This window comes from Benincasa hispida, chromosome 5, assembly GCF_027475165.1.
Source record: "Benincasa hispida cultivar pf3 chromosome 5, pf3_genome.v1.1, whole genome shotgun sequence".
In the NCBI taxonomy this organism is placed as follows: domain Eukaryota; kingdom Viridiplantae; phylum Streptophyta; class Magnoliopsida; order Cucurbitales; family Cucurbitaceae; genus Benincasa; species Benincasa hispida.
This window is the reverse complement of record NC_143482.1, coordinates 28,063,741-28,125,305: the sequence shown is the minus strand read 5'-3', so window position 1 is coordinate 28,125,305 and position 61,565 is coordinate 28,063,741. Positions and strand designations below refer to the sequence as shown.

General features: G+C 32.3%; 1 protein-coding gene, 2 long non-coding RNA genes and 1 other non-coding gene across 5 annotated transcripts; 2 read left to right on the top strand and 2 right to left on the bottom strand.

The window, feature by feature from the left end:
• Positions 1-24,175: 24,175 nt before the first annotated feature.
• LOC150036014 (uncharacterized) lies at positions 24,176-25,896 on the bottom strand. The gene is made up of 3 exons (XR_016529467.1): positions 25,443-25,896; positions 25,163-25,362; positions 24,176-24,390 (listed from the first exon to the last, which is right to left on the bottom strand). It is a non-coding gene; the product is annotated as an uncharacterized LOC150036014 (long non-coding RNA).
• Positions 25,897-35,046: 9,150 nt separating this feature from the next.
• On the bottom strand, positions 35,047-37,978 carry LOC120078754 (uncharacterized). Its single transcript, XR_005482086.2, has 6 exons — positions 37,489-37,978; positions 37,253-37,395; positions 36,361-37,131; positions 36,215-36,273; positions 36,059-36,128; positions 35,047-35,867 (listed from the first exon to the last, which is right to left on the bottom strand). It is a non-coding gene; the product is annotated as an uncharacterized LOC120078754 (long non-coding RNA).
• A 6,008-nt stretch (positions 37,979-43,986) lies between these two features.
• Positions 43,987-58,191, top strand: LOC120078171 (UDP-glycosyltransferase 74E2-like). 2 transcript variants are annotated; one of them, XM_039032398.2, is made up of 3 exons: positions 43,987-44,051; positions 45,365-46,079; positions 57,147-58,191. In XM_039032398.2, the coding sequence occupies exons 2-3, from the start codon at positions 45,411-45,413 to the stop codon at positions 57,876-57,878; spliced, it is 1,401 nt and encodes a 466-aa protein (XP_038888326.2). In that variant the 5' UTR covers positions 43,987-44,051; positions 45,365-45,410; the 3' UTR covers positions 57,879-58,191. The 2 variants fall into 2 exon arrangements, with proteins under 2 accessions (XP_038888326.2, XP_038888325.2); XM_039032397.2 differs by lacking the exon at positions 43,987-44,051 and having other exon boundaries at positions 45,194-46,079.
• LOC150036013 (small nucleolar RNA SNORD36) lies at positions 47,679-47,755 on the top strand. The gene has a single exon (XR_016529904.1). It is a non-coding gene; the product is annotated as a small nucleolar RNA SNORD36 (small nucleolar RNA).
• Positions 58,192-61,565: the final 3,374 nt, after the last annotated feature.

The window sequence follows — 61,565 nt, the reverse complement described above, 5'->3', positions numbered from 1 at the left end:
TCACTACCCTACGTGAGAACTACTTACTAGGTATATTATGTACTCATCCTATATTTTTACAAACTTTGTAGGTAAGAACACAGCGTAGAGGGCAGAGTTGGACGTCGTTCAAATGGCCAACCATCAAACTCACTATTATAGGCACATGCATTTTGTACCACCACGCTAATGTTTTATGGATCCTGGTGTTTTAATAAATAATTTTCTATATAGTTTTTCTATCTAATTAATAAAATTTAGATATGTTCTTTGAAATTTCAACCAAAACTCATCTCATGATAGAAAAGTCTAAGAATGCATGTCGTAGCAGTCGGATCATAAGGTTTAAGGATCCGGACGTTACAGTTGGTTAATTGGAATTTGTTATAAATAATAGCTAGATCATTTATGTCTTAATAATTTAATTGAAGTGTAATAAAACTATATATTAAAGTATAAAAAAGTAGGAAAATTTTCATAAATAGAAAAAATATCAAACTACTTAAAGAAATAAAAAAAAATAAAAAAATAAAAAAACTAATAGACACTACTATCAACGTCTATCAGTGATAGACTTGTATCAATTTCTATCACTCTAGTATCAATGATAGACTTCTATTAGTTTATAGTACTAATAAATACTGATAGACTTCTATCAGCCTCTGTCAATTTGTATCACTGATAAACACTGATAGACTTCTATCAGTGTCTATCAATGATAGACTTATATCAATTTCTATCACTATAGTATCAATGATAGACTTTTATCAGTTTTTAATATTGATAGATACTGATATACTTCTATCATCCTCGATCAATTATAGACTTCTATAAATTTCTATCACTAATAGACTTCTATCAGCATTCATCAGTGATAGACTTGTATCAATTTGTATCATTATAGTATCAATGATAGACTTCTATCAGTTTTTAATATTGATAGACACTGATATACTTCTATGATCATCGGTCAATGATGCATTTCTATCAATTTCTATCACTAATAGACACTAATAGACTTTTATCAGCGTTCATCAGTGATAGACTTGTATTTTTTTTCTATCATTATAGTATCAATGATAGACTTCTATCAAATTCTATCATTGTTAGACTTCTATCAGCCTTTGTCAATGATAAACTTCGAGCAATTTCTATCACTGATAGACACTACTAGACTGCTATCAGTGTTTATCAGTGATAGACTTGTAACAACTTCTATCACTATAATATCAATGATAGACTTCTATAAATTTTTATCACTGATAGACACTAATAGACTTCTATCAGCCTCTATGACTGATAGACTTCTATCGATTTTTATCGCTGATAGACACTGATAAAATTCTATCAACGTCTACCAGTATCTTTCAATGATAGACTTGTATCAGTTTCTATCACTAATAGTATTAATGATAGACTTCTATCAGTTTCTATCACTGATATGACACTGATAGATTTCTATTAGCCTCTATCAAAGAAGATTAAATTTTGTTATTTTATGTAAATAATTTTCCTTATTTCTCTATCTTTTGAAAATCCCTTTTTAACTTATATAAAAGTTATGTTTTTTTATTATTAAATTGTTAGGTACAACTGTTTTTAAGAATAAATAAAATATTTCAAATATATTTACCAATCTAATTTTATTCCAATAATTATTTCATAGAATAAGTATTTGATTGTTCATGAAAATCTTTTTAGACTGTTTATCAAAGCTGTGTGAACAAATATAGAGATGACTTTATACAAATATATTCAAAATGAAATTAATTATAAAAAGAAATATTATCAAATGTTTATTTAATTATTTCCTACTTACTATTGAAATTATGAAGCTATGGCGCTCTTTAACGGTTTGGGACGAAATTGATTTTCAAACTTTCGGTCAAGGTTATGCACGAAAAATAGTAGAGTAACAAACAATGGGCCTATCATAAATATCACAAAAATAGATGTCTAATTCTTAGTGTCCTAAAAGTCACATTTCACTTTTCATATTGTCCATGTGCTTTGTAATAATTCATATTTGGTGTCCATGTAAGTTCAAATTCGTCTTGCCACTTTGTCTATAAATAATGGCATTTGATGGATCTCAAAAGAATGTACATTGGCGAGAAATCCACTTCAAGATTCCATTAATTTTCATATTTTCCAATTTTATAATTTTAGGTATTTTATGATTTTGGTTATTTTATTTTATATTATATTATATTATATTTATTATTATTATTATATTATATTTTCTCCATATCCATGTTCCTGTCGTGCTCCACATATTCACAACACGTTATCAGCACGAGCTCCTGTTGCTTCCATTGCTAAAGGTGGGTTGGGTTTTTCTTCTTCTTTATTATAATTAATAAATTAAATGTTATTTTGCATATTTAGTACATATTAAATTTCTAATATAAACGTAATATTTTGTGATGGTGTTGGCATAACAATCCTTACGAAATTAGAATTCACAATCCTTAATATTAATGAAAATTATTTTTTGTCATAGATGGTCGAAGTCGAAATTCATATGGATGCTATGAACTTGGAAGAAACAATTAAAGAAGGAAATACGACATCCAGTTAGGACAAAGCAAAAGCTATAATTTTCCTTCATCATCATCTCTATGAGTGATTAAAAATGAAATATCTTACAATAAAAGATCCTTGTACCTTGTAAAAAAATTTGAAAGAAAGGTATGATCATCAAAAGACAGTTATTCTTTCTAAATCTCATTATGAGTAGATACATTTGAGGCTATAAGATTTTAAATTAGTAAGTGATAACAATTCCACATTATTTAAAATCAGTTCTAAATTGTTGTTATGCGGAGGAAAAATTACTGATGTTGATATGTTAGAGAAGACATTTTCTACATTTCATGTCCCAAATATGCTCCTACAGCAGCGATATCGAGAGAAATGTTTTAAACAATATTATGAAGTAACTTCATGTCTTCTCGTGGCCGAATAAAATAACGAGTTATTGATGAAGAATCACGAATCTCGACCAATGGAACAATACCCATTCCCTGAAGTGAATGTTGTGAATGTTAATAATCGTGGTCGAGGTTGTGGTCGTGGTAGAGGAAGAAATAATTATTATTTTCATGGTCATTCTAATCATTTAAATTTCAAAAAAACCACACAAAATGGGGATCACAAAGGAAAAGCTCCACAATATAAGAGTTCAAAAAGTGTTGAAAATAAATGTTTTCGATATGGAGTGACTGGCCATTGGTCACAATAATGATGTGTATCGAGATGGTGGTGTATGCGTTGTACATGCAAGTTTTCTTCCCAAAATCCAAGTATAAATCCTACTAGGTTGCCTGGTAAGCCCATGGTCGAACACAGGGACTATGGAGACAGTATGCGACGGTGATTTCTGATTTCTTTGCGGTGACAAATAAAACAATGAGTTGGTTGGTATGTTTGTTTAAGGTATATATTCTATGCGGCGAAATTGGAAAAGAGTTCATAACAACGAAAGTTACAATGAGTATGCGGGGAACGGGTTGAGAAGGGATTTAGCTAACACTTCCCAAGATTGCGTTCAAGTTATGTGATCATGCTATACACATACAACAACAAGTCATCTCTCAATGCAAATGCTATAGCTCCTAGTTTTAGGACACATGCGATGTATACGATGATGTCTATAGGACTTACGTCTAACCCTCTATTCTTGCCTATGCGATGATGAATGACACAAACATACACAAGGCGACCGCATACTACCATAACCTATTTCTAGGGTGCATGCGATGCATGTTAGCAAACAGAACTTATCTCTAAGTTTCTATCTCTTGCTTATGCGGTTCTAATCTAACTTTCTCAAACCTAGATTCTAACCTAGCTCTCTCAAGTCTAGGTTCTTTCTTTAGACTCTCTCTCGAGTAACTCTAAAGGGGTGATGGACGCATACATAAGACAAGATGATCGCATAAAATGAAGATCTTAAGTCATGCTAGCTAAGTGCTTCTCAACCCATTCGGAAGTTTAGTTACTCACGCGTAAAGTAAAAAGAGTGAACAGATGTAGAGATGCAAGTTCTATTTTATAAATGAAATCAGAATACAGAATGACAATGGGAAGTAAGGATAGGGAGTCTCGTAGCAATGTCTTGCTTCCCAAGGCTTTTACACTGTGTTTTTCTCTACTTTGCCCAAAAGAATATTCTTTCTTTCGTAAGAGTCGGCCCTCTCTCCGTTCTCAATGCTTCTCGACACTCTCTCGAGCTGACCAGGAACTATCTTCCAGCGTCTTTTCTCTTCACTCGCCTCCGCCTCTAAGTATATAAAATTACAGACTACGACTATCTATGTATATAGCGGAAACAAACTCCAAAATTCTAACTGTTCAACTCAAACTCCTTTAACGAAGATGGCCTTCGGTATTTATAGAGCTTCAAGGTGAAGAGTTTTTCTCTCAAATGATTGCACTGATGGGATGTCATTAAATCTCTGTCTGATGCGCCGATTAATTATCACCGAAAAGTTGAGTGTACTTGCTACAGTGCATCGTTAATGACTTGTCAACTAAATTCGGATTCGACCGTCATCAACTTTCTATCCCATCGTTATTCATTAAGATTTCACCTTGATGCGTCGTCTTTATGCGGCCACCTTCTTGAGCAGATTTTTGTGAATGCATACGATCGCATAGCTTTGCGGTCGCAATCTTTTAATGCATTCGGATGCTGAATTCCTTGGATCGCAATTTTGTCTTGCACCAACGCATTTTCCTGCACAAAATATGTAAATTAGCTGCTTTAGTGCGATAGACGCATGCGATCACAATGTTCTCAACTTAATGCTTTTGGACACGATTTTACATATTTTTACCGTTGCAATCCTACATTGTTTTATATCTTTGCGTTGTAATAACGTGCATTTCTGCCCATTATCAGTCACGTACCTATTGTACGTCAAAATACTTAGTTGACCTCTATCAAGCCTCCTTGAAAAAAAAACGAAAAATGTGGAAGTAAATTTTACATACAAGGATAATAACATATTTGACTCATCCCACATGACGAATTTGGATGTGACAGACTTCTTTGAATCTCCTGAGGAGATGATTGACACAGTTGGTAGAACATCAAGTATTTCTTTTAACTTTAAGAATATCTAGACTTAATGTTGTTGTTTTCTTGTATTTATCTTCATGTTTTTTTTAAGTAGTTTTTGTAAATTTTAAATGTTGTTTTTCTTATTGTAATTATTTTCTTTTAATGAAGAAACATGGATCATTTTCGTATGTTGGGTGTTTAAAAAATGAGCAAATAATATATATGTCTAGCAGATAGTGAAACTACACACACAATACTTACAAATAAAAGATATTTTTCCAAATTGACAATGTTGAAAGAAAAAGTAAATACAATATCAAGTTGTGCAAACTTGATCGAAAGTTTTGGAAAATAAAATATTATTTTGCCCAAATGAACAAAATTTACAATTGACAATGCATTGTTCTCTAGCCAATCAAAGAGAAATCTTCTAGGTTTTAAAGATATCCGTTGCAATGGTTATCATATTGAGACTGATTAAGAATATTGTGGAATATCTATATATTATCTCTACTGTCTAAAATGAAAAACGTATATTGGAAAAATTGTCTATTTTATCTTATGGATTGTATTATACATATATACGAGTAATTGAAACATATGCAATAATGAACCTGAAGTTCATAAATCCAGACATATTTACAATTTGGCATGACCGATTGGGTCATCCAAGATCTATAAGGATGAAGAGAATTTTTTAGAATTCAAATGGACATCCATTGAAGAATCAGAAGATTCGTCAATCTAATGAATTATCATGTGATGCTTGCTCTCAAGGCAAATTAATGATTAGACCATCACTAGCTAAAGTAGGAAATGAATCACTTGTATTTTTAGAACGAATTCGTGGTGATATATGTGAACCTATTAACCCACCAAGTGGATCATTTAAAAAAATTATGTTATTAATAAATGCATCTAGTAGATGGTCACACATGTGTTTATTATCAAATCGAAATCTTTCATTTGCAAGATTACTTGTTCAAATAATTATGTTAATAGCACAATTTTCTGATTAAACAATTAAAATCATTCGTCTTGATAATGCTAGTGAATTTACATCCTAAGCTTTTGATAATTAATATATGACAATCGAGATAAGTTTTGAACATCCTGTAGCTCATGTTCATACACAAAATGGTTTAGCAAAATCATTCACAAAACGTTTGCAATTAATTGCAAGAACATTACTTATGAGAGCTAATCTTCCTTTATCTGTATGAGGACATGCTATTTTGCTTGCAGTGTCACTTGCATGCATTAGGCCAGTAGCTTATTGTAAGTACTCGCCATTACAATTAGCTTATTGTCATGAGCCAAATATTTCCCATGTGAGAATTTTTGGGTGTGTAGTATATGTTCCAATTGCTCCACCACAACACACTAAAATGGGTCCTCAAAGGAGGTTAGAAATATATGTTGGATATGATTCCCTATCAATTATTAAATATCTTAAACCCCTGATGGGTGATGTATTTATTGTACGATTTGTTGATTGTCATTTTAATGAGATAAATTTTTCCAACATTAGGGTGAAGAATTAAGAAATTGGAAAAAGAAATTATCTGGAATGCATCGTTATTGTCTCATTTAGATCCCTGTACAGATCAATGTGAACATGAAGTTTAGAAAATAATTCATTTGCAACATATAGCAAATCAATTACCAGATGCATTTATAAATGCAAAGAAAGTAACTAAGTCATATATATCAGCTACAAATGTTCCATAAAAAATTGATATCCTAACACAAAAAGTTGTCGTTAATGAGTCTGAAATACGCCAGAAGATGGTAGACCAGTGGATTCCAATGATGAAAATCTCAAAAACGAAAAATAATTAATAGTAAAAAAGACTTGGTTGTGGATGTAAATACCCATGAAGAAATCCTCGACATGACTAGTGAGGAAAGTGAAATACCTAAAGATAATAATGAGAATTCTATGAACTATGTCATGACAGGAAAAATATGGAATCAAACTAATGTAGTTATTGACAACATTTTTGCATATAATATTGCTCTTGATATTATATCTGAAAATGAGGATGCTGATTCAAAATCTGTTGAAGAATGTCGACATAGAAAAGATCGGGACACGTATACAACTAACGGTTGTGCAAAATTGACTGTCTGATTGCATAACAGAAGGAATAATATCCCTCCATCTTTGGAATTACTATAACCATAAGTGGGGACCACAAGACCGGAGTCAAAGATCTGCACCTATAAATACCCCATTGATTTCAGAGAAAAGATATGCTACTTGATACGAGGCTAAGTGCTACTAGATTGTAGAGAAAAGGCTGAGTTGAATGCTTAAGAGAAGAAATGCAAGAAGAATACGAGATAAGGCCGAGAGGTGAATCTCAGATCCAACCTACCAAACTCCCGATCGGAAGCTCTGTGCAAAGATCCCTGCTACCGGTAGAGCAAGCCTGAGAGGGAAGCTCTTCCTACCATCAAATCCATCCTATCCGGCAAGCAGATCTTCATTAAATCTATGCCAATACATTGGCACTTTTTTGTATCTGTTCTATCTCTCTTTCATTGTATATTTCATGTTTTCTTTATCTCTTCATTCACACACCATGTATCAAACACTTAGTAGAAATATTAAATGTTTCGATAAATTTCATTTACCATTCTCTGTCTATTTTCATTCACCCACCAATCACTTTCTCCATAATGTCTCTTAAACCCCTGATGAGCAATATGAATCACTAAGAACTTAATCTGTATTAAAGATATAAAATATGTTTAGCTAAAGCATGCTAGACGACATCTTCACCTGTGAGAGCAGAAGTGAAGGTGTCATTCTAATCTATCGAGAGAAGGTCAAGAGAATGCGTTAACTAAAGCGAGTAGTACTTCCAGACATGGAAGCAACCTTGCATTCATTACGTTAGTCTCTGTTTCACCACAGACATGTGGGAGCGCGGCCGATCACTGAGAGGTGTACGCCAAGAGAAGAGCGGAACAGTATTTATACCTTCGATCCAATTAAGAACTTGCGTTGTTTGTATTTTTTGTCTTTCTCTTTCTATTCTGTTCATAAGACTTGTCACCGCATCCCAAGTCTTTGCATAACTTTTACAGCCAGCCTTAATCCAAGCATCTTGTACATGAAGTCTGTATCTTGTATCATCTAGCTTAGGTTTACTGTATTTTTATGTTTTTATCGCATCTTTACTACTTTCCTTTATTTTATTGCAATTTATATACTTATACAAACTCATTTTTAAAGATTGAAAACTTGGTCACATATATCATGAATGTACCACCATAACCTAAACCAGTCCCCGTGTTCGACTTCAGATCACACCGAGAAACTTGTGGTGAAATTACACTTGGTTCCATCATAAGAAAACTTGTGACAACGCATGGCATACTACATGAACATCCATAATTAACGCATAACTAGAAGTAGTATCGCATCATTGTGAGCAATTTATATCATCAATTCAAACCCATTACAATGACCTAGTTAACTTGACCTTAATCCTGAGCTGACTATGAACTTCTATTTGTTCGGGTATCCTTTGATCTGCAAATGGTGAGAATAGTTCAACAGCACTACTCAATAAGCCTCTCATTTTGGAGATAAGACTGGATAAATAGCTAGGAACATAGGGTGCAAGAAGGAATTCACTCCTACCCGATTAGGGTTAGCAGAGAGATTGTTCCCTTAAGTGTTGATTCTGGGTCTTGAACAAGGGGCCCCACCCTCTCATTGGCCTGAGAGGGACTCGATTTGTTGATTGGATCACAAATCAATTGTTCATTAAAGGATTAGTGGGACTTAAGGAACAAGAGGTAGTTTCGGAGGTAAAACAGAGATTTGACTCAGCCGTTATTACGAACAACCTATGAAGGATTAACTTACTAATCATGGTTATATCGAGTGGACATAATATATTTACAGTGAAGGGAGTTCAACTATGGGCTTTAGTGGAGCGACCCATTAATTAATGAATGGGGGTTAATTCGGTCTAATGAGTTTAGCCAATTAATCTTGGATCGTTGGAGTCCATGATCTGTAGGTCTGCGAGGTCCCCCTACTAGCTCATTAATGGATTAGCTTTAGTGTAGTGTGATAAGTTAATTTGAAACGTTCAAATTAAAATTAAATGGGATTGGAGAATTAATATTTAAATATATGAAGGTGAAATTGTGTAAAATTAATTTAATATTTGATATTAAATTAATTAGAATTATTTCAATTGTTTAAATAATTATTTATTAATTTTATTAAGAAAATTAATTTATGAAATTAATTTTGTAAAATTAATAATATTTTCAATTTTATAAAACACATTGATTTTTGAAATCCATTAGTTGAAAAAGAAGAAAAACACATAAATGGATTAGTTGGTTTTTCATTCATCTTCTAATTGCTCACCCATAACCCGCCATCTTAAGGCTTCAATTACTCCAAACATGAGCTGCATCTCATGCAGCCATCTTCATTGCATGATAGTCTGCAATATATTGAGAAGATTGGAGTGAATTTGAGGCATGCAATCAGTAAAATTTTTGTTGAAAAATTCATGTGAATAAGGTGTTCTTCTATTAGGTTGTTGTTGTGAGCTTTTTTCCAAATTTCCTTAATTCAAGCTTATTTTGAGTCCCACAACTAAATCTAAAGCTCTAAAAGGATAGTAGGGAAGATCTTGAGGTGGTCTACAACGAGATTTTGGGAGATTTGCAGCTGGATATCAAGTTTTGAAGAAGTTCTACAAAGGTATGACTTGAAACTCATTTATTATTACATAAGCATGTTTTAGTTTCTGCCAATATTAATGAATTAGAATGCTTATTAATCCTTATCGCTTCCATTGCGTGATGATACAATCCCACAGTTTATATCTTTCTCAATATTTGTAAAGAGACTTTCCTACAACTTGTTTAATCCCATATATTTCTTTTCTAATATTGTGTTCTTTGGATGTGGGGAAAATTTTTTCTAAGAAATTCTTTTTCAAACAACTCCAAGTAGTAATGGATCCCACCGACAGGTAATATCACCAATCTTTGGGCACATCCTTCAAGGAGAAAGGAAAGGCTTTAAGACTGAGTTGCTCTTGTGTTACCCCGTGTGGGTGCATTCCATCACATACTAGATAGAACTCCTTCATGTGTTTATCCGGTTCTTTGCCAGTTTTCCCTTTGAATGTGGGTAGGAGATGTACAAGCCCCAGCTTGAGTTCAAATGGGATGGTCATCATCAGATATATGACGCATAATGGTTGTTGATTATAGTCCGGCTCTGCTAGTTCTCGCAAGGTTTGTTCCCTTGCTTCTCTCATGTTGTTTGGTTGAGTTGGTTCCTCTTCTTGTTGCCTTAACTCTTCAACTTCTTGTTCCCCTCTTGTTTTTTTCCTTCGTAGTCTCCTCTACTCAAGATCAATGTCTACAATCAAATCACAAAGTGGACTTCGAGAGGAATGGGTCATGCGCAAAAGTAAATTTTAATCAAACTAACTATTTTTGGAGTTTATTATTTCTCTTTTTTTTCTTTTTTAAAGGAATTCAAAATTCTAATAAGCCAACTACATGGCTCTCCGGCAACGGCGCCAATTTTTTCGAGATAAAATCGATGTCATTAATTCAATTTCACCCGAGACAAATGAAATTTATAATGCTCAAGCAACAACAAAAACTAATACGTAATTATAACGAAAGCAAGAGGTCGATCCATAAGAAACCTCTATTGATTGGCAAGAATTGACTTTTGAATGCAAATTGTGGGAGGTTTTGTTGATTTTAAAGAAACTAAGTAAAAGTAAAATAAGAATTGAAATGAATTTTTGGTAATGAAAGTAATGAGAGAGATTATTAAAGAAAATTCAATGGAAAAAGAATCTTGGGATTTTATGTAGATTAAGCTAATTCTGTCATAGACTTAATAAAATTTATGGAATTAAATTGTTCCATAGTTCATTAAAGCTAAGCCCTATTGCCCTAATTAGCCAATTAACCAATTAGCCCTAATTTAGTTCATAATTGCTTCCTAAAGATATTCCACAATTAATCTCTTAATTGCATTAATTTCTTGGGTTTTCTTAACTATAACATTCTTGAAATTCAAAAGACTAGAAAATTAAGCATGATTATATGAATGTTCTAAACAAGTGGATTCTCTCAACAAAATAGGAAAAGAATTTCAAACCTTCAATCAAAATCACTAGTTCTTGCAATCTAATTACAATTTTGCTATAGAGCCATGTAATTTTGCATATAAAAATAAATTAAATTTGAGTCGTCAATTCATTTTTAACTGATTTTATTAACATACAAAAAAAATTCAAGAACAACAAATTACAAGAAGAAATTTAAGGAAAAGCCTCAAGAACTAGCTACTCTAACATAATCCCCCAGAAAGAAACTTACCTTCTCATGGAGAAGAAAAATCTTCAAGAAATCCATTGAGTCTTGCATTAAAATGTACAAAGACTGAACAAAATTAACAGAATCTCTCAAAAAATTACAAAGAAAAGCTCTCAAGTCTCGTAAAATGGTGTCTCTCTCTCCCTGAAAATCTGGAGTATTGAAGCATTTATCTGATGAAGGTCGTAGCGTCGCGACCATAGGCTGACACTGACTCCGACGCTCGATTACGCTAAGGCGTGCGCGCTTTTTATTTTTTCGTCAATGTCCAAAGCGTTGCAACGCTGGGTATAGCATTGTGATGTTGCCCTATTTGTGCAGCTACTATCTTCCAGCGTTGAGGAAAGCGTTGGACTTGAGAGCATTGTGACGCTCCAAATGTTGTATGAGACATGCTGATTTGGATCATTTAAGGGGTAGAATGGTAATTTTTCATTGCCTTTTCTTCTTAGTTAATTCTTTTGCCTAATTCGACTCTAAATTTCTCATAATGACTCCAAAAGTGTCGGATTGGATTTTGTTGGAGTTTATTCCCTAAATCTCATAGGGTCCTATAGTTTGTAAACATTGTTGAGCAAACTCTTTATGTATTAAATAAAATATTTGATATTTTATTCATTGTCTAATAAAATATATGATATTTTAGTTGCATTTGAAGAATCTCTTAACGAAGAGTTCCATGAGCGCGTTCGGATCACTCCAATTTCACAGTGACCGAAATACATCAAATATGTTCAAACGCACAGTTATGCAAACAAACAGTCAATTAAAGGCATGCTTTGAACAAGAAATTACAAGGGAGAGAGTTGCCATACCAGTTGAAGACGGTCTTCAAATTTCGAAACTCAACGCAGCGAAAACCGCTACCTGATCTACCAATGCCCAGCAGAAGCGTCGACTACAGCAGCACGAACAACCGCACAAACACGAACGCTGAAGGGACGGCACCACAAGAAAAGAGCCCTAGGTATTCTCGGCGTGAGAACCCAAAACATAGTCTTTGGTGAATTTGGTAGAGGAAAGAGGAAGAACAAATCGTGTAGGCAATAAGCAAGTAGGAGGAAAAAAGATGCTATTGTATAGCAAGATGCTTATCGTTTAGGAGAAATTACACGATCGTGTAGATTTTACTAAACGATCGTTTAGGAAAAAGTATACGATCGTTTAAAAACTCGGCACACTATATGATCATTTAGGAAAGCTATCCGATCGTGTAGGAACTAGCGTGCAATCATTTAGGCGCAAGGTGGCGATCGTTTAGGCGCAGAGCGACTATCGTATAGGCTCTCGAGATTAAGCGATCGATCACGATTTCACCAACATGCTCTCTCAATTTCTTTTCGGACGAACGATTCAAAATGAAAGACAATTTCACTTTAATTCATCGGTTACAATAACCGATGCATTCCTACCAACGCACGTCCGAACGTGATTTTGGCTTAATCATCATATAATTAACCAATTAATTAATAATAAATATAATCATATTATATTTTTACCCTATAGTTTGATATCACATATCTATTATAGTATTTTCTCCTCTACTTGATATAAATCATATTTATATCTAATTTCCTCCAAAATAATGTATCTCATACATTTAGCCAATTATATCATAAATAATTAACCAGTCTAATTATATCATATACAATCGAACTTCCTCTTGTCAATTTGAACATTTCAAATTAACCCAAACACTGATTCTCGACATTATCCGAGCTACCCAGAGGACCTAGTGGACCTATGGCTCGAAGCTCTAGCGGTCCGTGAATAGCTGACTAAACTCTTTAGCCACGAGATCCACCATCCGTTAACTGTCAGGCATTCCACTAAAGACCAACAGCTGAACTCTTCTTACCACAGATATATTTTTGTGTCCATCGGATATAACCAATCATGAGTATGATGACCCTTCACAAATGCTCATAAGTACAACTAGGCCAAATTACCGTTTTTCCCATGTAGTTACATCTCACTTCTTAAGTACCACTAATTCTCTAATGAACAATACAACATAGTTCAACTATGTGTGAACATTTCTCGGGCCAAGAGAAAGTGTGTGGCGCCACATTGTTCAAGCCCTGGAATCAGCCCTTAAGGGAGCTATCTATCTACTTACCCCTGCTTCGAGGAAGGAGTGAATTCCATCTTGTATAGCTGAGTTCCCAGCTCGCAAATCAGACGAATCCCCAAAATGGTAGATTTGAATCGGCGACCTGGCCACTCGGACCCATACAAATCAAAGGACCGCCCTCAATGGCAGGAGTTCCCAACTCACTCAGAATTAAGGTCATGTTACCTATGGTCATCCTAGTGACGTGAAGTCTCTGTCATGAATGGTGTTATATAACGAGACGTTAACACTTCGTGGTCAGGTCTTATACAAACTCTTTGTATAGGATGCCCCTGCTCGCATGTCCCTAACACGAATGATCAAGATCAGACCATCTGTGACAAGTCACAACATTTGTAACCATTCCACAAAGCGGACCGCATCCATAGTGTTACCATGATAAGGTTTCCCTTCTATATCCATATACTACAGACCATTTTGGTTATCACTCAAGACATGATCCACTTGTATGTCACCACATACATGAGTCACATACAGATAACCAAATATTTTATGTTTATTGGTTTGTGGTAAAGCAAATAAAACAAGCAACTGAGCAAAATACAAGATGTGAAGTAAATATCATATATTATACAACACAAGCGTTCGTACAAACTGTTTACAAACTACAGGACACGAGACTTTAAGGCATCAACCCCAACAGCATTAACCACAAACTAATACACTAACATCCAAGGTTATCTTTGTAACTTAAACATGTATGTGGATACATACGGGTGGATCATGTTTAAGTGATAACCTAAAAGGTCTGTAGTAGATGGATAAGGCTGGGTACTTTATCCTGGTGACACTATGAGTATGGCCCACTTTACAGGTGTTACAGTTATTGTAAAGTGCTATAAATGATCTGATCCTAATCATTCATGTATTAGACATGCGAATGGGGATATTCTATACAAAGGATTTTGTATAAGATCGGACCACGAAATGTTTAGTCTCATTATATAACACCGTTCATAATAGAGACTTACATTTCACCAAGATGTCCATAGGTAACATGACCTGAATCCTGAGTGAGTTGTGAACGTCTGCCTATGAGGGCGGTTCTTTGATTTGTGTGGATGAAAGTGGCGAGATCGCCAACTCAACAAGCCTACCATTGTGGGAAGGCTTACTCGAGGTCTTGAACAATGTGGCGCCACACCCTCTCTTGGCCCGAGAGGAGTTTAGTCATAGTTGGACTATGATTTATTACTTATTAGAGGGATCAGTGGTATTTAAAGAGTTAGATGTAACTATAGGGGCAAAATGGTAATTTGGCCCAATTGTACTTACGAGCAATTTGTAAAGGGTCATCGTGCTGTTGATTGGTTATATCCAATGAACACAGAAATATATTTGTTGTGCGAAGAGTACAGTTGTCGGTCTTTAGTGAGATGTCCAACAGTTAATGGATGGTAAATAATATAATTAAAGAGTATAATTAATTATTCATGTACCGTTGGAGCTTCAAGCTACAGATCCATGAGGTCCCCTTGATAGCTCAATAGGATTTAGTTAAGAATCAGCTTTTAGATTAATTTGAATTGTTTAAATTAATAGAAGGATTTAATTATATATGATATAATTAAGTTGTTTCAATTATATATGATATAATTGTCATAATGTATTTGACACATTATAGCTTAATGGGAGGAAATAATTATTTGAATGAGATTCAAATATGTTTTCTATGAATTAGATTCATAGTTGTTAAATTTAATATAAATATGATTTATATTAAATGTCATATAATAGATCAAAGAAACTATATTTTATATTAGATGTGATACAATATTAAAACTATGAGTTATATGTTATATATATATATGATAAGTTAGTTATCATATTTATATTTATATTATTATTATTATTTTGATAATAAGGAAGGGAGTTACAACTCCTTTCCTCATCTTTTATCTCCAACCATATTAGTGTGGTTGGTGGTTATTTTGGCTAGAAGAATAAAAGAAAATTTGTTTTTCTTCTTCTTCTTCCAAGTTGGTTAGACGATTGAGAAAGTTTTTTACAGAAGTGTCTGTGTATTAGTGTTTTTAAGAGAGCTCTCAATCTTCTTCCTCTACACATTAAGCGTTTTCCCTATTAACCAAAATAGTCATAGCCCACCACTCCTAGATTCTCACCCTAAGAATACCAAGGTAACATTGCGGTAGTGTCCAGTTTTGGTTCAAGGTTTATTTTGAATAATGTCTTTAAGAAGTTCGTGATCCGTTCAAGGGAAAAACACGAAGAAAGGTCTTCAAAGGTGAGGTTTCTTGAAACTCTTTCTACTAAAGCATGCTATAATTTAATTGTAAATGCATATCTTATTGTTTATTTACTATAAAACTTTGTATTCAATAAATTATGGAATTTGGTCAATCCGCTTCCGCTCAAGGTTCTCCTCGTTAGAGTTCCTTCAGATTTTACCTACAAAATGGACGTTTTAAGCAAACAATTAATATAAAATTGAGGGATTTAACACTACGGACATAGCTCTTTTCAAGACTGATCAAAATACCCAAAATTTAGCTCTTGGTCATCCCGAGCAAGCTAAAAACTAGAAATATGCATTTAGTCAAGCAAAATATGAATTTGTTTATTATTTATTCAAACTTTCATTCACTCATTCAAATTGTTTATACGCTCAATTGTCTTATACAAAGATTTGATTATCATCTCTTTTCTCAACAATCAAGGAAGTAACGATACAAGTATGTATTTAGAAATTTAAAACTTTGCTACCAAAAAGTTGAAACTTATTTTTGAAGAGAAAAGATTTTTTTCTAGTAAAGTCACAAAAGAAAAGAATACAAAGTTTTAGTTTATTTAAATGCCAAAACTAGTGGAAATGTGACATCTAACTCTTGATTCCTCTTCTACCACAAAATCTATGTCTGCATTGGAGTTCATACCGAGAATTGAGACATTTTACTAGTTGTGTGAAGTTAATATATATTTTACTTGTTTCAGTGAAATGGTTTAATGCAGTTAACTTAGCTATGTGTGGTTGAAAAATTTGGTGATGTAGTTGTTGATTTGCAAATGCATTAATTTTATATGAGTGATTTCAAACATTTGTTAAAAGTTATGGAAACTACAAGTTGGGAACTATTTGTTATATCCCATTGTGATAATGCAAATTTCAGGTTTTAATTAAGCTTTTCTAGTTGGGATAAATTACAGGTTTCATAAGAGAAATCTCAATAACCTGATTTTTTTTTTTTTCCAAATATGCATATTTGACGGCTGAAACATCAATAAAAACATATAATGACGGGTAGTGCATGTGAACAAAATGTTAATTTGTTGGCTGACAAAACAATGTCTAAAGAAAATTTATAGTTGACGGCCTTCAGAAATAGTCGAGGGCCAGAAGAAAAATCAATAATTTCCTTCATCAACAAAAGAGTGTCGACAAAAAGAGTAAAGTTGACCGCAAAAAAAATGCCAATATTTCTTTACATTGACATTCTAAAGATATCAACAAATAGGCTATAGTTGACGATATTTACATAATTTATGACCGAAAAAGGTCAACATATACTACAAAAATTTTGGACTTTAACGTCGGTTGGAAAAAGTGAAAGCGGATGTATAATGTCGGTTTTGTTTTTTAAAAAAAAAACATATCTTTAATGTCAGTTTTAAACCGACATTGTAGGGGTACCTTTAATGTCGGTTTTAAACAGACATTAAAGACCTGCTTAATTTATTTCACTTTCTATTTTCCCCCCATTTTTTTCATTTTCCTCTTCACTCTCCCCCTATTTTCTTTTTCCTCTCATTCTCACACTTCCCTCTTCAGACCTTCTTCTTTCTCACTTCTCTCTTCCAAACTCTTGCCATTCATCCGTCGATCATGGGTGAAGAGCCTATCGTGGTGCAGATCTGGCCTCCGTGCAGGTCTGTTCGTCATGCAACCCGTGCCGCCGCACCCAGCCGCCTGGATCTACTGCTCATTCCGCCAAGATTTTGAAGAAATATGAGATTTTTGCTGCTCGTTCGGATCTGGTGATATTTCTTGTCGAGCAGCGGGTTTCTTATGGATCCGGCTCGAATCAAAATGCTCAGAGGCCACAACGTATTTCTTGAATGTGTCGTTCTTGGCCTGGATCTGCTGCTCGTTCCATCGTGCAACCCGTTGCTTGTTTCGTTTTGATATTTCTTGTTGTGCTACCATCGTTTGTGGGTGGATCTCGTCTGTTGCATAAAAAAGAAAAGAAAAGAAAAGAAAAATGGTAGCAGTGGAGAAGAAAAAGGAAAGAAAAAGAAAAGAAGATGGATGAAAGATGAAATACCATCCCGGTTACTTTGGTAAAGTTGGCTTAGGTTATTGGGTAACTTTTAATTTATGATTTTGTTTCCAAATTAGTTTTGATATTTCTTGTGGCATTATTCGAAGTATTAGATTAATGTTATCAAACTTTGTGTTTCTGTTTTCTTCACTTTGAACTCAGTCAAGATTTTGAATGTGTTTTTTGAATTATCGTTTTTCTTGAATGTTATACATTGTTAATCTCGCTAGTTTCGTGGGCTTTCTATATTATTATTAAAGTTGTTGAATGTCTAAAATGCTACTTGGTTGTCTCCATGTAAATGTAGAATATAGTAAATCAAATCATTGTCGGTATTTTTATATAGGATATCAGTTTTTACTCGACATGCTGGCTTTTGGCCATTTTTCTACATGGTCTCTATTCCCAATCTTTTGATATGAACAATCCAACTAGATTAGTAATGTTGTATCTATTAATTTTTTGATAGATAGTTGTAGAAAAATGGTCTAGTTTGAAGGCTTTTTTCCATAAGTTATTCCAAACACAATATTTCACTTGGGAGCAACTTTCAGAACCTAAAATTGAAATGTTGTATGATTTAAGATTGTACTTATAGTTTTGCTATTGTGTTGTTGTTTCCAGGTTGTTTCTATAGTAGACACTTTGAACAAGTGGAAGAAGAAAGAGGCAAAATGGGTATTTGGGTTTGTTTACTTCAAGATTTTTGTTCTAGTTTAGTACTTCAAAACTTTCCTTGTAGGTTTCTTCAGACATTCTTCACATAGGGTAGTATAGGGATTTGTAGAGTCATTTCGTAATTTTTGAGAAATAGAAGTGTTATGCAATTGTTTCTATTATTGTTTCAGAACAATTTATGAACTTGAAGAAGCAACAAAATTTAATTTCGTTTTAGAGAAAATCTCTCTTTCCACATATATAGGTCTTGAAGAACATTTCTCGGAGAAGAGCAAATGTCAAGAACATCATTTTGATGTTTATGAGAAATGCAAGAAGGGAGAGGTATTTTCTTAACTTAGTTATGTGTAAATCCTGGTCTATTGATTGATTGTTGGATGTTTAGATTTTGTTATTGCTCTATAGAACTACGTGTTAGATTTGTGATATGTTTCCATCTATTAAGTATTTTATTCATTGTTAGCTTTTCTTGAAGTATTTATAGAAAGAGTCTAACTCTAAGGACACAAGTCTCGAAATATACCTCAAAATTAATCTTTAGAGTTCTCGTTTCTTATTTGATAGATGGTTGTTAAGAGTTCTCCTTTCTTATGCTAACTACTAGTGTTTGTTGACTTTTGAAATCACTTCTTTCTGTAGATTTTGTGGTTTATTGTGATATTTGTTTGGATTGATGGAATTTTGAACTTTGCTGAGTTTTTGTTTTTTGGCTTTTCGTTTCATTGATAGGAACTAAGTCCATGAATCTGGAGGTATGAGATCGAATGCCCATGTGACAACTTTTGAGATTTGAAGTCAAGTGAGTAATCAGATCGGAGTTTTTGTAAATCGTTGTTGTTTATGTTTGAATGTCTGAAGAAACCTACAAGGAGATTTTTTGTAAATCATTATTGTTTTTGTGACAACTTTGAGATTTGAAGTACATTGTGAGCTAAATTTGTTTATTGATATATGTGTTATTGAATATTCATTTTTTGGGAATTCTGATAGTTTTGTTAAGAACAAATGGTTGTGGAATATTATTGGGAGTGTGTTTCTTTGAACAGGTTCAAGGTTAATTTTTGGTTTTGTTGTGGTAACATCATTATGTTGTCGAAAATTTTCCATCGTCTTCGTAGCTCATATCTAGGTAACCAAGCTTCTCTTCTTCAATATCTTGAAAAAGAAGATTCTCTCATTTATTCAACTATTGAGTTTTCTTGTTTTTGCAAGTGCAACAAATGAGTAAAGATTTGGTATTGCAACCTCTTTATGCTTTTTCTGGGGGAACTCTAGATCCAACACATTCACTACAAGAACTTTTCTTTGAATGTACCATTTATGCACATTCTCAATAAACACGGTTAGTTGAATATGAATTCTGATCACATTTTCACTTTCAATCCTTTGTCTTAAACCTTTTTTGTTTGTGATCCTTTGAACAACAGTGGTCAGACAAAGATGCCTATAACCAGACACTGTTGAAGTTGGGGGGGTCTGTTCAAGAAGAATTATGAAGGGATCCATACTTACCAAGTAGAGAGGAACAATAAACTGGCTAAGGAAATTTTTGCAGCTGGTCCAATTTTGTAATAAAATGGTAAATGAAGCTCTTTAAGAATTTGGATGATATCATGAAATGACTGGCGTTGAGTGGATTTTACAAATGTAAGTGTGAAAGTTTCAAAGTTGAGAGTTTTTGTTCATAAACAGGATATCAATCTTTCTTCCATGTGTAAAGGTTTTTTTTTCCCATTAGGCATCGATTCTTGTTGCTCGCAAGTACTACTCGACCTATGATGGTTAGTGTTTGGAATGGGAGTTTTACCCTACAACCCAGATGTTAAGGTGTCACGTAGACACTTGGATATATGGTTTGTCGGTGTAACAAGTTTATAGTTTTATGGTTGTGATTATGAAAGTTTGTTTTTTTTTTTATCAACAACTTAAGAATTAAACATGACATGTTTTAGCCTCGGTCACTTTGGTAATGTAAACAAGTTAAAGAGCATTATTTAATTTGAAAGGTTGGAAAAAATGCTAGGGTATGAGCTTCTATCCCATGTTTATACAATGTAACATTTATAGTTGTGCTACTTTCAATGATGAGGTAGTTAAGATAAATATGATATGTTACTTATTTGTAAGTTTTAAGGCTATATTATTTGTTTTGACTTCTTTCTTAGACACTTGGATGTATAGTTTGTGGGCGTGACATGTTTATAGTTTCGTGGTGACTTTGTGATTCTGAAAGCTTGTTTGCTTGTTTGATCCATTGGTCAATATTATTTAATTATGATATAAACTATGGAATTCTTTTTTGTTATTCATTGGATTTTGACCATTATGACTTTGTACTGATCATGTGTGTATTTTTTATATTAAGTTGCAAAGATTTTGCACATTGCTAGGCGTTTGAAAAGCGAAGGGCATTACTTCATTGCTTCTGGCTGGAAGAAGAATGAACACATGACAAAGGATATGTTCTGCCATGAATTCCATCTTGTTGATCTCAGAGTTATGGATAATTGCATGAAAGTGACTGAGAAAGTTGACCATGTTTCAATCTGGCTGCTGATATGGGTGGTATGGGCTTCATCCAGTCCAATCACTCTGTTATTATGTATAATAACACCATGATCAGCTTCAATATGCTTGAAGCTGCAAGAATCAATGGAGTTAAAGAGGTTGGTTTTCAAGGAAAACTTTCTCAATTCATGGTATTTAGGCAGCTTTGAATCTTTAATGGTACAAGGTTGGTTTGTCAATGTTTTTATGCTTTAGAGTTATGACTTGTTGATAGGGGGTGGGGTCAGGATGAGCTAGAAATTTGTTCTTTCTTGGGTTTGGTATAATCTTAAGCACCTTAAGAGTGTTCAAAGGTGGAAAGAGTTTGAGACATTTGGAGATACCTTTCAAGGACTTTGGGATTAGTTTGGGTGGGCTATGAACATAATGCAAAGGGAAAATAACCTTAGTTTAAGTAGTTTTTGGTTTATTGGTTTCAGCTCAACCCTAGCTAAGGGAAAATAATTAGTGTATATTTTGTGTTATGAGCAACTTCTGTTATATAAACTTTGAAAGGTTGGAATTGTATATTAAGTTTGTGAAGAGGTGCAACATTGAAGAACAGATGACATATTTTCCTGATGTGCAACATTCTTTAATATGTTTTTATAAGCTCTTAATATATGTTGTTTACCCATTTTTCTCTACTTGCAAGAAGTCATGCTTTCGATTTGGATCAAATCTGTGATGGATGGTAGAGAGAACATAACGAAGGAGCAATTGAAAAGCTATTTGGAAAACACTATATAATGACAACAAGTGTGAGTGCACTTTCGGTGTTTTTTTTTTTTTTTTTTTTTTTTTTTTGGGGGGGGGGGGGGGGGGGGGGGGGGGGGGTATTTACAAGTTTTAGTTTGTATTTTATAGTTTAAAAGTAAGTTTTCACTCTTGTTTGGATCAATTTTAATTTTGCTATGTAACGCTTATGAGTTTTGGTGATTTGTTGATTACCTTGGTTTTAGAATTTTTAATTTTATGACCGACATTAAAAATAGATTGGACAATAATTATATCGAATACACAGACAATAATTGAAAAAACGGACATGGTATTTACAAAAAAATGCACAATAATTGAAAAAATGGACAATAATTCTGAGCTAAACCGACATTAAAGGGTTTTAATGTCGGTTGTCAATCGACATTAAAGCCCAGAATTCTTGTAGTGGTATCTTTGGTTGACGGCCAAAAAGTAAGGATATGCGAGTACCAATTGCAGAAAAGATCACGTCCTAAATTTAATTTTACATAATACGCAAAGATATATGTGACGAAAACAGAATACACACGGTCAATTAAGCATACATATATATAGATAGAGAAATTAAGAAGAAGAAAAGATTCGGAAAACATACCCTTGAAGATATCTTCTTCACGATTTCCTCTCCAAAAACTTCGAACACGAACAATAAAAAACACAACAATAAGTATTCAAAACCTACAGATACCACCACGTGGAGACCTTGGTGTTCTCAAGGTAAACAACCGTAGAGAGTTTGTGGGCTTCTTTGAATAATTTGGAGAGAGAATAATTTTGTTTTGAGAGAAAAATAAATAAAATACATCTTTATTTTATTAGATAAATAAATCGTTGGTACAATACAAATACAACTATAAGACCTACGAGATTTAGGACATCAACCCCAACACAAAAGACATCAACAAAGACATTTAATTGGCCTTTTTTGGGTCGTCAAAAAAGGCTATGTTGACAATTTTTAGATAGTTGACACTAGTTTTATTGATATTTCTTATCGTTAACTATAGTATTGATTGAATTTTTTTTATCATCAGCAAAGGCCAAAATTGTAATAGTAAAAATAATGGAGAAATTGTGACTAGGGTGCCTTCAATAGTGCACTACTTTGAAATTTGTGATCTCCGACCTTGTTAAACTTGTTATTAGCATTTTGCCTTTCCAAAGAGGATATTTAAGACACTTTAGAGCAAATCTCATCATTAGTTTTGAATTTTTTATTCTCTCGATTAATGTTGAATGAAATTTCAATCTTCTAGTCTTATTTTTCTCCAATTTTCATTTATTTGCTTTTGATTGGCTTTTTTGAGTTCTTAGACATTTGAATTTACATTATTTGACTTTTAAAATTGCTTGTAATTTTTTTAAAACTAAATATTATCTATAAACTGTGATTCTTCAATCTCTTGGAGTGGTCTTTTTCAAATATTTATTTAGGTTTGAGGATTAAACCAATCCATTACATTAGTTTTGATCAAGTTAATTCTGTAGTAAAATATGTAATGATTTATGGGTGACTATAATAGATTTAATATTTCATCTAATAGTTATTCATATATCTAATTAAGTTTTTGGTTTGTCTTCAATTTCAAATTGGAACACATGTCAACTTATAATTATTTCCAAATTTGATCCTTTGTACTTTCATCATTATTTTGAAAAATGATGTGACAATTTGTGATTGGTCAAAATTTATCATTATATATATATATATACACACGCACGTCATTTGATTGATCTATTTTTTAATTGTTTTTATTTTTAAATCTTATTTTCAAGTCTTGTATTTTTCTTTTGTTTTTGATCATTTAGGTTTATGTAGTTATAAAACATCAGCTTTTGTCTTTCTACTTTATAGACATTATCCATATATTTAAATCATATTTTGGTTCCTAAACTTTTAATATTATTCTATTTTGGTCTCTAAACTTTCAAAAACATTTATTTTAGTCGCTAAACTCTTAAAAAATATTTATTTTGATCACTGCTATTAAATTTCTATTAACCTCTAAGGATGAAATCTGTTTAATGATTAAATTGTATCTAATATGGGTTGAGCGAGATGAAAGTGAAGTAAAATAATAATTATCAATGCGCTCAAATGGTGAACAACCAAAATATAAAACCCAAAATAATATTTATTTTAAAATTTTTATTGAGTGGATGCAGTGTTGTAATAAAATTGTGATCCAAGTTAATGTGTTAGATAATTAAAAAAAGTAAAACAAAACAAAACAAGAGATTTTGTAACGATCCAACCCCCTAGGACTTAGGTTAGGCCATTACTAAAATAAATGCATGCATAGGATTTGAAACGACACTCAGTTATGTTGAAATAAATGCTAAATAGACAAGAGAAGTTCAAAAGTCATTTATTAAATGCAATTGTCAAAACAATAATAGGGTTCCCATGATTCGTAAAGACTATTAAAAGTATAAAAAAAAAAATCACTAAACATTAAGGGAAAAATAAGGACTCTAATTTCACGATGCGGAAGTGTAAAAACTAGTCCCAGTGGCACGATCCCGAATTCCAGCTATCTCTGGTGCATCTCTACCCTTACCTGAAACATCAACATAAGAAAGAATGAGCATGAAATATTCAGTAAGTAACCCCACCACTGGGGTCAGGCTAGGCATCTATGTCCTCTAGATGCCCACTACCTCTGGTGAATCCCGAAGGAGACACAAAACTGGTGAATCCCGAAGGAGACACAAAACTGGTGAATCCCGAAGGAGACACAAAACTGATGAATCCCGAAGGAAACACAAACTGGTGAATCCCGAAGGAAACACAAACACAAACCCGAAGGAAACACAAAACTGGTGAATCCCGAAGGAAACACAAAACTGGTGAATCCCGAAGGAAACACAAAACTGGTGAATCCCGAAGGAAACACAAAACTGGTGAATCCCGAAGGAAACACAAAACTGGTGAGCATCTAACTAATCAGTGAGGACATTCACACAGTCTCAACATTCAAAAATCAATACCGTACAAATCTATGACATACATGTAATCCTCGATACCATGGCTCTACCACATACGCATAATCCTCAACAACATATTCTACAACATTCATGTATACCTTAACATCATAGTTCCACAACATACAAGTATGCCTCAACATCAGCAGATCAGATACCAACATATGGAAACACATACCATCTCATACTAACAATCAAGTGCCTAGGTGTATATGTAAACAATTCAGAACTCGTGCCAGAACATACTTTGATTCAGGTCATACTATCAATCAACATGCTAACATTTACCATAACATACACCCATCATGCTAGCATACAACTAAAGCCTGACCCGGTAAGATTACTTACCTCAAAATTAAATCCAAATAAACCCAAGTAAGTTTATCTTCTTCTTTCCAAGCAAGACCTTGAAGTAACAGCGTAATTGTGGTTTGGTCCAAAATAAATTTTAAAAACCCAATTCTGTTGGCTAACCAACTGCAACAAAATCAATCCTTTGTAATGTCGGACAGCACACTTCGACCTTAAAATTCCTCCAAAGCTCGAATCTATGGTCAAAACATAATGGGTAAGCATTAAACGGAACCAACAATTTGATTAGCATTCAAAGGAAAACCCACATACTTACAAAATCTTTGGAGTGTAGGACCGAGTGGACGAACGACTCTCGACGGAACAGGGCGGAGGAACGGCTCACGGCGGAAGTTTCGATGACTGGGCTGGGTCATTCGACTTCAGACGTTGGCTGATGGCGCGACGACCCACGAACGAAGCAGCCAGACGATTGACGGCAGCTTGCGGATGCGAATCTGACCGGCTGGGTGAGATTGGCGCGCGACGGAGAAGATTTGGACAATCGCTACTTGCTGACGAGATCGAGCTGACCTGCGCAAACGACGGCCCACCGACGAATGACCGACGAACTGATGGCGGTCAGACGTGCGATGCCAGTTGGAGAGGAGATGGCCAGCGGCTGCTAGGGCACATAGAGAGGGTCTTCACATTGGGGGAGGAAGAAGAAGGGAGAGAAAAGAGTTTTTTTTTTCTTTTTAAAAGAAAAATGTTATTTTAATGAAAGAAATAAAATATAATAAAATTTTATTTTATTTTATTCCATTATATTTTATTTCAATTTTATTTTAACCTTTCCCACATTACACAAATATATATAAATATATATATTCTTAAAACTCTTCCCTTTTTTCTTCAAATTCCAAAATCAAAATCAAATTAATTTCCACAATATAAATTTAAATTCTCGACATTAACTTAAAATTAAATTAATGTGACATAAATCCATATCTCCCCTTTAAACAAAATTGAACTTTGAAATTTACAAAATTGTCCTCGAATTTTACGAGAATACAGAATTTGAAAAATGAAAAACTTGGGATGTTACAGATTTAAACGATATTTTTCTGATAATATAGGACCAAAATCTTGAGTATATAGAAGACTCGGGATAAAAACAATTTAATAATAAAAGGACAAAAATTGAGATGTGGAAGTAGAGATGTCCAATTTTTCCACGAGGACGAGGCTCTAGGGCCTCGTTCAGCGGGGATTCCCCAATTAGGTGGGGAATAGGGGAGGGAGTGGGAGAAAAAATTTCCCATGAACTAAACGGGGACGGGGATGGGGAATGCATTCCCCGTCCCCGCCCCAATTAGCTTTTATATATTTATTTAGTATAGTTATCTAATGTTATGTTGTTATTATTATTATATAAATATTATATTTAAATTTCGAATTTGATGATTTTTTGGGAAAGATAATGAACATGTTTCAATTTAGATTATATTTGTGAATAATTTGATTTATAGTTATTTTTTTCTACTAAAAAAATTAATTAACCTTTTTAGGCTAAAATTTGAGTAATTTATCTTTAAATTCAAATTGTCATATAAAACTAACCGTAATAAACAATTTAGTGATAAAGTTAATTATTTAATTAAAATTTGCTCACATTAGTGAATTAAATTAATTGGTTTTTTACAACAAAAAAAAGTAATGGGGAAAAATTCCCCGCGGAGAACCCGATCCCCGCGAATTCCCCGCGGGGAATCCCCGCCCCGATCCCTGTAGGAAATTTCACGGGGATGGGGAATGACATCCCGACCCCACCCCGCTCCGTGGACATCTCTGTGTGGAAGTACTTTAAACTTTGAAGGGAAGTTAGGATATGGACCAAAATAAGATCCAATTAATTTTTTCCCCCCAAAGATATGCATTTATAAATATTTTTAACGATAGATTAAAATTTTGAAATAGTTAAAATTATTTTTTCACATCGGAAATCACTTCCAAATAGACCGTTCATTATTCATAAATATAGAAATTACATTTTTAACGATAAAACAAAACATGACATTCATTTTCTATGATTAAAAACATGCTCTGAGTGATTTCTTCTTAAAATGAAAAAAATGATTTTAACAAATTTTCTTAGAAGGTAGGAATAATATACTGTACCAAATTTCAAAATCACTTCTCATATGTGAGCGTTAGACTTTTTTTTTTTTTTTTCGAGGTTCTCCATAAATGAACCAAAAGAGCACCCAATATAATACAAAGTTCTAGGGGTGTTTAAAAAATATGATGACCCGAAAAAATCAATTAACCCAATCCGTGTGATTTGGGTTGGGTTCAAATAAATGAAAATTTTATGGGTTGAATTTGTTCATGAATTCACCTAATATAATCCAAACCAACTCTAACCATCCCGAATTTATTATTAATTTTAAAATATATTTTTTTATAACTTATAACACAATTATATTTTTTTTAATTTTATTTAATTTCAATATTTTTTTAATAATTTATTCTTCAACAACTCTTAAAATTAGTTTTTTTTGCACTATAGAAAGAAATTTTCACTATATAAATTGAAATTGAGTTGTTAATCTTAATTCAATGTATAAAAAGAATTGAATTAAATTTTTACATCTTTACGTTTTGCTTCTTTTTAAAACAAAATTTTAAATACATGACCCGATTAACCCGAACCAACCCAACCCAAATATTTTATGGTTGGATTTAGTTCATTTTTTAATAAGGATTATTTAGAAATTTACAACCCGAATAATTGGATTGGGTGTAAAAAGTTTTTCAACCCAACTCAACCCAACCATGAACACCACTGATACAAACGTTAAAAACATCCACTATTTACAAATCTCTTATGCAAAATAATTAGAAATTTTGGTATACTATGTCAATTACTACAATAACATCCCAATATTGAAATCTAGGTTATTTTAAAAATAATAATACTAAAAATACTGAAAGGAAAAAACTTATCCATAAAATAACTTCCAGTATGCAACTATTGCTACCAATTTTATTCTTTAAAATGAAGAGAAAAAAAACACCATGAGTACAATTGGTTGTTTAAAAACAAAATATGAAAAGTAAATAATGTGTAAAAACAATAAATCTGAAAAGAAAAGTTGTCAAAGTTTTCTGAAAAATAAAAAGCCAAAAAAAAAAATCCATCTACGACAAAACTTTAATTCTATTATTTATATTTATAAAATCAATAAAATAAAGATATCTAAAAAAAATGATGATTTTATAATTTTCTCAAAAAAAAATAAAATCTAAAAAGGAAATAATGTGTTTGATAATTTTCAAGTAAAAATTTTAGAACATCCTTCCTATATGCTACTTCTCGAATCTGCCAAATTCAAAAATAAATTACATATTTAAAACATTCAGAATTTCAAAATTTATAATAAAAAATATAATAATAACTAATTATGATGAAGATATTTTGATATGATAAAAATAAAGAAAGAACGGTGAAAACCCATGAATAAAATAAAGTTATTTGACCTTTAAAAAACAATAAAGTTGTTTGAGACATTTTCTAAAATATGTCCATTTAACACAATTTCACTCTCTCTTTTTTAAAAAACCATATAACAAACCTGTCATTCAACTTAGATATGGTAATTAAAAATGAACCTCTACAACCTAATTAAGAGGAAAATTTTGCATTAAAACTTGTGTTAACTTATTCAAATAAAAGTGAGTTTAATTTAATAGTAATCGATATGTACAAAATATTTTTATATTAGAAGTTTCATTTCCCTCATTATTATATAAAAAAAGTTATTCAACAATCTATTTTTAATGTTTATGCTTTTTGGATTTTTGTTTTTTCTAAAACTTAATTCAACAAACGAAATTGATTTAACTTTGTTAGTTTTTTCAAGTGTTTTTTCTGCAAGGGAAGAGATTAAGCATATTCAAGGTTGAAGATGTCAATGTCAATAAAAATATCGAGGTCTCACTTTTACAATAATATCAATAGAAATATCAACGAAATGTCGATAATGATAGAAATTTTAAAAATATAAAAATAAACTATTTAAATTAATAAATAGATATATTAAGCTTTTTGAATAAGTTAAAATATTTATTATTTATATTGTATCCACAACAATGACATTTTATTTTTTTTATTTTTCATAAAATTTTTACTATAAAATGAAAATATCGATTTAGCTCTTATATCAATATCGAGCCAAGGAAATATTTAGCAAGTGGTTGGGGTGAGGAAATGAAATGAGGCGAGTTGAGATATAAACTCAACTCAATGTTTAGGAGGCCAATTTCGTATGTCACCGATATTTTTACCTTGTCCACCAACAGTGCATTCACCTCATCATACTGATACCTTGTTGCTCAATTCTGGAGACCATCTCCGATAGCCAACTTCAATGACCATGTTCGACGACCAACTCTGATGACCACCTCCGATAGCCAACTCCGGCGACTACCTCCCATGGCTAACTTCGGCGACTATATCCAACGGCCAATTTCGGTGACCACCTTCGACGACCATCTCCAGCAACTACCACTTGAGGCCAACTCCGGTAACATCCAACAACTATTATTGACAACCAATTCCAACAACCTCCGACGGCGGCCACTCCACCAACTCTGACGACCATTATTTTTAATTATGACTACTACAAATTAGGGTTTTGTTGACACACAAATTTTTTGTTTTGTTGACGCTAGTTACATAAAGCTATCACTAAACGAATAATTTAAAGCTTAAAAATAACTATTAATTTAAAGATACATATAAAACATCAATACATGTTTATATTTTAGTTGACGTACAAAATTGTCAATAAAAATATTTTTGTTGTACATAAGTTTCATCAAAACATAGAATTTTTTGTTTTTTTATTAGTTGATTTTATTTTATAGTCGCTCTTTATTGTAACTTAATATTAATAAAAATCACTTTTATGATGTAAGAAATCAAACCTACTTAAATGTAAAACACCTTTGAAAAAAAATTATTAGACACATGAATATTTTTATTTTAAAATTTTTTAATAAAAAATGTTAAAATAAAAATGATTTAACTAGAAACATCACAGGCACAAATGTATAAAATGATTGCTTAAATTAAAATAAAATAAAAAACATGATCCAAAAAGTAAATCCTAAACTCCATTTCTCAAAGTTTCATTTTATAGCAAAAAAAAAAATAATAATAAAAATACAAAGCAAAAAGTTTCAAAAATAAAAAACACTTTTTAACTTTTTAAATATAAAAAAATATTTTAAAATATTTACATTTTATAGCAAAAAGTCCAAAATTGTTTTGTACTTTCCCAACAATATATGTGTTTAAAAAAACAATAAAATAAAGTATAATTATAGTTCATTAAAAAATATAGGTAAAATAATTGAATAAAAAAAAATTCGATAAAAATAATCATCATAAAAATATATTACTTATGTAAAAACACTGTAATAGATATCTTTGATATAAATTCAGCATTCCAAACCCTCAAAATATAGACCTATAAATTCCACGTATATATATGAAAACGGAAAAATAACGTGAATCACGAAACGGAGAAGGCCAAGTTAGAGACAAAAATGAAAATTTCAGTGACTTTGGCTTAATGCATACCAATTGTCCAACGGCATGAATCACGATGAAAGTAGTGGGGATTGTATAAAAAATTTATGAAAACTTTCTAATAAATCTTGTTTAATCTAAATATCATATATCAATATATTATTTAATTTCATTGATATGGACGTTAGATTATAAGTTTAACCACTGAACTATGATATCATGATTAATAAATTTGTGAACTTTTAATTATCACTTTATTACGTCTCCTAAAAATGTTTAAATTTATAAAATTTCAATTTTACATCAAAGATAACATAAATATGACAAAAATATATATAGTTTTTTTTTTCTAATTAAACTTTAAATTTTTAATTTTTTAGTTAATAGATACATTCATTTTAAAAAGATGTTCAATCGTAGTTATTAAACACAAATATAAATTTAACTTTTAATATTTTTGAATATGTAAGACCTTAATGTAAAATTAATATTTTAAGCCCTATTTGATAATAATTTGGTTTTTTATTTTTTTTTAAAAAATTAAGCATATTTCATTCACATTTCTTATAATGATTAGCATTTTTTTAAGTACAATTGTTGAATTCTTAGCCAATCAAAAACAAAAACAACTTTTTGAAAGTTACTTTTTTGAGTTCTCAAAATTTGGCTTAGTTTTTTAAATCATTGGTGAAAAGTTACTAATGATGAAATTTGGAGGTGGAATAGTATTCATAAGTTTTATTTTAAAAACAAAAATTAATAAAAAATAATTATCAAATAAGGCCTTAAAAATTTTATTTTATTAAGATATTTTAGGAATTTTTTAGAAACAAAATTTAAAAAGGGATAGACCTATTAACCTAACATTCTAAGTTGATGGATTAATGGATTATATATAGACACAAATCTACAAATTCAATTTTTATATAATTTTTTCACAAGAAAATTATAATCTTATGCATATTCGTGCCACCGACATTAAATTATGGATTCTTGACTGTCTAAATTCATGAAATTGTATCACTTTTTGTTTTATCAAATTACACTTTTGAGTGTTTCAAGTTAGTGTTTATGTTAAAAAGTGAAGCAATTTATTAATTTAACCTTTTTATCAGTTTTTTGTTTGAAAATTGTTAAGAAAATCTATTATTGTATGTGTTTAACAAATCATAAAACATATTTCTAGTACAAAATTTAAAAGATTTTGAAGGAAATAATAACAGGGCTAAGTCTTTTTTTTTCCCCCCAAAGTTGTGAATTTTGACAAAGTCAGTCAACAGTTAAAAAAGTAATCGAGTAAAAGTTGATTTTATTACAGTTAGCGACCGTTTGTTTTTTAGAAGGTAGATAATCGAAATTTTAGATGCTCAAAATTATATATATTAGAAATTATAGATGTCCGACATCTTTAGATTACCATGTTTGTTTTATAGGAATATTTTTTTGCAGTTATCTAGGAATATTTTGATAACTATGTTTGTTTTGTAGGATTTCTACTCGAGAATGTCTTACAATTACATAAAGTTCCAAGAATACCTTTACGACTATTTATTACTTTATAATTAATTTGATATAATTTTGAACTTATATAACATATTTATTTTTATCAATTAATTTATTTTAAAATTAATAAAATTTATATTATTTTTATATGTTATTTTTCTCAACAAAATAATATATCATAATTTAAGTTTTTTATATCAAATAAATATTAATTTAAATTTAAATTTGAATATATTGCTAAAAAAATAATAAGAATTATGATATAACTAAAATTATATAATATACATGGTTGACAATATTTATTTTAATTATATAATGTATATGAAGAATAATATACAAATATATTCAAAATAAAATAACGAGAAAGCAAAACAAAAAAAAAAAAAAAAAAAAAGTAAAATGGGGATGAACTTGGGAATCTGGAAAACTCAGTAGGGTATTCAAAACTCTCCAGATACTCTCCATTCAGATATCCTAAGATGTCCGAGAGTCTTTAGATGTCAGGGTATCTTACAATACCGCAAAACAAACACAGTAATATAGATGTCCGCTTCATGGGAATCTAGGATACCCACGAAGCAAACAATCCCTTAGTGAGTTTGGATACGTTTAATACATTTTTCTCGAAGGCTTATGATTTAGGATTTAGCGAACATTGATACAAACATTACAAATCAAGGTTGGGTTGCTATTACTTTCCTTCCGTACATTATTCTTTTGATTTAATTTTTCAAATGTAAATTTGAAAATGTCTTTTTTAGAAAAAAAAATGAAGTGTTTAACAACTATTCAAAATAGTTTTGAAACACTTTCAAAATGTATTTTAAATAATTTTTTTCACAAGAATATAAATAAAAATGACTTTTTTGAAAATCATTTTTTCTCTAATTAATCCGAATAGGCCGGAAAGAGAAGACAAAGACAGAAATTGGAATATACTCTTATCAAACCAAAGATCACCCTTGTACTCATCATTTGTACAACTTAGACAACACTCAAAAAACATCTTATACATGATATATTTTTTTTAAATTAAATCAATTTTCATTTAGACTACATCTAATCATTGCTCTTAAATAATATTTTATTTATTCCCTTAATCAACACCTATTAGCGATATAAAATTAAATTTGCCTTTACCTCTAACTTAAGTTTGGGGTCAATTTAAGAAGTTATCAAAGTTTGTTGGTTCAGAATGCCTTGTGTTCAAACCTCTGGGACGTTGTTTCCTCCCCAATTAATATTCATTTCCACTTATTTGAATCTCTTCAAAGCTCACAAGTGAGAGGAAGTGTTAATAATTTTTTTGGTCAATGGATGATTTAAGAACACTCAATTATCAATTTTGCTCCAAACATACATACATACATCTCTTTCCTGAGAAGTTTTATTAAATTTTGTTGACAAAAAATAATTTAATTTAATAACATGGTGTTAATATCTCTGGAATTAAAAATTTTGAAAGCAAAGAACATGGCCCCTGTGCTATTTAGGGTCAGTTTGATATTAGTTTGATTTTTTATTTTTTATTTTTAAAAATCAAGTTTACAAATATTACTTTCACCCGTAAGTTTTTATATTTGGTTGTCTACCTCTACTAATATTTTTAAAATCCAAACTAGTTTTTAAAAACTTAAAAAAACAGTTTTCAAAAATTTTGTTTTCATTTTTAGAATTTGACTCGATATAATAATTCTCTTTAAAAAAATGAGAAGACCCAACTTAAAAATTTGGTGGAAATAAACCTAAATTTTCAAAGAAAAAGCTTAAAACTAAAAACAAAACCCTTCGTTCGATCTTCAGATTTTTCCATAATAAAAGAAATAGGGGGAAAAAACAAAATTTACCTTCAAATAGATGACCGTTGATTATATACTAGTCTGAACAAAGTTTGCTCTAAAGATGTGCTTTGAAAGTTGATCAATTTATAGCCATCTATATCTCAGTAATTATAATTAAAACTACAAAAACAAGTCAAGTAATTCTTTTTAAATAAGTATAGAAAAAAATAGTGACAGATGATGGAAAAGATGAAAAATTACTCGAATTTAATAAACATCACTAATATCTATTTGATTCTTAATCTTAAAATATATATATATATATATATATGTATGAAGTTATACATCTTAGTCCTTTAAAATAAAATCTCGTTCAAACGTCTAAAGTATTTATATATAAATGACTTTTTTTCTCGAAAATGAAATTGAAAATAAATCTCTAATTTCTCTTAGGAATTGTGTTTGTGAGCTTGCTCTTCATATTTCAAGTATAGCTTCAGTTATCTATAAATAAGACAAACCTCTTTTTTCATCTAAATCGAGTCATATATATTAAAAGAAAATGAAGCACAAGAAGCTCTATATTTTATTATTTTTCCCTTGAAAAGTAGACAAGAGGCCAATCATAATGCCATTTTTGGTATTTAGTAAATAATTAACATATTCCCAATGCAAAACAATTTTTCCATTCGACATTCTCTTGGAAACATAGTAAACCACTACTACATAAATTGAATTACTTAAATTCTAAAGTTGAGTAAAAGGTATATCTGACGCTTATAAAAAAGTCAAGTATTCGACTGTCAAGTATAGTGTGATAACTTGACTCCAAAAAATATATCAAAACGAATGTTTTTTTATACAGTTTTTATGTCAAGAAAGATAATACACTTGACATTGGTGGTATGTCAAGTTTATTGATTCTCGACATTACTTACGTATCGTATATGATAACTTTTAACACTTTTTATTTGTCAAGTATATGTCTTTCTTTTTTTTTTCAAATTAAATGCCCCAATTGATATTTTTATTTTTTGCTTTATATTCCAACAATACAATTACATCAACTAAATAAACATTATATACATAAGATCTATCAACTCAATGTATTCACTAAAAATTCCATAGGTTCAACTATGACTTTTCATATGGACACTCCCCACAAGTCATAACAATATTCCTCTTTCACATGTACTCACAAAATAAAATCTCAACTATTGCTTTTATATACAAAACTCAACTTTCAAGAAACACAAAAGTGATAAATTGTTTAATAAGTAACCTCTCAACAAAGTATATTATTTAATCTATACATTGAGCTTTGAAGTCTAAAGATCGAGAACTAAGGGTCAGGCAATCTAAGGGTGAAAACGGTTCAATTCGGTTCAGTTTGATGGTCAAACCAAATCAAACTGAATTTTTTAAAATGTGAAACCGAACCGAACCGATTTATTGGTTCGAATCGAACCGAACCGAACCGCATAGTTTCAAATTCGGTTGACATTTTAAAAAAATCCATGTTATATTCTTTTTTAATTAAAAAGCGGTTCAGTTCGATCCGGTTTTAAATTCAATTTTGTTTTTTAAATTAAAGCGGTTCGGTTTTAAATTCGGTTTTACAATTTTTTAAATATATAAATAAATAAATATATATATATATATATATATATTAGTTAAAAACGGTTCGATTCGATTTCAAATTCAATTTTCAAAAGTGAAACCGAATCGAACCGAATTAATTCGGTTTCAAAATTTCTTCAAACCAGATCAAACCGAATTTTTCGGTTTCATTGAGTTTTCGGTTCGGTTTTTAGAAACGGTTCGGTTTTTGCGGTTTGAATGACTACCCCTAAGGCAAGCCATGTTTAAGCAAGTCAATCTGCAAAATAGAATAAAGGGCAATAACAACAAATTTCAAAATATAGAAATAAGTGTTAAGATATAACAATGACAAAAATGACAAAAAGTCACGCATAAGAAAAAATGTACATGATTGACTTGCTTTATGCAATGAAAAAAAATCATAGTCGAAACTTAAAAAATATCTGCAACTTAAAGTTAGGGACTTACTGGGATTTCATTCATTCTCTTTTGACCATATCTAGCCTCTCACTTCAAAACTACAACAAAGTAATCTAACCTACGAAAAGTTCAATAATAATGGTTACAAAATGCAAATTCCAACAACTATTTAACAATTCCAAAATAGTTTCAAGACCTTAATACCTATCAAAACGTCCAAACATCATTAATTTTGCTGGACAGTGGCTCCAATCCCTTGAAATCTTTAAATTGAACATAAAAAATTGAAAATAACTCAATTATTAGACCCAGAGTAATAAAGAACTATTAATACTAACCTCTAAACTTACCAAAACTTTGTCGGTCTCAAAACTATTGGACAGCAATTTAACTCCTTCCAACACTTCAAAATCAATCTCATCATCAAACATTCAAACAAGCAAAGCATTAAAGAAGATGCTACAAATTATATTTTATTTCCATGGAAAATCTTTTTCTTTTCCTCTTTCTTTCTTTTTAAACAAGTATAAGCATATATACTACTACATTATCTTTTAAATTCCACTCCTTCTATATTCATTAATTTTGCCCTTTTCCCATAAAAATAATCATAATAAAAATATTCTAACTCTTCCTTATTTTTCTTTCTTAATTAAAATACATATTTCTTTTCTCCCTCCTCTTCATCTTCTTCAACTTCACCTTTCATGTTTTCTTTTTCTTTCTTTCTTTTTTTTCCTTTTTTTTTTCTCAAACAACAACTCTATCTATTCTCAAGCATACTTCTACCTAATTTTAGATTAACATTTCCTCCTTATCTTGCTTTCTTTCAATTTATTCAATCTATCCTCCATTTAAACCCAAAAAGTAAAAATAGACTTTAATCAAACTTAATTACTCCAAAATCCTTTTCTCAAACTGAGCAAAAAATCAACAACTACTTCTTTACAAAACTTGAAAAAGAGAGAGTTCTAAACTAGTTTATAGTAAACGAGCAAAGCTAGAATAGCAAAATATGTAATGATCCGACAAAAATGAATGTTAAGAGATAAACCCAATCGTCAGACTTGAGAAGATTCACGACAGTCATGTCTTCATCATCAACCTGAGCTCTCGGATCCCTAAAATTCAAGTACCAATAAGCAGAATGAAAGTATTTAATTAAGACTAGCATCATTCAGCAGAGATATGAACATAATTAAACAAAATTTACAAACTAACATTAACCACACAATCATATACCGCGCATTTCTAGGATTTGAGCGCAACTGAACATCTTCAACATGACAGTAGTTCTTGAGCTTTTCAATATACTCATCAATGAGAAGCTAAACGCCACAAGACCTCTTCTTCCCCACAGTTAAAACGTGTATTGGCGCCGCTCTCTGTCCATTGTCCATATAACCACTTTCATATTAAAATTTAGCCTTCTTATCTATTTTTCAAACAATCTTAACAAAACTTGTAAATTTTCTTACCTAGAAACGTGCAGTCCTTCTTGATTTGGCCCTCTAAGACCAATTTCTTCCATTACACCTTTTTTCCTCAATCCATATCAAATAAACAGTGGATCCGGTGGAGGACTGACCAGATCTAGAATGGGGACAGCGAGGCTGTACGGCGAACGGCGTCTGGCGCGAGGCTGGGCGACTCCAACAAGGGCATCGCGGTGGCAGGGGTGCGAGCAGCGGCGTCTGGTCGGCGCGAACGGCAGGCGGTAAACGCTCCTTCTGGCTTGGGCGAAGGAGACAAGCGGCAGCATCTGGTCACGCAAACGGCTGGGCTCGACGACGACTGACAGCTTCGGCTGGACGCTAGAGGGCGGTGGCTGAGGGAGGAGCTAGTCGACTACTAGCAGCGGAGAGAGGGAGAGTTGGCTGGGGCTAGTGAGGTGCTGCGAAGAGAGGGTTTCGAGGAGGGTTTGCAGAAGAGAAAACGAGTAAGGGGAAGCATTTAGCCCTTTTACTCGTTTAAAATAATAAGTTAATTATTTTTTTTATTTTATTTGATAATTTTGATAGGTGGTAAATCAAATTTGAGAGGGAAATGAAAGAAGAAGGAAGAGAAATAAAAAATAAAGATTAAAAAAATATATTATATTTTATATTTTACTTGACATGAAAAATATGTCAAGTAAGAGCTTATTATACTTGATACGAAAAATGCGTCAAGTAAGACCTTATATTACTTTACACGAAAAACGTGTCAAGTAATGGTTCGTGTGAAAATATCTAAAACAGTCCGTCAACTCCGCTTTTTTAACTCTTTTACTTACATTTTCTTTTCTAAAAGGTCATTATTTGACTTTTTTTTCCAAATAAACGTCAAGTAATTTAAAACTAAGTGTCAAGTAATGTAAATTTTATAGTAGTGGATCCCGAGAATACAAATTAAGAGACAAGAGAAGAAAATTGTTCTCTTACTTACACGATTTAGGAGAAATAGGAACTTGAATATTTATTAACTTGCTTTTCTTTCTTTTCTTGCTTACAAATGAATAATCTTACACATATTTATACTAGTATAAAAGTACATTAAAAGGCATTAACATTAAATATCTACACATGTGACTCTTCATCAATACATGAACATTCATCAATGTATTTAGTAATTCATGTATCTAATAATGTAATTCATATAGTTTAATAAAAGTCTAGATTAATTTTAACATCCTCCCTTAATCTAGACTTGAGTAACTCCAAGTTTTGAATGTGTATGGCTAAGATCAATGACTCATCACATTCGTGGAACATGTGGTTTGTCTTCTAGTAAAAATCTTCCAACGATATTATACAAAGACTGAAGGAACTTGGTTAAAGGTCCTCGAGCGAAAGTGGATCGTCTCAATTTTTCAATTTTCACAAAATATAGAATTTTACAGAAGAAGAACAAAATTATGCATTTATAACAGAAACTACAGCATGCTCATAAATAAAAACAGAAGAATAAATGGGTTTGAAACTCTTACCTTTGAAGATCTAATCTTCACTATAAAATCCCTCAAATTCCAATTGGGCGCCACCGCGAAGGAAACCTTGGCATTCTATGGGATGAGAACTCAGGAGTTTGTGGACTTTAACTATTTTGGTAGAGAGGATATTTTTTAAAGAGGAGATGAAGAGAAGAATCGATCTCACAGAACTTTTATGTAGAGAGAAAATTTCTCTGCATCTTTTCACACGGCGGAGAATTGGGAACCACTTCCCCAATTACAACTCCCTCCCATAATTAGTTTTTCTAAATAAATTAATAAATTTATTTATTTAATGAAATATTATATATATATATATATATATTATAACTACCTTATCCTATAATATATAACTTATAGTTTATAGGGGCAATTGCAACTTTAATAAAAAAAAAATTAAAAAAATTAAAAATTGGGCGTGTGTCCCTAGGGTTTGCTATTTTGCAAACATGTCAAAAAACTTCTGCCTGAAAATTTTATTGCTATCTGATTGTTATGTGATTGCTATGTGATTGTCACATTTGCAATTACAAAAAAGTTGAAGTCGTGACTTTGGTTCCTTAAAATGTATTTGTCATACAATGTAATTTCCCTAGTTTTGTATCAAATACAATACCTTTAGTTTCAATTATCTCCTACCAATGGCTTTTAATATAAATCCCATTAATATTAAATTTAATTATATGAATCTATGTTGGGTGAAAATTTAACTTTAAAAAATAAGAGGGAACCAATCTTTGGTTGGAGAATCTCACATTGGAAAATTTTGATTTGGAAGCCTCCCTTATGTACGACAATTTTGAGTTGTGGGTTTGAGTCCAAAGGAGTACCCATGTTTTGGAGGGAGTGAGGAGATAGATCATTGTTGGTTCAATGGACGTCCCACACGCGCGCCACCGTCGTCCGTTCGGGTGAAGCGCATGTGTGTGTGATTATTAATTTTAATAAAAATATTATTATTTTTATTTTTTAAAATCGAGAAAAAAAAAAACAAAAGAAAAGTCTTATCGGTCTCGCGAGTCCGTGCACATTCTGAGGCTCTCCGCCTCTTTTGCTCCCTATCGTTCCACGTTGAAGGCCTATAAAAGGCGTGACCTTCAGTAATTCTAAAACACGAATTTTTCATTCATTCGAATGTTCTCTTTTCCTCTCCTAACTCTTCCATTTTCATCTTCCGAGTGGTGGGTTAGAAAGGGTGTGTGTTTTGGTCGGTAATGGTGCATTTTCGATCGGGTTTCTTTGGCTGTTTTATCCTGGGGACGACGTGGCAATTTACAGACCTGCTTGCACACTTGGGCAAAGCCCGAAACGTCTTTAAGAGAGCGAGCTCCGCGACTCAGCCTATAATGAGTTTTGTGCATTTACCGTTTATTGTTTGTCGTTCTGAAGGTTTTGCCGTTTCTAACAATATAATTCATATAATTAAAATTTGAATCATATTCAAATATTTATTTCCTCTCAAGTATACTTTATATTATAATGTCTCAAATACATTGTAGTAACTATATCATATATAATTAATATTAAATTAATTATATCATATATAATTAATTCCTTCACATAATTTGAACAATTCAAATTAATCCAAAAACTAATTCTCATTTATTCCCGTTGAGCTACCGATGGGACCTCATGAACCTGTAGCTTGAAGCTCTAACAATATGTGAATAATTAATTAAATTATTCACCATCCGTTAACTGTCAGATACTCCACTAAAGACCGACAACTGCACTCTTCACACTAAAAATATATTTTTGTGTCCATTGGATATAACCAGCCAACAATATGAGGACTTTTCACAAATTGCTCGTAATTATAGTTGAGCCAAAATTACCATTTTCCCCTGTAGTTACATTTAACTCCTTAAGTACCATTGATCCTTCTAAAGAGCAATAAGTCATAGTCTAGCTATGATTGAACCCCTCTCGGGTCAGGAGAGGGTGTAGCGCCATATTGTTCAAACCCTGAAATCAGCCCTTAAAGGGAGCAATTTATCTACTTACCCCGACATTGGGGAATGAGTGAATTCCTTCTTGTGTAGCTGTGTTCCCAACTCCCCAATTAGACGAATCCTAAAATAGTAGGCTTATTGAGTCAGCGATCTGGTCACTCTCACCCATTCAAATCAAAAGACTGTCTTCATAAACAGGAGCTCACAACTCACTCATGATTCAGGTCATGTTACCTATGGTTATCCTAGTGAAATGTAAGTCTCTATTATGAACGACATTATATAATGAGATTAAAGATTTCGTGATCCAGTCTTATATAAACTTCTTTATATAGATTATCCTCGCTCACATTTCTCCACATGAATGATCATGATCAAATCATTTGAAGCACTTTACAACAATTGTAACATTTACAAAGTGAGCCATACTCGTAGTGTCACCAAGATAAGGTATCCAACCTTATTCATCTACTACCGACCATTTAGGTTATCACTTAAACATTAACTATCAGCATGTCTCTACATACATGTTTAAGCTTGAATTTTAGTTTATTGGTTTGTGTGGTTAATGCAACTAAAAATGAAATAAAAACATCATATATTTTATTAAATAAATAAGATGTTTGTACATTATAATTACAAACTATAGAATCCTATGAGATTTAGGGCATCAACCCCAACAAAGACAACATAGTATGCATATCTTAAATCAAAGGAGGATATATTAAAGGAGATAGAACAAAACATATTTCACCGAAGCTTTTCTACCCGCATGATCTTGAAGAAAATGGTGACATCACTGTACAACAAATTTGTTCGAAAGATAACTTGGCAGACTTATTTAGAAATGTATTACCTATTGGAACTTTTGAAAAACTAGTGCACAACATTGAAATGTGACAACTCATAAACTTCAAGTGATGTTTCTATGGGAGGGAGTAAATATATCTTTTAAGAGTATCAAATTATATGAAATATACTATTTTTCCTTCATTGAGATTTTTTTCAGTTGGTTTTTTCCTAGTAAGGTTTGAATGAAGCATATTTCATATATAATGGGCATTTAAGGGGAGTATTATAAATGTGTTAAATTAGGTGTAATGTAGATGCCTATTATTAGTGTCTATTGGTCATGTATCATTTATCATTACCCTATGTGTTGTCTATATGTCTCAAGATTACACACTATTAGTGTTCATATAATCCACCATCTACTTACTAAGTTTCCTATAAATAGTGTCATTTGGTGGGTTTTGAAAGACACACATATTGGTGATCAATCCAACAAGATTGGAGAAAGTTGAGAAATCCATTCTTTGTTATTTTATTTACTTTTTGTTATTCATTTATTTTAATATTTTAATATTTAATTATATATTATTATTATATTATATTATCTCTATATTCGTTGTACACCGTTGTGCTTATCAAATTATCAACAAAATCTTAATTTTTTAAACAAAAACTAATATGTTTTTTTTAAGATGGTCTATTTGCTGTAAATCCTTGCATACACTAGGGTTATAAATGGAACAAAATCAATTCACACTCCTCCCTAGCCTATGTGAACCCAAACCATACCGTATTTTTTGAAAGTCTAAGCAAAATCCTTTTCAAAATACCAGTTGGGATAGTCTGGTTGTAATTAAACAAACAGATATGCCAGTGATATAAATGAACATAAATTTCCTCAACTCTCCTCTCTAAAAATTTGTGAAGTCATATAGGTATCGTAATTTGTCAATTTTTTAGGACTTTAACCTAATTCATATTGGTTAGGCAAATAACCTCTTAGAAATATGAATACCAAAACTTTACAAAAGGCCAACAAGAAAAAAAAAAGGGTAAGTAATAGTAACTAGAGTCATCATTTGCATATAAATTACGTGCAAAGTTTGGAAAATTTTCAAAAACAACCTCCTCAAATTTTCATTTTTCAAAATTCATTACAATGGTTTTTCTCGGTCCATCTCGTCCGAGATCGACTATCGAGATTTACATAAAAATTTAATTTTTTCTAACTTATAGATCGTTTTGATTTTCTGGATGAAATCTCGGGCGGTTAATATTGAGATTCTATTAAATTTTCTAAATGATATGTAGTCTTCCCAAATTTTACATCAAATCTTATCTAATTTTTCAAATTTTTTAGTCTAAAAGTCAAAGTTTGCCCAAAAAATAAGATTTGGGAGATATAAAGAATCTCATATAACTTGTCAAAATTAACACCGAGATTTGATGTATTTGGACTTTCTTGATGAAATCTAAGACAGATTAATACTGAGATTCTTTATGTTATCCCAAATCTTAAATTTTATTTGCAAATTTTGATCTTTCACAAAATTTAAAAATCATAGTCCATTTGAGATCCATTTGAAAATCACAATTGGTAAATTTATTTGAAAATTTGGAAATCCATATAATTTTTGTAACAAAAATTAGAGTGTAAAGATTTGAAAAATTATGTAAAAAATAGATATAAGATTTGATAAATATAATTGAATTTGAAGAAAATTTGAAAAAGTATAAGATTTGGAAATAATATATAATATTTAGAAAAATTAGAAGTATCTCATTATTAATTCTGTCCAAAATTTCAACAAAAAGACTTAATACTAGAAAAAATCAATTTTTAATTAAATTTCAGTAGTAGATCTTGTCTAAGATAGACTAAAAAAGATTAATTTATTAACTTTTCAAAAAACGTGTTAGTTTTTTTAAAGTAAAAACTTGATAACGTTATTTCTCATCCTTTTCCACCAACTTTGTACAGTTATTCCTCAAACCATGTGAAAAACGTGGTCCGAAACGAAGTAAGTAAAAATATCCACTCTTTGTTGAACTCCAAAGTAATAATAATAAATAATAAATATTATGATAATAATATTAAAATGAAAAAAATAGAAATATTCACTCTTAATTAAATAGTATAGTACGGTAACTAGCCTGTCAATTTTTTCATTAAAGTTATTCCTCCAACCATGTGAAAAACGTGGTCCATAACGAACAACTAGAAATATCCACTTTGTTAAATTCCAAAATTAAAATTATAATAATATTAATATTTTGGCTTCTGAAAATTCCACTTTTTTCCGGAGAGCTTCTTTGGTAGGGAGAGGTTTGAATTTCTTACATATAGCTAACGTTTTAATTTTCAATTTAATTTCATAAATTTTAATATTGTTTTGCTAAAATTTTTATTATTTTTTTCTTTTTTAGTATAACATTTAGATAGACAGAGATAGATCTTTCAGACCTTTGAAAGAACATATCAGTTACCGTTGATTTAAGCTCATAATTTACTATAATTTTTTAATTAGTTGATGATAAATTTGTTTTTTTAATAAATTTATGGGACATGATATTAGACAAATTTTGCAAACAAAACTAGAAAGTTTTCAATTTCTTCTCCATTTTTTTAAGGAATTGAACAAAAGTTAGATTTTTCTCTAGTTTACGAGTTTATATGGAAGCTCACAATAAAAAATTTCGACATTCATTAGAAATATAATTGAAAAATGTTAAAGGTTAAACAATAATGTGGTTTCTTAGTCGTTTCTAGTGTCTATAGTTTCAATTGGCCCTTTTAATTTTTTTTTTTTTTTTAAGTATTATAATTAAAGTGGGTGGAAAATTAAACCTCAAACTTCGAGGTCTATAGTACAAACGTTATGTCAGTTAAGTTACGCTTTCATCGACAAATTTCTCTTTCCTTTCCATGATTTTATTTGAACCTCATGAAACTGCTTCTCAAAAGTCCTTGAAAACCACTCAAAAGAGACAAACTCATCAAATAATTTTAATTTTGTTGTCTTTATTATTACAAATTATTTTAAGTTAACTAACTAATAGTCACATTAAAAACAAAGCGAAAAAAATTAAAATCGACAACAAAAATAATTTGTAGAGTTTGTTTAAATTGCGACAAAACATTAAGGGATGTTTGGGGTAAGGGTTATCATCCAAATATAATAGCCACCTCTTACTACAGGAAAAATTATTTCAAAACCTCCAATTAATTACCTTTAACACTATTTCAAAACTCTAATTTGCTACAGTTTTTACTATTTTACATTAATCATATTTTTATTATTTGTTACGGTGTTTACTATTTCCTTCTGAAACTAAAATAGTTTACACCTCAAATACATATTATTATAACCCAAACTAAAATAATCTTCACCTTAAACACAAACTATCATAACTCAACTATAATAACCTAGGATTATAATAACTAACTAATTGTCCTAAACGCCTCCTAAATGGAAAGGTCCTCAAAGCACAAAAATTCAAGTAAAGTAAAATTCAATTTATATCAACATTTTATTTAGAATGAATTAGATATAATTGAGCTACCTATAAATTATTTCAAATACCTATTTCTAGCCCAAACTTCTAATTGTGAAATAACCATCAACCACACTGTGAGAGCTTCATTTATAAGAGAGTAGTGGTTTGTGAAAAGAAGAAAAAGCAAATGGAGAGAGTGAGAAAAGAAGGCAAAGTTCACATTTTGGTGATTCCTTTCCCCGACGCACAAGGGCACATAAACCCCATCCTCCAATTCTCCAAACGCCTGGCTTTCAAAGGCCTTAAGGTCACTCTCCTCAACGTCCTCCATGAAAGCAATCCGACTTACGAGCTTAACGTTGGCGGTGGTGATGGTTGTTCGAACTTCATTATTAACGTGGAGGAGAGGCCCCGAGCGCCGTACAACGGCAGAGAACCGGAGTCGATAGAGTCGTACATGCATCGTCTCAAGACCTCCATTTGCTTCCATTTAACAAGCCTCGTGACGCAACAGCAGAGCTCAAATTCCCCATTCGTGTACGTTGTGTATGATTCACTCATGCCTTGGATTCTAGATGTGGCTACAGCATTTGGGCTTCGTGGGGCTCCTTTCTTCACTCAATCATCCGCTGTTAATGCCATTTTCTATCACATCAACCATGGCTCCTTCAAGCTTCCCGTAGCGGAGACTGGTGTGTTATTGCCTGGGTTGCCGCTTCTCCATGCCTCCGACCTTCCTTCTCTCTTAATACCTAATCCCCAACACAATCCTTTTTTTCTCAAGTTGATGATTGACCAATTACATGACCTGCCTGATTGGATGTTCATCAACTCCTTCCACGCCTTGGAAACACAAGTAATTCCTCTAACTCTCCTCGTTATACTAACTATTTGGTCGTTTTAAAATGTTACACACATGCTCTTTGAGTTTTGTGTTTTGTTTCAGTTTAATCTCTAGATTTCAAAATGCTACAATTTTATGTTTGAACTTTCGATTTTGCTTCAATTTAATTCATATGTTTCAAGATTTATACTTTTAACTTTAATTTTTTTTTTTTTTTTTTTACTAAATACTCACTTTCTGTCATTAGAGTTAATTTATGTAAATAAATTAAAATTCGTTAAAAGAATTATAATTAATTAACTTTCACTATTTTTATCACTTTTAAAATTAAATTTAAAATTTTACTTTATAACTATTTTTAATTAATTAATAAAAATTGACGTCAATAAATTAAAATGAATATTTAATGAAAAATCGAGATAAAAAATGTAAAATCTTGAAACTGAGATCAAATTGAAACAAAACTCAAATATTGAAGGATAAAATTGTAACAGTTTGAAATTTATGAACTAAATTGAAATAAAACTCAAAATCTAAAAATTGAATAGAATCTAAAACCAAAATCTAGGGACCAAAAAAGTATTGTTCCCCTTTGTTTAGTTTTTTACAACCCTCTAACTCAGTTTTTAAATTTCAACTCCATTTTTGTAATCATTTGGTTTTTTATTTTTATTTTAAAAAAATGAACTTATTTTCTCTCAATTTCTTACAATAATTTGCATATTTCTTTAAGTACAATGATTGAATTTTTAGTCAAATTTCAAAAACAAAAATGAGTTTTAGAAAGTTACTTTTTTTTTTTCAAATTTCGACTTCATTTTCTAAATTATTGAAATATTTTCAAAAAAAAAAAACTTAATATTGAAATATTACCTATAAACTTAATTTTCAAAAACAAAAACTCCAAAACCAAATCGTTATTAAATGGCTTTTTATTTGATTTTTATGTTTTCAAAATTGGATAAAACATTTATGGAATGAATTTGTTTGCCATAAACAAATAAGATAAGAATTGTCAATAAAAGCGTAGCTCACACTTTAATTACAAAATCTTAAAAAAAAAAAAAAAAAAAGATAAGGACAGCTAACTTTTTTTTTTTTCCCTCTCTTATGATCAACAATGTTAGTTTTTTTTTTTTTCCTTCCTTTGTATGATAAAAGTGAAAGAACATCATTTGAATCCCTAAATTTTTAAGTAGAGATTTTATTTATTTGAATCCTAATATTATAAATGGATCATTTTGGTTTCTAAATGTTTATAAATATTTTAATAGGTTTTTTTTTTCACTAAAATCAGTAAATTTAAAAATAAAACTGATGACGTGAAAAGATGACTTATATATATATACACACGTGTATATATATTTTTCTTTAAAAATTCACATCTTATTTCTTTTCTATCTTCATTTTCTTTTTCTTGTTCTCTCTTCTCCCTCTCCATCTTTCTCCTTTTTCCCTTTATTTTAACCCAATCAAATTTTAATGGTTGATATAATATTAAATTTACATCCACCTATTTAGTTTAATATTAAATTTACATCCACCTATTTAGTTTTTTTTTTTATTATTATTATTTGTAATGATTCAATAATTTTGTAGCTAATCTTATTCTAGAATTGATCCTGAGAATATTATTTATTGAAATCAACGTCTGAAGTTTCTATGTCCAACTTTTTAATTGATTCAAACGTTTTAGAAAAACTTATCTTTGCCACTATTACAATCCACTCTATAATTATAATAATGGAGTTTTTACATCGATTGATCAATTATAATAATTGGTGTGTTTCCAACTATTATAATCTACAGTTGATATGTTATCAAATTTTTCTTTATTACAATATTTATTATTTACTAATTTACTATTTCTTATTCATCATAATTTGTTCTTTTCTTATAGTGTTTGTTATTTACCGTTCAAGCTAAAATAAAGTACACTTTAAACATAGACTATTAAAACTTATAGAATATTAATTAATAGACGAATAGCTAACTAAGCATTCCAAACACCCTCTTAGTCATTATAAGAGAGGAGAACTTACTTAGACTTTATCAATTTCAAACTTCTGTTAAAGCTTCAGGAATGGTTTCAAAGGTCATCAGATTTTTTCCTTTCCTATCATTTTTGGTTCTTCTTGAAACTAAATAAGGTGATAGGATAATAAGTATGAAGTTGGAGTCCTAGCATTTTGTTGGAAAAAGGCACAAAAAAATGAAAGGATGAATAGGAAGGAGAGAGAACGAGAAAGAGAAGCAGAGAGGAAGAAGAAAGAGGAGAGAAATAAGAGACAGGAAGGGAAAGATTATATATTTTTTTTCAAGTTGACTTGAGGATGAAAGGACAAATACTATGACAGTTGAACTATCGATGATTTTTTTTTTTTCAAGTTATCTTGCCACATTATCCATCTAGTCAATTTTGTTTTTAAACTTAACGATTTTATTAATTAGAGAATAAAATGACAAATTTGAATATTAAGGACTAAAACACTTTTGAAAATTTATAAACCAAAATAATATATATATATATATATATATTTTCATGAAACAAATTCTTGATGTATAAATTATAGTATTTTTTTAAAAAAATTATAATAAAGTGTTAAAAAGGAAAAAAATATTTGTTAAGAAAGTTATATATTTAGTATATATATCGATTTCGAGTACTTTTATGTTTTTATTCAATATTATAAAAGCTGAACTATAATTTAAATACTAAAATAATAATTAATATTTTAATACAGAATACCAATAATTTAAGATTTACTTTTGTGAAAAAAGTTAATTTGATTAAGATTAATTTTAAATGGAAGACCTAAGTTATATCTTTAAAAAGATATTTTAATATTTAATAAATATCATGGAATGAGAACCTAAACAAATTTATAAAATGATTTGATATATTCATTATTTATTTTTTATTAAATAGAGAGAATTTTTTTGACAATACGATGAAGTAAGAAAATCAAGTTTTTGACTTCGGAGTAATAATACTAATACTATGTGAGTTAATTTATGTTTATCTTGGATTAAAATGATAAATTTTGAATGAAAAAAGAAATATGAAATTACAATTTTTTTTAGTGGATTATTGTTATATATTATAGCTTACCATTAAACTATTATAATACAAGAAAATAAAAATACAAAAGGCCTTGTTTTACTAATTATAGTTTTCCATAATTATTTTACAAATAATGATTACAATGATATATTTTTTTAGTGAACTCAAAAGATATATGTTAGATAAATTATTTAAATTGGCAACATTTATTTAATGTATATTAAATGAAACTTTTTTTTACCAATTTAATTTATTATAATCCTTTTATTTTTCAAATGTATTATTTATTTCTTTAAATTAAATAAATGTAGGTAAGTTCAAATATAATTAAGAATTAGAATGTTGGTAGACTTTTGTTTTCCATTGACATTCACATTTCATAGTTGTACACTCTCTATAAAATTGGAAGATTTAGATGTAATTTCTTATTTAAACTTCATTTTGTTGTTTTTTTTTCCGTTAAGTTTTCTAGCTAATGAATTATGTGAAAAAAATGTAATGATGATAGGATAATAATCATAACAATATTTTAAAAAAAGACAGATATAGTAAAATCCATCTAGAATAAATTTTTATCGCTAATAGACTCTTATCAGTGATATGATCTATCATTGACAGATTCCTATCTGTGATATAATCTATTATTGACAAATTCTTATCGCCTATCTACGATATGGTCTATCACTGATAGACTATATAAGTTTGGTATATTTGTAATTCTTTTTACATTATACAATATTTGTCAATACTTTAAATCTGATGATTATATTTGTAGTTGAATGATTATTTTTGTGAGTGGGAAATTTTTATAATTTGTGCTTTCAAATTATTTTGGTTTATTAGGAAATATTTTTTAATCTTTAAAAAAATTACTACTCTTATATATATATATATATATATATTACACACATTTCACGCTTTGCAATCCATTTTGTTTTCAATTTTATGTTTTTGAAAACTATGTTTGCATCCTTACCATTTGTAATTTTTTTTTCACATTTCTTTACACATTGAATCTTAAGCCAAATTTCGAAATCAAAAACAAGTTTTTAAGATAGTCTTTGATAACAATTTTATTTTTAGTTTTATGATTTTAAAATTTATACTTGTTTTCTCTAAAATTTCAAATTATGATTTCTATCTTTTCAGAAGAAACACTTGAATTGTTAGTAAAATTTTATCATAATATAAAGTTTTTCAAAGCTACTTTTCTTAGCTTTCAAACTTTCTTAGTTTTCTATCTTTTAATTCATGAAATTTTAACAATTTAGTCCCTGAACTTTAATTGATAATGGTTTAATCTCTGCACTTTCGAATTATAATAATTTAGGCCCCATTTATCAACAAATTGTGGATTATGAATGATTTGATCAATCCGTCTTTCTGTGGGAACAGTTATACAAGAATATGAGCAATCTAGTATAAGAAGTTCTTCCACCCCCTCCACTTTGATAAAGAATTTATAATAATTTAGATTTCATTTGATAACCATTTTATTTTTTGTTTTTATTTTAAAAAATTAAGTCTATAGACACTGTTTTCACCTCCAAATTTTTGCCTTTTTATCTACTTTTCACCAATGGTTTAAAAAATCAAGCCACATTTTTAGAACTTAAAAAACTACTTTCAAAAAGTTGTTTTTGTTTTTGGAAAGATACAAAAATAGTAAGAAATGTAGATGATATAGGCTTAATGTTTTTTTTTTTTTAAAAAAAAAAAATTATCAAATGAAGCCTTAGTCTTTGAACTTTAATAAGTAAAAATTGAGTTCTAGAACTTTACAATATGTATCGACTTAGTCTTAATTGTGAAAAATAAAATTAAGATTTAATGAAATTTCTTACACATGTAAATTGATAAATTGACCGAGAATCAAATCTTTTATAAACTATATAAAGACCCTAGTTACATAATAGAAGTTGAACCTTAATTTTGATAGGATAAATTTGTTTTTTTTTTTTTTTAATTTTGGAACTAAATTATTATAAATTTGAAGGTATACACAAATTAAATCGTAACTTTTGTTATTACTTCAATGAAAATGTCTCCACTCCCAAACTTTTCTTTCTTGATTTAATTTTCTTAGTTTTTAATGGAGTTGTTGCTATACAAATAATTGCAACGTTTTTTTAAGTATTGCAGTAGAATTAAATTATTGCAACATTGTCCCAAATGTTGCAACATAATTGTTGTAATACACTCTTTTGCAGCATTTAACAAAAGTGTTGTAAATTAATCGTTGCAATAGACATAATCTGCTACAAAAACTGCTACCTTACATGCTTTTACAATGGTTTATTTGTATGTTGCTACAAACTGTTGCAATTTTATGAAGTCTTATCACACTTTTTAAACCGCTACAAAAAATCTACTGCAGTAAACCTGTTTTCATGTAGTTGTATCTTTCTAACATAAACACTTGAATTCTGATAGAATCCCATCCCCCCAACAAATGTAAATGAGGAAGAGAATATAAGTAGTTAGAGGAGAATAAAGAATGGGGACCACTATGGGAGGGGGAAAATCTCTTATTGTTCTGTTATTGTTGTGACTAATTTAATATAAAGCATGAGTTAGGGGAGAGGGATAGATATAGAAATTTCATTTTGAATTAAGCTTGTAAGCTGTAAGAGAGGAGGTCTCGACTTCCTAGGCTATTTTGAGCCAAAACAGTGAATATATAACCGAGTCTCTATCAATTTGGTATCAGAACTGTTCTTTCTTGGGAAGAGTATGGTGAAGAAGATGGAGGCAAGATTATTAGCTGTGGAAGAGCAACTTACTTTACTACAAGTAGGAATGGAAAATAGGATGGATCAACTACTTGGGGAGATGCAACAAGTTACAGAGAGCGTTATGGCAGCTAAGATCGAAACCTTGGGGGAGACACTGGAGCAGAAAATGATTCACGCATTGGAGGTGTGGTCGAAGAAGTCGGAAATACTCAAGGAGGGTGAATCAGGGTCATCGGAGAATCCAGTGATGGACAGAGGGAAACAACCGGTGAAGGAAGATGTTGGGGGGAGGAGAGAGGTACCGTTGTTCGATATGAGATTAAGAAAACTATAAATTCTGATATTCAAAGGAGAGATAGGGGAAGTCCGATGGGTTGGTTTCATAGAGTAGAAAGATATTTCGTGGTCAATCGTTTATCGGAGAAGGATAAAGTCGAAGCAGCGATATTATATTTGGAAGGAGAAGCGTTGGAATGACATCAATGGGTAAAGGAGAGAACGTCAATGAATACCTGGGCAAATTTTAAAGAACAGCTCCTGTTATGCTTCCTACCGGTCAAAGAAGAAGATCGAAGAGCCCAGTTCCTTACAGTGAAGCAGGACGACGGTGTTCGTGCGTATTGGTGGCGGTTCGAGCAGCTATCGGGACTGTTGAAGGATCTTTCAGACGAAACGTTGGAAAGCAAATTCGTCAGTGGGCTGAAAGATGATATCCAAATCGAGATGAGAATGTTTAAACTAATTGGGCCGAAGGAGAAAATGAGGATGGCCCAGATCATCGAAGATATGGAAGAAGCCCGAAGAAAGAAATGGGGCGGAGGCGACCCAAACCCATTGAAATCCGCTGGTGCATCTTCAAACTGGGGTCTCAATACCACCACGGGTCAAACCGGCCCTAACCTGAACCAACACGCACAATTGACAGTGAAATCCGCTGGTGCATCTTTAAACTGGGATCTCAATACCACCACGGGTCAAACCGGCCCTAACCGAACCAACACGCACAATTGACAGCCCGAACAATTTCTCTCAATCCGACCCGCGACGGAGGTACGTCTTCTAACTCAGTCACACTAAAGGACGTAAATGGGAGATCGTTCACGACCGATGCGTTCAAACGGCTGTCCGACAACGAAATGTAGAATCGGAGGGACAAGAGACTGTGCTATCGTTGTGACGAGAAGTATACCCTGGGACATCGCTGCAAGAGGAAAGAATTGAGCATTCTGCTGTGCCATGATAAGAAAGGGGATGAAGAGACAAACGACGCAGGGGAGGAGTTAAGCGAAGTCGAAATTCCGGCGGCCACTACTCTAGAGCCCATGGTAGTTAAGACTACCGAACACGAAGCGGCAGAGCTTTCCCTCAATTCCTTGGCAGGAATTGACTCGCCCCGAACAATTAAGGTTAAGGGGGCTATCGGGGATAGGGATGTGTTCGTTCTCATCGACAGCGAAGCATCCCACAATTTCATCAATAGGGAGCTGGTATCGACTCTGAAATTACCGCAGATGCCCACGACAAGCTATGGAATCATGTTGGGAACAGGGACTTAAGTGAGGACGACGGGTATCTACAAAGGGGTAATTCTTAATCTCCCTAACCTCACAATTATTAATGACTTTTTCCTTTTACCTCTGGGTAGCGCCGATGTAGTGTTGAGGGTACAATGGCTAATGACATTGGGACGAGTTGAGTGTGATTGGAGTACATCGGAAATGGAGTTTCAAATTGGAGATTAGCGGGTGCACTTGAAGGAAGATCGCAGTATAATGAAGGCCTAAATCTCTCTAAAATCGATGATGAAACTGGTCAGGGAAGAAAGCCAAGGTATATTGCTCGAGTTGAATTCTCTTCTAACCACAGCAAGGGAAGACAGAGACCGAACAGAGGAAGAAAGCAAACCAGAAATCCGGGAAATTCTAATGAGGTAACAGTCGGTCTTTCAAACAGTAAAGGGGTTACCTCCAGTACGACACCATGAACATCATATTGAACTAAAGCCAGGGGTTGGACCGGTGAACGTCAGACCATACAGGTACCCTCAGTTCTAGAAAGATGAGATCGAGAAATTTGTTGAAGAAATGCTCACCGTTGGGATTATTCAACCAAGTGTAAGTCTGTTCTTCAGCCCTGTGTTATTAGTTAAAAAGAAGGATGGGAGCTGGCGATTTTGTGTTGACTACAGGGCCTTGAACCAAGTCACGGTACCGGATAACTTCCCGATTTCGATGGTCGATGAATTTCTTGACGAATTAGCTGGAGCACGAATCTTCTCCAAAATCGACTTGAAATCCGGATACCATCAAATTCGTGTGGCACCTTCAGACGCCCACAAAACGACATTCCACACTCATGAAGGCCAATACGAGTTTCTAGTCATGCCATTTGGGTTAAAGAATGCCCCATCAACGTTTCAATCGATAATGAACTATCTCTTACATCCATACTTACGAAAATTTGTATTAGTGTTCTTCGATGTTATCCTAATTTACAGTTCTTCACTGTGTAATCATGTGCACCATTTGTCCTTGGTGTTGCAAGCATTGGAGGATAATCAGTTTATGGCCAACCTCAAGAAATGTACCTTTGCGGCCAATCAGATCGACTACTTGGGTCACATAATATCAGCTGACAGAGTGGCTGCGGATCCCTCGAAGGTTGAGGCTATGCTGCAGTGGCCCACCCTGACCATAATGAAGCAATTAAGGGGATTTTTGGGGCTGATTGGATACTACCGCAAGTTCGTAGTTCACTATGGCTCCATTGCCTTTCCATTAATGCAACAACTTAAGAAAGATAAGATATAATGGAACGAGGAAACACAGGAGGCCTTCGAGACATTGAAGCAAAGAATGGCTCAACTCTCCACCCTCAATCTCCCTGATTTCAACCAAGTATTCATAGTGGAAACAGACGCATCAGAAGTAGGGGTTGGGGTGGTATTGATGCAAGAAGGACGACCGGTAGCCTACTTCAGCAAAGCTCTCCCACCAACGCATCGCCTCAAGGCCGCATATGAACGAGAACTAATTGCCATAGTCATGGCTGTGCAGAAATGGCGGCCCTATCTCTTGGGGAGGAAGTTCACTATGCAGACGGATAAAAAAAGCCTCAAATTTCTATTGGAACAACGTATCATCGCGAGAGAATATAAAAAATGGGTGGCCAAGTTGATCGGGTACGAATTTGATATCGAATACAAGAGGGGGTTAGAAAACTCAGCAGTCGATGCCTGTCTAGATTGCCTACCATGGTGGAGATGTCGATACTCAGCATGATTAGTTCACTTAATCCGGCGATATTCGCCTGTCAAGTTGAACAAGACCCGGAGCTAAAAGTTGTTCGGGATAATATTTGATCAGAACAGCCGCACCCCTAAGGGTATACACTCCAAGGAGATCTTCTACTATACAAGCAACGCATTGCTCTGCCACCACAATCACCCACCATACCATTGCTACTACAAGAATTCCACAATAGGGTAGTTAATATGTATCAAAGGTTGAAGAAAGAATTTTTCTGGAAAGGCATGAAGGCAAGGGCAAAAGCTTTCATAGGAGACTGCTCGGTTTGTCAGCAAGCCAAGTATTTATCACTAGCCCCCGCCGGATTGCTACACCCATTGCCTATACCCGAGCTGACTTAGGAAGATATCAGTATGGATTTCATTGATGGCTTGTCAAAGTCCAAAGGATATAACTCCATCTTGGTGGTGGTTGACCAACTGTTTAAATATGCACATTTCATGCTCTCCGCCACCCATACACCGCAGCAACCATGGCTGGACTATTCCTAAAAGAAATTGTACGACTACATGGAGTTCCTCAGAGCATAATATCAGAGAGAGACAAAATATTCACTAGCCTATTTTGGGAGGAGTTATTCAAACAAATAGGGACTCAGCTTAAGAGAAACACATCTTACCATCCACAAACGGATGGGCAAACAGAAGTAGTCAATCGAGGATTATAAGCATACCTCCGATGTTTCACCATGGAAACACCATGACAGTGGTATAAATGGTTGGCATGGGCTGAGTACAATTACAACACATCATACCACACAGCCATCAAGCGGACACCTTATGAAGTATTATATGGTTGATCGGTACCCTACTAGTCTATTATGAACAGGGGAACGTGATAGTTGGAGAAGTGGATGTGCTACTAAAGAATAGAGATGAAATGCTCAAACAATTGAAGAACACATTAGAAGCAACCCAACAACAAATGAAGGCCCTAACAGAATCTAAACGACGAGAAGTGAATTTTGAAGTTTCGGATTGGGTATACATCAGACTCAAACCATACCGCTAAAGCTCTTTACTAGTGCACAAACATCCCAAATTAGCTCCACGCTACATTGGCCCTTTTCAAATAATCCAAAGGATTGGACCAGTAGCATATAAACTCGACCTACCCCCCGATGTAAGCGTACACCCCATACTACATGTTTCACAGTTAAGGAAGGTCGTGGGTACCTTACTTCCAAGATTCACGGCACCACCAGCCTGGCTATTAGGGAAACAACTCAAACCAGTAGCAGTTTTTGGGGTCCGAAAGATCGGCACCACCATATCATCACCCAACGATTTTGAAGTACTCATCTAGTGGGAAGACTTACCGATCGAAGATGCAACATGAGAAGGAGGAGCACAGATAGCTGACCAATTTTCGGACTTTCACCTTGAGGACAAGGTGGTGCTTTGGGGGGAGGGTAATGATAGACCCTCCATATTTAGAAAATATGAAAGAAGAATTAACAAGAAGAATAGGAAGGGGGTACAAATGTAAATGAGGAAGAGAATATAGGTAGTTAGAGGATAATGAAGAATGAAGACCACTATGGGAGGGGGGGAAATCTGTTATTGTTGTGACTGATTTAGTATAAAGCACGAGGTAGGGAGAGGGATAGATATAGAAGTTTCATTTTGAATTAAGCTTGTAAGCTGTAAGGGAGGAGGTATCGGCTTCCTAGGCTATTTTGAGCCAAAACAGTGAATATGTAACTGAGTCTCTATCAAATTCGTACTAAAATGTCAATCTAATAAAGTTTTTGAGAGCTATTTTTCTTAGTTTTCAAAATTTGACTTGGTATTTTAAAAAGATTTATAGAAAATTGAATAACAAAACATAAAAACTTCCTATAGGATTAGTGTTCATAAGCTCAAAATTAAAAAACTAAAGTGTATGATTATCAAAAGAGAGCATAAAAACTATTTTTTAAGCCTTAATTATTAGTTTTGTTATTTAACGGATTGTCTCGATGTAAATTCAGGCAATAGAATGGATGCAAAGGCACATACCACTGAAGACAGTTGGACCAACAATTCCATCCATAATGATAGACAAGGAGTTGAAGATTGACGACCACAATTACAGAATGAATCTAACCAAATCAACTGAAAACGACAACAGCAAAATCATGGAGTGGTTAGACTCTAAAGTTCATAACTCTGTCATATACGTATCACTTGGAACCACATCAAATCTTCGAGAGGAGCAAATGGAGGAGCTTGCATGGGGACTCAAAGCAACCAACAAAACATTCCTTTGGGTTATTAAGGAGGCCGAAACCCCAAATAAGCTTCCACACAACTTTGTTGAAGAGCTAAAAGGGATGGGGATGGTGGTGAAATGGTGCTCCCAAGTCCATGTTTTGGCTCACAAATCAATTGGGTGTTTTGTCACTCACTGTGGTTGGAACTCAGTCTTAGAGGCTATTGCTTGTGGGGTTCCCATGGTATCAATGCCTCAATGGACTGACCAAATGACTAATGCCAAGTTTGTGGAGGATGTGTGGAAGATTGGTGTGAGGGTTAATCCAAAGCAAAATGGGATTATTAGGAGAGAAGTGATTGAGTTGTGTATTAGGAAAGTTATGGAGGGAAAGAAAAGCCTTGAGATTAGACAAAATGCAACTAAGTGGATGAAACTTACGGCTCAAGATCAAACTTCTGATGACAACATTGATGATTTCGTGACACAACTTACAAATCGTGTTGTATGATTTTTCTTTTTGACGATATGTCAACGTTGTATGTCTGTGAATACCATTGGGGTGTTTCTACTTAGAAAAATGATAGTCATATTATGTTTCACATGTATTGTTTAAAGTTTTGGAGATTGTAAACATGTGTCTAGATTGTGATATGTATGAGTTTGTTAATAAGTCTACGTGTTTCAATTCTAATTTATTAAACGTGGACTTATTAAGTGTATTTGGTTGGTTATTTGGAATTTGTTATAAATAATAACTACATCATTTATGTATTAATAATTTAATTGAGACAAAATGGAAGAAGGTGAATGAAGTTGGTGAAGGAAGCTGTGAATGAAAATGGAATCTCTAATAAGAACATTGATGATTTTGTGGCACATCTCACAAATATTTAAATTTATGATGATTTTTGGTTTTCTTGTTCAAATCGAGATGTTATGTTTTTTTTTTTTCTTTTTTCTTTTTCAATTTAATACTCTTTCAAAATATTAATGTAATTTAAGAAGACAATTATTGTCATCTTCTATTACATATGTTGCTATTATTTGAGTTATTCAATTTCTCTTATGCTAGTTTGGTATAGATTCAAATATGATGAATTCCAACAATCTTATGCTTGTATCAAAGCTTAGTGAGATATGTATACTAGGTAGGAATGAACATAGAAACCGACCAAATAGAAGCAATTGACTAAACTGAACGAAATAGAAAACTTGATTTTTACTTAAGATTATTTGATTTCATTCGATATAAAATAATAAGAAAATCATCAAATTTTTGAAATGTTATTGTTAGGGAAGAAAATAAAGATAGAAAAGGAAAAGGGAAGATGGAAGAATAATTGGAAATGAGTCACCAAAATCTGTTGAGAATTTATTAGAATTATTCCTCGCCACCAACCAAAGCAAGCCATGTGTAATTATTCTTTTATTCTTTTGTATTGTTGTGTAGCCACATTGAAGGACAATGTGTATATAAGTGAATAGGTTGTATATACCAAAATATACTGAATACAAAGAGAAGAAGATGAAAGGGCATTCCTCTGAAACAAAATTTCTTATTCTTCAACTTGGTATCAGAGCAGCCATGGCAAATGCCACACTCGTCAAAAGCTCCTCCACCACGGAACCTGTGAAGTTCAGCACTCCACCGCTGAATCAGCTGCTTAATCAGCTCACCACCACAAAGCTAGAACACGACAACTTCATGTTGTGGAAGACGCTCGCGTTGCCCATCCTACGAAGCTACAAACTCGAAGGACACCTCTCAGGGCAGATCCCCTGTCCGCCGATGTTTGCCCAGACTACCTCAGAAGTAACCTCCAACTCCCAAGTGATTAGTGATGACAGAGTAAGCTCATCAGTAGAACGGTGCCTGAATCCTCAATATGAAGCATGGCTGGCCGTCGATCAACTCCTGCTAGGATGGCTATACAACTTGATGGCTCTAATGTTGTCGTCTAACTCATGAGGTATGGGAATGCAAAAGAATTGTGGGATGCTATCCAATAGTTGTTTGGAGTTCAATCTTGAGCTGAAGAAAACTAAGACAAGCGTTTTTACAAACGAGGAAAGGAAGTCAGAAGATGAGTGAGTATCTGAAGTTAATAGAGCTACACTCCGACAACCTTGCGTAGACGGGCAACCCTATTTCAACAAGAGCACTGATCTTGCAAGTTCTTCTTGGCCTTGATGAAGAGTACAACCCAGTAGTCATGGGCATCCAAGGCAAACCAGGGATTTCTTGGTTAGATATGCAATTCGAACTTCTATCATATGAAAAACGCTTGGAACATCAAAACTCTATCAAAATGCATAGCTCCTTTGCCCAAAATCCTTCTGTTAATATAGCTTTCAACAGGTACACAAATGGAGGAAAGTCACAGTTTAATCCCTCATTCAATGGGAATTGGCAATAGGGTAACAACTCTAAAGGAAGCAAATCAAACCAAAATCCATTCAATGGACAAAATGGCGGCCGCGAACAAGGAAGAGGATGAAATAGAAACTCAAATAGATCGACATTTCATGTCTATGGGAAGTATGGTCACTCAGCCTTAGTATGCTATCATCGATTTGATAAAGAATACTCTCAGAACAGTGGACAAGGCAAAGGAATTCATGGGTCGATTGGCCCCAACAACAATGTCGCAGCTGTGTTCACGGCCTCACAGACCTCCAACACCTTCATGGCCACACCGGAGACAATAACTGATCCAAATTGGTACATCGACAGTGGAGCTACAAATCATATAACACCTGACTATAACAACATCAACAATTCAACTGAGTATGAAGGTAATGAACTGGTTATTGTAGGTAATGATGAAAAACTGCATATCTCTCACACTGGTAAATCTTATTTGTCTGATGAAAGAAATGAGTTTATACTAAATGATGCCCTATGTGTACCTAACATTGCAAAGAATTTGATTAGTATATCCAAGCTAGCTCATGACAATGTTGTGATTGTTGAATTTCACACTAATTATTGTGTCATCAAGGACAAGGCTACGAGCAAAACACTGTTGAAAAGGGAGCTTGACAAAGGACTGTACCGCCTACAAGGAACTAAAGACTGAAAGACACTGCTAAGAGAAGAGGAACCACTCTATACAAAAATAACCACCCGACTGCACTAGTTATATCAGGAATTAGGATAAATGTGGTTGAGTCAAAAGTTATTTGGCACAGAAGATTAGGACATCCGTCGACTAAGACATTAGACTATATCGTTAGAGAACGTAATTTACCTTTCAAATCTAATGAAAGAAATGAATTTTGTTACTCATGTCAATTAGGAAAAGCAAGTGCTCTACCATTTCCAAATTCTCAATCTCGAGCATCAAACAAGTTTGACCTAATACATACAGATGCATGGGAACCAACCTCTATTTACTCTACTGATGGGTACCAGTACTTTGTAGTATTCTTGGATGACCACAGTAGATATGTGTGGATATACCCTATGAAATAGAAGAGTGAGATACTGTCTGTATCCAATCACTTTAAACAATGAATCCATACTCAATTCAAATCAGGGATCAAAATGCTTCAGTCAGACAATGGTAAAGAGTATGATAAAATTCATTGCCTTTGTGAATCAAAAGGCATTTTAATCAGAAAATCATGCACGTATACCTCTGCACAAAATGGTCGAGCCGAGCACAAAAATTGACATATAGTCAAAACTAGCCTCACGCTACTTGCACAAGCGTCCATGCCTTTGTCCTTTTGGTGGGAGGCATTCTCAACAACAGCTTATCTTATAAATAGAATGCCTACAACCGTGCTACAAGGTAAATCACCTGTCAATGTAATGTTCGGCTCTATGATTTTTTCAATCTCAGGACATTCAAACGTGCTTGCTTTCCCTACCTAAGGCCATACCGCAGTAAAAAAATTCCAATTACACTCAGAGACATGCATGTACATTGGTCCCAACTCACAACACAAGGGGTACAGATGCCTAAGTCCATCGGGCCGAATATATACCAGTAGATATGTGAAGTTCAATGAGAAAGACTTCCCATTTGCATCCCCATCGTGTACCACGATCGCCCAAGCGACAGATATAACAATCGCTAAGCTCTCATCACTTAGAAAAATTGCCCAGACGACCAGCCCAACGATCACTGAGCCCTCATCGCTCAACAAAATCGCCCAGATGATGGACAAAATGATTGCTAAACTCACA

What these genes read in the sequence shown, in the direction of transcription:
- LOC120078171 (XM_039032398.2), top strand. Translation starts at nt 45,411, where the DNA reads ATGGAGAGAGTGAGAAAAGAAGGCAAAGTTCACATTTTGGTGATTCCT. An exon ending in TCCACGCCTTGGAAACACAA is followed by an intron (nt 46,080 to 57,146) that starts GTAATTCCTCTA and finishes ATGTAAATTCAG; the next exon opens with GCAATAGAATGGATGCAAAG.